The 72,089-nt window shown below is 41.2% G+C and overlaps 1 protein-coding gene across 7 annotated transcripts; it reads left to right on the top strand.

Annotated features, from left to right (window-relative positions):
* Window positions 1-34,740: 34,740 nt before the first annotated feature.
* On the top strand, window positions 34,741-64,160 carry MAP9 (microtubule associated protein 9). 7 transcript variants are annotated; one of them, XM_075930106.1, is made up of 15 exons: window positions 34,741-34,893; window positions 35,193-35,352; window positions 38,312-38,396; window positions 40,259-40,498; window positions 43,323-43,552; window positions 44,829-44,940; window positions 48,745-49,004; window positions 50,729-50,781; window positions 51,592-51,757; window positions 53,180-53,269; window positions 55,121-55,288; window positions 55,957-56,102; window positions 57,286-57,418; window positions 57,726-57,800; window positions 63,939-64,160. In XM_075930106.1, exons 1-15 carry the CDS (start codon window positions 34,796-34,798, stop codon window positions 64,059-64,061), a joined length of 2,139 nt encoding a protein of 712 aa, XP_075786221.1. In that variant the 5' UTR covers window positions 34,741-34,795; the 3' UTR covers window positions 64,062-64,160. The 7 variants fall into 7 exon arrangements, with proteins under 7 accessions (XP_075786221.1, XP_075786220.1, XP_075786225.1 ...); XM_075930105.1 differs by having other exon boundaries at window positions 34,743-34,902; XM_075930103.1 differs by having other exon boundaries at window positions 34,758-34,889.
* Window positions 64,161-72,089: the final 7,929 nt, after the last annotated feature.

Raw genomic sequence — 72,089 nt, 5'->3', positions numbered from 1 at the left:
GGCGGGTGCCCACCTCTTGCGGTCCTGGCCAGGCTCCCGAGAGCCGCCAGCCTGGTCCCGGGAAGAGGCGGAGGGCTGGGGGGCATCGGGTGGCTGGCTCATGGCATGCCAGGTGCAGGGTCTGCTGGCTGGGTGCTGGCAGGCTTGCACCTGGCACGGGCACCGTAGCCAGCCCGTGCCCCTTTAAGGGCTCCAGGGCCGGGAGGGGGGCATATGAGTTTCCCTGGTGTTGGCCAGATTGGCCACCAGGGAAAGCTGGGGAGGGCTAGCCTCCCACTAGTTCGAATTAAGGGGCTACACAGCCCTTAATTCGAACTAGTAAATTCGAACTAGGCTTAGTCCTCATAAAATGAGGTTTACCTAGTTCGAACTAAGCGCTCCGCTAGTTCGAATTAAGTTCGAACTAGCGGAGCGCTAGTGTAGCGCCTATCAAAGTTAATTCGAACTAACGTTCGTTAGTTCGAATTAACTTTGTAGTGTAGACATACCCCCAAGCAATTTATTCCCGTGTTTAACCACCCTGACAGTTAGGAAGTTTTTCTTAACATCCAACCTAAACCTCCCTTACTGCAGTTTAAGCCCATTGTTAGGATTGAAAGTTTTATTCTTTTTATATTTCTTATCTTAGGTATAGTAATATAGTAATAATGTAGCAATAATATAGCAATATAAGGCCTATATATATTAACATACATTTAGTATTTTACAAATTAAGTCCTTTCAGTTGAAGGTCTATTTTCTTTGTTCTGAAGTTTAGTAAAAGTTCTAAAGTAGAAAAACAGTTCTGGGTATTGTGGCTGTGTTAATAAGATTAGAGGAATTCTGCTAATGTTGAAGGCCAAGCCTTAATTGATTGATTTACAATGCTTTTGCTTTGCCATGCAGATCTGTAACCTTGGAAAGTTCTTGTGTATGTAAGGAGTGTGAATGTGTCCAGATAAGATGCAAAGTTATATGGCTTTAGAACCAGATGGCCGAAGAAGGGGGGTGAGTGAGCATGGGCAGGCCAGAGGACAAGACAACCTGGCTGCAGAAGAGCCATCTATAACCATCAATGTACCCCCCTATTCACAAGAAGATTGGATAATTAGCAGATTGACAACCTTAAAGTGGAGCAAGCACCCCGAAATTATGATTGATTATAGGATGAGCCTTAGAGAGATGTTTTGGGAACACTCACATCAAAAAGATAACGTTCCGGTCACAAACTGACAGTGGAATCCAGGGATTTCAACAAGAGAAGTGGATTATAAAAAGCAGGGTGCTTTGCTGTGGAACTTGGATTCATCTGCCACTGTCTGGAGAGAAGTATCAGATCGACTGACAAGGCCCTGCTCCCCCCTGTGCTTGATCTAGCTGACCACTAGATTAACACAGACTCTGGGCTGGTAACTATATCATCTGGCAGAACTGTGTATACATGATGTTTTGTGTGTGTGTGATTGAAAAGCTTATGCAACTGTTGTATTCTCAATAAATGCAGTGTACTGCCTTTTCCCCCATAAAAGATCTCGTGTGCTTCGTTTCATAACACCATTGCTTCTTGTCCTATTGTCAGAGGCCAAGGAGAACACATTTTCTCCCTGCTCCTTGTAATACCTTTTTAGATACTTGAAAACCGCTATGTTACTTAACTGTTTGTTTGGGGAGGGCGGGGGGAATCAGACAAAAATAAAACATGTATCTCATTTGTTTCATTTTTAAGTGAAATTTTTAGATATTTTTTATCCAAATATTTTGTTTTTAATTTCCTTCCATTTTATTTTGGAAAGTTCAAAACTTTAAAAAATGCTCAAAACCAAAATGAAACTTAGGTTTTTTTTAACTTTTCCATTCACTGAATTTTTTAAAATCAGTTTGACGCTTTTTTAAAAAAAATCTCATTTGCCAGTGAGCCAACAAATCCATTAATCACCAAGATGTACTTAGATCATGGTTCTGAAAAGCAGCGGACTAGTAAAGCTATACTATTACACTATCCACAGTTAATAACCCAACACTGAAATTCAGTCCAGTTATGTTTAGGTTTACACAATGCAAAAGGAATCTGTTAAAAGGAGAACTATATATGGACTACACTTTGTCTTCTGTTGCAAGAACTACTCAGAAGTGTTTTGATGTTTTGTTGTAGTCCAGAGGTATACATTCTTAATCCATAAATCAACAGAAAACACCAAATATAGTGTTTGGTACGGTAATTTAAAGAAAAAACTCTTTCTTTAAATTTGAATTCTTCCTTCAAGTTAGTAATGTAAGCCTCACATTAGCGGTTGGGGAGAATAAGCAAACCCACACAAAGCAGTATGGTGGGAGTGGTTACACATTCCCTTCATAGGGTTATCCTCTTTTCCCATCAGAGTGTTCTAGCACATCTTTTAGCACCATGCTGAGAGTTTTAACAAGAAAAGAAATCTATTATTTATCTTCAGAATCAGTATACTCTTTTCAGTGAGAAAGTGGAGATCCGTCATTTTACATGACACTTCTCAAAATAGCCTCGCTGGAAACATTTTTTCCTAATAATTTTTCACATAGCCAAGGGAATTGTAGTTCTCAGTGCCAGGGGAGATGGGTTGCTGATTAAAATTGTTTGATCAACACTAAAAACCAGAAGACCTCCCACTGCTTTCTTTTACTGTTCCCTCTCTCATTCTCAAATGTCTTTTATTTTTGACTTTATCTATGCCTTCATTTAATAAACATGAAGTAATTTGTCTGGTATGTATCCTTATCATCATGATTATACCAGTCCAGTTTTTATAAGCTGATTTTTAATGTGAGACTTTTATTGAACATTGCCAGACCTCACATTCAAAAGGCTATCCTCTGATAATTATGATTGAGGAGCTCTTACTATTATAGTTAGGGTTGAAATTAAGTTCCTGTTAAAAGGTCAGTTTTCAATATGTATTTAACTGCAGCTAATATTGCAATATCAGTCTTTGAAAACAACAACACAGCATGCATATTTGGTTGGCACTTTGGTAAAACTGCACAGAATATCTGCCTGAAAGAAAAAGGGCAGAGAGAATTTGTCAGAATAATTAACAATATGTGTCACCATTCATTAGGATCCACACAATCCACTGTGGCTGCTGGCAACAGCTGTGGCACACAAGAGTCAGCTAGTGGCAAAGACATGTCACTCCCTGGAATCACAGAAGAGGAAAAAGGATCTTTTTGCTGATCATAAAGCACTTTCCCAGTTTACATTGAATACTCATGTTGATTAGAAGAGTTTCAACTTTAATCTTTCCTAATCTAAATGATTTCATTTGCAACATGTACATCAGGCAATATCTGCATTTCATGACAAACTGCTATTAAACTGAATTGGCAGTTCGACACAAATTATATTCCTTCCTTTCTTCAGTGTGAGAAGAAAATGTGTGTAGCTATAGTGAAGCTTAAGAAAAAGCAGATGACAAAAAATGTGAGCATGTGATACCTTTAATTGAATGGACATACATGTTATCATAACTGGATTTGAAGCACCAAAAGTCCATTTCTACAGGAGTCAAATATAAATAGGAACAGAAAGGCCATAGGTGAATTTCATGCAGAAAAATATAGCCTACGTTTTCAGAATTCCATGTGCTAAAAAGCATAAATGGAATCATATGTACAATTCAGGGAAACACATAACCAGCTAAAAATCAAAATGATAATTTATTCTCACAGTAACCATGATTGCATAGTTGCAATTATTCCAGAACAGAAGTGTGAATTCAGATTATACACACATTTTGTACATACTATTATGAAAATATGGGCTCTAGTGTCCAGCTACAGAGGACTGAGAAAGTAAATTACTTGAAAACTATCTGCAATCTTGGATTAAATACACTATCATAAATGGATGTACTTACTATTCTGTAGGCAAAATCAACTCTAATAATGGGGCAGCTGTTCATTGCACCTTTTCTCCCAGAAGAGAAAGGGAGGTGTATGAAGTGGTTGTTTCTTTAACTCCACCCCACAAATTACCACTGGGCACAACTGAGCCTATATTGGAGGTGTGGTCAGTGTCTACTACAATAGATCAAGGGTGGAGCCAGACAAGCAGCTCCAGGCCAGACAAGGTTCACCAGTGTTAGCCCCTGCCAGGCCGCCAAATGCTTTATTTACCTGCACATCCGCAAGTAGGGCCATTCACAATTCCCATTGCCCGTGGTTCATTCTTCTCAACCAATGGGGGCTGCAGGAAGCAGTAGCTCAGCCTGTGCTGCTTCCCACAGCTCCCATTGGTCAGGAATGACCAATTGCAGCCAACAGGAGCTGCAAGCAGCCAGATCTGCAGACATGCAGGTAAATAAAGCATCTGACAGCCTGCCATGGGCTAACTCTGGCAAACTATGCTGCTTATTACCCATCCCGGTATAAACTTATATTAAATCACTACCTCCGTGCAGCAAAGGGAAGTACGGTCTCAAAGAAGAACCCAGGCTGCTTGAATTACTATTGTCAAAGTTTTCATTCTCAGTACACTTTTATTTCCATCTTCACAAAACTTTTATACTCACTTGCCACCATCACAGACAGCCCTGAACTTCTTCTTTTCAGAGGGAGATATGAGTGTTCAGAAAAAAAAGAAGTAGAAACTTTCAGAAGACTCTTTTCCCTTTTTTCTCCCAAGACCTGGAATGGAAAAATGGGAATTTTTTGGAAAAACAGATCAGCTTTGATGTGAAATATTTCCTCAGAACAAAGAGTGAAAGAATTTGTAATGTGTAAAATGATATTATTGCTGCATTTTAGCCTTCAATACGTTTTCTAATAGCTACAAGTATTTCAGATGAAATTGTTATTTCAAAACTTTTAGTATTGGACAATTACAATTCCTATGCACTATATATAACTAAGTAACCGCCTATGACATGTTACAGCTCCTAGTCGGTAGAGGAACCTGCTGTCTTTACAAGGGTATGTCTACACTACAGCACTATTTCGAATTAACTTAATTTGAAATAGTTAATTAGAATTAAGCTAATTCAAAATAACGCATCTACACATAAAAACTATTTCGAAATAGTGTTTTGCTATTTCAAAATAGCGTGTCCACACTGAGTGCCCTGAACCGAAGTTAAGGCTGGCCGGAACCAGTGCCGGTAGGGCATCAGGTTAGGACTTAGTGTGTGGGGCTCCTGCCTGAGGCTAACTGAGCTCTGTGCTTAAAAGGACCCTACCCCCACCCCGGACAGACAGTTCTCAGGGTTCTGTGCTTGCTTGTCTACCTCGATGAAGGACAGCAAGGCAGTCCTGTCTTGGAGTGCCCTGAGTGCCCACACTCGGGACACCACAGCACTCAGCAACATGGAGCCAGAGCTGCCCCTGGGCATGCTGGTGCGTCTTGTGTGGTCGTTGCCATCAGCCCAGCTGCACTTGCTGAAGGCTGCCATCCGGGGGGTCCATCAGGGGGCTGTCAGGATCCAGGAGGCCCTGAGGGAGAGTGTCCCTCCTGGGAGCCCTCGGAGCCTCCTCAGTCCTCCCCACTGGGGTCTCATGCCCCAGTCTTCCCTCATGCCCTTCCACTTACCCCTCCCTAGTACCCCTTCCTGATGTCAAATAAAAGACACGTATGTTCAAAAATAGAAATTGGGTTTCTTAAACAAAACTGGGGGGGGATGGACCTCTGGGGAGACCGGGAAAAGAAGATGACAGAGGGGAAGAGAAAGAGTGGAAGAGGGGTGGGAGGAGGGAGCTGGAAGGGGGAAGCAAGGGGAAGAAGGGGGTGGGGAAGGTCAGGGCTCAGTGTTGGGGGGTCTCACTGGACCAACCTGATGTCGAAGCACTGACTTTCATGCAAACTTGCTCCTGGGTTCGCATGTGGCCTTTGGTGGCCAGGCTGGCAGCTATCCTACCATAGACGGCCACATTCCTTTGTCTAGGGCTGAGATAATGGAAGTTGGGGGCATCCCCCCAAAACTGAATAAGGTCCATGATCTCCACCCTGGGGTGAGGGTGCAATCCAGTCTGTGGGTTACGTTTAGAGGTAGAAACAAAAGGGGTGATGTTGTGATTGGTGTCTACTATAGACCGCCAGATCAGGTGGATGAGTTTGATGAGGCTTTCTTCGGACAACTGAGAGAAGCTTCCAGGTCGCAGGCCCTGGTTCTCATGGGAGACTTTAATCCTGAAAGAAGTTCCAAAGAGGATGGAGAAAGGCTGGTCACGGTAGTGACGGATGGCAGAATAAGGAGCAATGGTCTCAAGTTACAGTGGGAGAGGTCTAGATTGGATATTAGGAAAAACCATTTCAGTAGGAGGGAGGTAAAGCACTGGAATGTGTTACCTAGGGAGGTGGTGGAATCTCCATCCCTAGAGGTGTTTAAGTCTTGGCTTGACAAAGTCCTGGCTGGGTTGATTTAGTTGGGATTGGTCCTGCCTTGGGCAGGGGGCTGGACTTGATGACCTCCTGAGGTCTCTTCCAGCTCTATGATTCTGTGACAGGTCATGGATTTTTCTTCCTGAGTAATATTAAGCTCATTTACGGCCAAGATAAAGGCAACTGTTTTTGAGAATCCACATACATCTCAATTTACAAGTCAGGAAGAAGTAAAAGTGGAGGACTTTACTCATATACTGCAGACTAATGCATATTACTTCAGACTTCTCAGATACAAATTTCAAAGGTAGTAATGTTAGGGATGATAGCAATATACAGCATTTGACTAGATTACTGGACAAAATCAACACGTTTAGGACTAGACATTAAAAAAGTACTTTCAAATGATGCAGAACTTCTGCAGGTATTTGGGCCAGGTGCTGTAATCTGGGAACAACATGGTGTCTGGGCTGTCCCGCTGCCCGCGTGCTCCAGGGCGAGAAAAGCCCCGTTCGTAACTGCAGATCCGACATAAGTCGGATCCGCGTAACTCGGGGACTGCCTGTATACACACAGGCTACATCTACACTGGCATGATTTTCCGGAAATGCTTTTAACGGAAAAGTTTTCCGTTAAAAGCATTTTCGGATAAGAGCATCTAGGTTGGCCACGGACGCTTTTCCGCAAAAAAGCCCCAATCACCATTTTCGTGATCGGGGCTTTTTTGCGGAAAAGAAAACTCTGCTGTCTACACTGGCCCTTTGCGCAAAAGTCTTTCGGAAAAAGACTTTTGCCCAAATGGGAGCAGCATAGTATTTCTGCAAAAGCACTGACAATCTTACATGAGATTGTCAGTGCTTTTGCGGAAATTCAAGCGGCCAGTGTAGACAGCTGGCAGATGATTTTGCGGAAAAACTTGCCAGTCTAGACACAGCCACAAAACCAAGAAAGAGGCTCGTACATGAAAGAGTTCAGGAGCTTGCTTCAATTAGTGCTGATTTTCAGTTTAATGGAGTACCTGAAGATCACCATGAAATTAATAATGAAAAAAAATCCACCCTAGACATGTGCATGAATAGAACTTTTGTAAGTCTGAAATTAATTCTTCTTATTGTAATATAAATAAAAATCCTTATATAATGAACTATCTAGCTAGGAAAAATGGCTGAAATAAATGTACCACTTATGACAAGTATATTTTTTCTTCTGGACACTGTCAGAAGACAGGAGACTGGGCTAGGTAGACCTTTGCTCTGAATCAGTGTGGGCGTACTTATGTTCTGTTATCCTTAGCCCCACTGCACTGCTGACTGGGAGTCACCAGAAGTAAGTGTACACCCCAACTCTGAGTCCCAACTCCCTATGCCCCAAACCCCTCATCCCTGGCCCCATCCCAGAGCCTACATCCCCATCCCACATCCCATACCCCTACCTCAACCCAGAGTCCCCTCCCATACTCTGAATCTCTTAGCCCCACATCCAGCCTGGAGCCCTCTCCTGCTCTCCAGACCTCTCATCCCTAGTCTCACTCCAGAGCTTGCAGCCCCAGATGGAACCCTCAGTCCCTCCTATACCCCAACACGCTGCCTCAGCCCAGTGAAAGTGAGAGGGTGGGGGAGAGTGAGCCATTGAGGCAAGGGGAATGTAGTAAACAGGGGGAGGACTTGGGTGAAGGGGCAGGTCTCTGGTGGTTCAGTTTTGTGCAAGTAGAAAATTGTCAACCTTAAGCTTTGTGGTAATAGTCTGTGCTCCCTTGTAATGCAATGATTTACCACCTGATCTAACTTCTGATTTTACACTGATTTTGGATATACACTGAATAGCTGAGTCAAGACGATGTGGATGTAGAAGATTGGATTAATCTCCAGAAAAGACTGGATTAATCTGGATTCCATCCACCATTAGGAAATGCTGCATAACTTTCTGTTCTGATCAAGCTCCCTCTCCATAACAAAAATTGTACTCACAATACTGACAACCTCTTTTACACGCAGCTTTCTCTCTCTTTAAAAAAAACCCTACCAACAAAAAAACCCCACCATAATACAGTCCCAAGTAGAAGTTTACATTGCCCATAAACAGACTCCATGAAGACCCTGATGGACTTTGCTATTGTTAATTGATTTCACATTGAAGGCAGTCAGGCACAAAGGAGATGGGTGCAGACAGATCCCCTGAAACTGGATAAAACTGGGGATTACCCAATACTGGAAATCATACTTGATTTGAATTAGATCTAGGTATTTATCTGAAGCAGCTGTGAAATAGTTCACAGATAGAAAAAGATGTTCTATCATAGTTTTTCGTGATATTTTGAGGAGATCCTCAGCTGTTATAAAATTAGCCTATTGAATTCAGGCCTGCATAATCATGCAAACAGATTCGAAAATGTACAAGCTTATTGTGAACCAAAACAGCTCAAGGCTTGTCTTTGAAGGTTATGACAATCAAAAGTACATGTTCCACATTTTCCTTACTGCCTCATACATATGCTTCATTTTGCCTTTCTTGCTAAGCATTACACTATGACAAGAAGGTTCCACTTCTGACAGGGCTGGATGTTTTTTGTTTCCTTTCAAAATTCTTCCAGACAAACAGTTTTTAGTTGTTAGCTTTGTTATTTTTTGCATTGACAGCTGTTGTTACTTCATGATCCATAATATCCATATAATGATTCTGAAATCTTTGTTATGCATATTACAGTATTTGTAAACAATAATGTATAGTAAAATCCCTTAAACTGAGTTCTTTTCTGCTCTTTACACATAAAATGTTACCTGCATCTATCCCCTCCCCCTTCCACAGAGCAATTAAGCCCCTTTATCTTCTCTTTCTTGTGCTCTTCATGATCTCCTTAGCTATGTTTCCAATAATGAAAATGACATCACAGGAAGGCTGTCTGCCTGCTTTCCACATTACTTTCAAATTAATTAATGTCCTTAGTAGTTTAGATTCTTTGGAAGGATTTCAGCTGGTAACTGTAATTTACGTACATCATTTGTATCTTTTTCTCAGGGCCTATGTTTTTAGATCAGTGACCTTTTGATTGCGTGATTCATGCTGATTTAATTTTCCAGCTGGTACATTTTCACTTAAGCAGGCAGAAATGCAATGAAGCTAACATTTTTTAAATGAAATCAGTCCATTACACACCTGTTTGTTTAAAAAAATACACTTGTTCTCTCTCTTTTTCCCCCCCACCATGCCTATAATATTTTTCCCGTTACAAAAATATTATCAATAAAAAGCCTAAACACCTGCCCACTCCTGCCTGCTGTCATTCATCTATGGCTTTTGCAAATCAAACAATTTAATTCAGCCACTTGCTGTTGATAAAAACTATTTTATTTATTGTAGAAACATTAAAAAGCACATCTATTCGTTTATCAACTACACAGATGAAATATTTTGTAAGGCCCTGATCATGCATTGAGCTCTGCAGAAACGTGGCTCAAAATGGAGCTGCTGCTACTGAAATCCATACAAGTTTAAGGTTTAAACCACATCCTCTTAGATATGGGCAACTGGTGAATTAAACTACACTGAATTAAAGCCATTTTAATTCTGAAATGAGAGAGTTCACACAGGAGGTTAAAGTGGTTTAACTAATCCACTCTAAATTCAAACCTTTAGTTAATTCTAATTAACCTTCTGCAGAGTCGCATGTAGACAAGCTCCAACACATGAAGAAGAGTTGATATTTTCTACAGATTTGTGAAACAACCCCTAAGGCTGTATCCACATTGACATGATCTTGCTCAAATACTCTTTAACGCAAGAATTCTTTAGTGTAGAATTCTGTCTTGTAGACGCTGTGTAGATGCTGTCTTGTGCAAGAAAGCTTCGATGGCCATTTTAGCCATCGGACTTTCTTGCGCAAGAAATTCATATTGCCTGTCTATGCTGGCCTCTTGCACAAGAACAGTTGCGCAAGAGGGCTTATTCCTGAGTGGGAGCATCATAGTTCTTGCGCAAGAAGCACTGATTTCACACATTAGAACGTCGGTGTTCTTGCGCAAGAACTCCCCGCCAGTGTAGACAGGAAGCATGTTTTTGCGCAAAAGTGGCCACTTTGGCGCAAGATCATGCCAATGTAGACACAGCCTAACAGTTTCACAAATGTTTGAACAAGAGCTGGTTGAATAACACAAAAGCAATTCAGGAAAATTCTGCATATAAAAGTAATTTGTTCAGATTGTCATTACTTGTTAAGGTTTTATTATTCTGTTACCTAGCAGCCCTGTGCTCTTGGGAAACTAGGGACTGACATTCATGGAAAACCATCCGTCCCCCACCCTTCTCCTAGGCCTCTGCTAGAATAAGAGAAAGCAATGAAAAGGCCAGGGAAGACACATCTAAACTAATTAAGGAAATACCCCAGTCTCATCTGCATTGAAGACAGAACAGAGGGACATCTCATTAGCATACAGAATGGAGACCAGCTCTTCCAAGGCAGGAACCGCAGTGAACTATGGGATACCGAAAGCAGAGAAGCACTGCCTGATGGGAAATCTCTGCTCCAGATGCTAAATGAACACAGGCCTGCTCACACCCAAATTAGTCATTATCCAACCAATTCTAGTAACAATCCTATTGACATCCAAAAGACTGAAACTGCCCAGTTGCATTGTGAGCTCCTTCAAGGAACATCACCCATAACTAGGTGTGATCAGTCTCTATTGTTTCGCCTCTGTTCTCTTTGAACTATTGTCCTATCCCTATAAAACTCCTATCCTTTAAACTGCATCAGTTCCATGGAGACTTCTTCATCACCTGTCTGATCATGCTGGGGGCTCTGCTTGTCTCCTGCCCTCTGGATCCCCAGCTCCCATCACCATTTGAGAACCCCGATCAGTGCAAGCTCCACAGAGTGGTGAGGTCTCTCTCTCTCTTCCGCCCTCCCACCCTCACCTCTCTCTAAGCATAGCCTCCTGACTCTTCCCTATGTAAACTGTTATATGGTTAGCTAACCCTAACATTTGTAATCAGTTTCAATTTAGATTTAATATTGTAACTGTTTTGTGTGTCTGGATCCCTATATATATATTCACTACCCAGAAATAAATAACTTTCATTGTTAAGCTGGTTGCTTCTTTCTCTTTCGCTCAGTGGTGTTGTTTTGGCTTCCCCATTTGCTCTGCAACAACACTTCTTGTACCCAAGCTAAAGATCCCTGTAGTGCCCAAAATCGTGTGGGGTTTGCTCATCATGTGGTTTATCTGTGAATGATTGTGGTGTGAAAGTGGGGTTAAGGGGTGCTGAACGTGGGGGTTTATGAGGATGGCAGCTTAAAGTGCTGTTTAATCCAGCCCACTGAGTCCAAAGGCTCATGACGGTGCATGTGGCATTGCTGTTAATCCAGCTTGCTGAATCCAGGGACATATGAGGGGTCAGCTTGTGAGAGCTGATTACCCAGTCCTTTCAGGTGTGCTCTGTTAGTGGGTGTGAGTGCCTGTGTGTGTTGCTAAGGTGGTAAGAACCCCATCCTGAGGAACCTAGTTACTGCAGGAGAGCTCCAGTGGGAGGGGGAATTGGCAACAGGGAGAGAATTCAGCTCCATATTCAGCACAAGTAAGCACAAACAGCACACTAATAGAATTGTTAACCTCCCCCCAACCTCATAAGAGTAACCCTAATAAATGAGCATCCCCCAGAGTATTGGGCAAATCTAGTAACAATTCATTGTCCATTAGTATTTAGACAGACTATTTGTCAAGGTATTTGTGAAAATGAATCACAAAGCATTCATGGATTTTAGCACAGTAATTTACCATTTGAAAATGTGTACTGGAAGCCTGTCTATTGTTTACTAATCAACATTTGGTTTTAGCTACAGTCCTATCTAAGAATTTTTATTCATCCAGTCAGGGAATAGAAACACCATGTCACATGCCATAAACAGTGGACCTCAGCTAGCACCATGGAGTCCTTTATGTACAGTACAACTGAGAAGCAGTGTTAAAATGTCCAGTTTTCGTAATAAAATAATGGGCACCTAAACAACGATAGGGAGCACATTTTTAATCATGTTTTTTACAGTAACACTTAAGGACCAACTAGTCCCTGTTTTGGTATGCATGGTACACACACAGAGCAGTAGACAGTCCCTATCCCAAAGAGTATACAGACAAAATGGACATATGGTTTGACAAGATAAATGCTTTTGGTTTATCTTTCAATGCTTAATTAGAAGCTGACACATTTATTTCACTCTGGACACAGCATGTATTTCTTGAAAGGGCATTCCAAAGGGAAACACAGGTTACAAATATATTTATCAGTGACAAGGCAGAAAGACAAGTGCACATTATCAAATTGATGACTACAATTGCACTTCATTGTCTAGAAACAGAAAGTGAATTTTCAAAAGTGTTTACTATCTATGGATAGTTTTTGTTTAATGAATCTGTAAATGGCATTTAAAGTATTTGTATTCAAAAATAAGTATAAACAACAAAGAGTCTGGTAGCACTTTAAAGACTAGCACAGTTATTAGGGTATAAGCTTTTGTGAGATACAACTGACTTCCTCAGATGCTGAAAAGAAAAAAAAACAGAAAAGGAAGGGACACTCCCATTTCCATATCCCTTCCTTTATCTGTTTTCTCTTCAGCATCAGAGGAAGTGAAATGTATCTCATGAAAGCTTATGCTCTAATACCTTAATAAATGTGTTAGTCTTTAGAAAATTGGCAACTTTCATATTCACTATTTGTTATCTGTTTAAAAAAAATCCTTGCGGGACTCATATCTAGTCAAGTGAGGGAAAGAATTTGATGCATTCTTACCCTAGATTTTAAAACACAGCATAACGTACTCTAAATCTGTAAAAACCCAGAGACCTTATAGCTGTGCAGTAGAACCCTGGAGGTTTGGAGGAGCCAAACTAGTGAAATTTACTGAGTGTAGTAGAGAACTACATTAGAACATAATAAACCCTCAACTGATATAAATAAGCAAAGTTCCACAGACTCAGTGCCCTGCCCCCTTCTCCTCCTCACCTTATCCTCTCCTCCCCTCCCGCCAGTGCATCCTGTAGGAGAGTATACCCTTGTCTACACGAGGGAGTTATTTCAAAATAATTCCCCTTATTTCAAAATAGCAAGCTGTGCATCCACACTACCAAGCCTGTCAAATAACAGTCTGGTTGTTTTGAAATAATAATTCCTGCTTTGAATGAGGAAAAATGCTTATTTTGAAAAATTTATTTCAGGAGTTGTTATTTCAAAATAAGTTATTTCAAAATAATTTCCTAGTTTAGACATGCCCATATGAGATGGCTCAGCTTCTTTCTACTGGCTGTGCTTAACAGGCATAATTTTGCACCAGATGACAAGAAAGACAGACAAGCAAACAAAAAGCAGCACAGTGACATAAGATAATGCAGTATTGAGATATATCCAATGAAGAACTGAGAAACAAAAGAACTGAGGAGAAAGAGACAGTAATTTCATCTAAAACTTGCTGCCTGTCTACACTGGCCACGAGTTCTTGCGCAAGAACACTGACGTTCTAATGTAAGAAATCAGTGCTTCTTGTGCAAGAACTATGACGCTCCCGCTCAGGAATAAGCCTTCTTGCACAACTGTTCTTGCGCAAGAGGCCAGTGTAGACAGGCAACATGAATTTCTTGTACAAGAAAGCCCAATAGTTAAAATGGCCATCAGAGCTTTCTTGCCCAAGAGATCGTCTACACTGGCACGGATGCTTTTGCGCAAAAGCACATCTCTTGCACAAAAGCACATGCCAGTGTAGATGCTCTCTTGCACAAATAATCTAATGCAAAAACTCTTGCGTTAAAGTGTATTTGGGCAAAATCTTACCAATGTAGACGTAGCCGCAGAGCATAATCGATTTAGCAATTTCACTGGGGTGAAGACAAAGTCCCTCACACCATTAGCAAAAAGATTTCTTAGGAATTATTGAAATGTAGCATAAAGGGGATTAGCATGTTATTACTACCTCATCTCTATTTGCTTGCCATTATTTTTTGTTTTTCAAAGCAAAGAATGCTTTGATACAAGCCAAAATATATTTCCCAGCTACATATCACTGTGAAATGGCTGAGAGCTCTCAGCTCTACTAGCAGAAATAGAATCTCAGCATCTGGATAAATGCATACTATTTTGCTTATCATGTGCAGTAATTTTAGCATCTAAACTATAGTTTAGTAAAGTTCTCAAAAATATGATCTGTGTTGTCAGAAGCTGCAATACTATGGATAATTTAAAGGCAGACAATGCAATGGGAAAGACCATGCTCATTCTTACTCTTCAAGGATTCATAGGAGCTGGTCTCAGCAAAAAGAGACCTGTGATTTTAGAAAACAAATATTATATCTATTTACAACCAAGTAGCTGCTATCTTTGGCTATGTCTAGACTACAATGATTTATTGGAAAAAGGTACGCAAATTGCGCTCCAGAATTTGCATACCTTTTTCCGATAGTTTTTTCATAATAGACTTTTCCGAAATTTGGCCCATCTACACTGGGCCAAATTTCAGAAGAACCTCCTCTTTTGGAAGAGCCCTTCTTCCTCATGGAATGAGGAAGACAGGGCTTCCGAAAGAGTGCGTTTGCTCTTCCACAAAAAAAAAAGCGGAAGAGTAAACATGTTCCCTGGACGTGGTGGACTTTTCCCAGGATACTTCCAAAAAACCCATAGTGTAGACATAGCCTTTAACCATCAGCTGCAAAATAAACTCTATATGTCCCATTTTAAACAAAAAACTTCCACCACAGGTACTCCAAAGGCAGATTCACTTGGACATGGAAAGAATCTGAAAATAATGTTTTCAGGTCACACTAGCAATCAATTTTGGCCTTTAAGTTGATAAGCACCAGTTTTTAAGTGTAAATCTATGCTTTGATATCTCAACACATGCAATCTGGATATTGGATAGTTAGGGGTTCAGCCACCAAATTGGTACACAGCTTTGTAGATTTTTAAGGCCAAAAGGGACCATTATGATCATCCATTCTGACCTCCATAATATAGGCCAAGGACTATCAACCAGCTTTTCCTGTTTGTTCAAAATATAGCATCTTGAATCCACACTGTCCCAAGTGTCAATTATTCTCACTATTAATAATTTAGACCTTATTTCTAGACAGAATTTGTCTAGCCTTTGTTGCTTACCATTGGATCACATTAGGCCTTTTACTCTCTTGTTTAAAGAGCCACCTACTGTCACACATTCCCTCTTCATGCAGGTACTCTTAGGCTTTGTCTATACTCGCGGCTTCTTGCGCAAGAACATCTTGCACAAGGGCTCTTGTGCAAAAAGTCTTGCGCTAGAAAACATCCACACTTCCATGTGTGCGCTGTGCTTTTGCGCGTGAGTTCCCATGGCAGTGTGGACGCTCTCTTGCACAAGAAAGCTCTGATGGCCATTTTAGCCATAAGGCTTTCTTGAGCAAGAAATCCCTTCCGGGTGTCCACACTGCCCTCTTGCACAAGAGCTCCTGCAGAAGAGGGCTTGCACCTGTTAAAAAAGAGCGTAGCTCTTGCGCAAGAAGCCCTCTCTTAACACACCGTACTGTAAATTTCCTTGTACAAGAGCAGGCGGGCAGTATAGACGCTCTGCGGATTCTTGCGCAATTCGGCCATACTTGCACAAGTGTAGACATAGCCTGAGGGTGTGTCTAGACTGTGGGTTTTTTTCAAAAAAACTTTACCTGCATTTAGACAGCCTCCGCGTTCAGTCGACAGTAAGTTGAAAGAACGTGGCAGTTTTGTCAACAGCCGTAAACCTCGTTTTACGAGGAATAACAACTTTTTTGACAGAGATCTGTCGAAAATCAGTGTGTGTGGACACGGGGGCATGTTCTTTCGAAAAAAAGGGGCCTCCAGGAAGAAGCGCTGGTGCCTGTCCATCCTTACATGCTGAGCACCTCTATTGTTTCTGTCCGCAGTCTCTTAAAGGCACAGGTACCGAGACAGGCATTGCTGTCAGGAAGCCAGCCAGAGCACCTGTGCCAGCTGAGATAGCCATGTCCCAGCCTCAAGGCCCCCCTGGCCCTTGTTGAAGCAATGAAGAGGATTCACCCAGGGGCTCCAAAAGGTAGGTACCAGCCTAGTCAGGGCCTGAAATAAAAATCCCTGCAGGCCCTGCAGTCACGCTGCAGGAACGCAGACATATATGGGTGCATGGCCCAGGGACTGGCCAAGAAAGGGCATCACCCCCACACCTCCGACCAAGTGAGGGCCAAGGTAAAAGAACTGCAGCGGGGTATGTAAAGGCCCATGACCAGAACTCCCACTCTGGGGCAACCCCACAGAGCTGCTCATATTATGCAAACATGGAGCAGATTCTGTGTGGTGGGGAAGCTCAGACTCCACTATGGACCAACCTCTGAGGGAGGACGAGCAGGAAGAAGGGATAGGAGTGCTACATGGGAGGAGGATGAATAAAGAGCAACGACCCTATCCCAGGAGCCGGTCCTCCAGACCCCAGAGGCCTCCCAGCTGTTCTCAGCCATGGGGGAGGGAACATCAGGTGAGTGCTTTGAGGGGTCACCACACATAGGTGGGTTGTCAGTGCAGGGGGGCCATCTGGTCCCATTGCCATTGTGGGGCCCCTGTGATGCTCAGGCTGCTGCCCAACTCACACATGGTGTCATGTGTAAAGCCGCCGAGTCTCTTGTCCAAAGGAGGGCTCCTTACAGTAATGGCATGCCCTCAGGGACAGCGGGTGCACACATACATGATTGTCTTCTTCTCTTTTCCTCCCCACACAAGAGGGTAGCACCACACCTGCCCCGCCACCATATTGGACACGCGGCACCCACAGACACTGGCATGTCTACACAGACCTGCTGAAAAAGCATGTAGTGGCCCTGCAGGACCTCAACAGGACTCTTCAGAGAGAACAGAGGCAGAGGCTGAGTGGCGCAACAGGCTGCTGGATGAGCTGGTACGGCACCGCAGTTCAATCTGTTCCACTATACGGAAGGTCCTAGCCTTGCCTACTCCTGTCACAGGCACCACTCCTCCTGCATGCCAGGAACCTGCCCCCCCACCCTCTCTTCTCTCCCAGCGCCTCCTGCTCCCAAGCCGTCACAGACCCAACAGCTCCCACCCCCTCCTGCCCAGCCCAGGACTGGCTCTCACTCCTCCCGACCCAAAGGCCATGGCGATGCCAGGACGCAAGGCAGCAGATCAGGGAAGCAGCAGCCTACTTGAGCCCCCCTCTCCCCTCCAGGTTTTCAGCCCCCTACCACTCCAGTGAAAGAACATTTCAGTGATGTAACAAAATCTTTATTTTTGAGTGAAAGATGTAGCTTGTATATGAACAGTAGAACAGTAAAAAAGAGAAAGCTTTGTTTTAAACAGTTAGTACATTTTCCTTACTGATATTGTTTCTAATAAACACCCAGTTTTCTTTGTAAACAGACATTGGTTTTTTTATATATTCTTTATGTGAAGAGGGTGAGGCTTGTGGAGGGACAGGTAGGAGTGGACCAGGCCAAACCCCCCAAGGGGGAGGCCCTAGGGAGCAGGGGCGGATGAGAGTGCCGCGGGGTCCAGGGCAGCACCGCAAGGCTCCAGGCAGCGAAATTTCGTGGGGCCCCTCCTTTGACATGGCACATGAGCGGAGCCTCGGGAAGCGCAGGGTCTGGCGCAGCCACCCTGCTCGCCCTGCCCTAAATCCGCCGCTGCTAGGGAGAGTCAGTGGGCTCCTTCTGACTCTCCCTCAGGGCCTCTCAGATGTGAACACCAGACTGGTGAGCCTGGCAGATGGCAGCTGTCCGGGGCTGCTTGAATTGCCTCCTCTCGTCATCAGCACCTGTCCCCCACCCCAGCAGGAAGGCCTCCCCTTTCCTCTCCACAAGTTTAGGGAGCACGCAACATGCAGCCACCACCTCGGGGATGTTGCATTCGCCCATGTCCAACCGTGTGAGGAGGCAACGAAACCTCCCTTTCAATTCCACCTGCATGCGAGCGCAGCTAAGATGCGTGTTAAATAGCTCCTTGCAGGTGGCTGGTGTAGGGCTTCATGAGCCACGGCATCCGGGGGTAGGCCGCATCAGCCACAATGCAGACCGGCATCTGCACGTCCCCAAGCGTGAGGTCCTGCTGTGGGAAAAATGTTCCTGCCTGCAACCTGCAGTACAGGTATGAGTTGCGGAAGGTGCGGGCATCATGTGCCCACCCTGGCCACCTAACACAAATGTCCATAAACTGTCCCGAGTGGTAGACCAGGGCCTGCAGCACCACAGAAAAGTAGCCCTTGTGATTAATAAATTAGGCTGCTCGATGGGGCGGTACGTGGATTGGGATGTGTGTCCCATTGAGGGCTCCTCTGCAGTTTGGGAAGCCAAGCCCAGCAAAGCTGGCAGCGATGATGTCCAGGTCTCCCAGACGGATGAGCCTCTTCAGCAGCTCTGCACTGATGGCCCTCACCACCTGCAGAAAAGGACAAATAGACAGACAGAGAAATCAGGGAGTTAGACAGGATATCTAAGACCTTGGGAGGAGAACGCACTCCCCTCTTACCCCCCACCCCTCCCCTTGTCAGGATGCCCCCTCCCCTGCATCAGTGCACGGTTGGCCGAAGAGCCACCTCCCACTGCCATTCCATCCCCCACTACTCCTTGCCTTTGCTTGGCAGTCCCCTTTTTTTATCCTCCCCCCCCCCCAGCAAGGTCTGTCCCACAAAAGTGCCTTACCTCCATCAAAACAGCCCCAACAATAGACCTCCCCCTGCCAAACTGATGTCCCACTGAGCGGTAGCTCTTGGGGGTTGCCAGCTTCCAAAGGGCAATAGACCCACTTCTGCAGGGGGATGGCAGCCCGCAGGTGGGTGTCCTGGTGTTGCAGAACAGGGGTGAGCCAGGAATACAGCTCCTGGAACATGGCCTTCTGCATCTGGAAGTTGCAGAGACATTGCTCGTCATCCCAGAGCTCAATGATGAGCCTATCCCACCAGTCCGAACTCATCTCATGCCTCCAAATCCACCTGTCCCCAAAAAAAGTTTGGAGGCAAAGACATAGCTCCTGCATCCCAGACAAAGGTTTCGTAGCTCTGGTCCGTGTCCATATGGGGCAGGAGCTTCTTGACGGAGTCATGAAGATGCAGAAGAAGCTACAGCTTGGGGCCATTGCCTGCCCTGGGGCAGCTCCGGTTCCATGTCCAAAAAAAAAAACAATGCAAAGAAACTGTTGTGGTGTCCAAGAAAGCAGGGTAACCAGGTCAAGCACTGCAGCAGCTTTGCTGTCCCTATAGGAGGTAGGCAAGCCAGAAGCAGGAGCAGAGCAACGGCTGTCCTGGGGTACCCCTTTAAGCACGTGTCTCTGCAAAGGGCATGCAATAGCACCAGAAAGTAAATGCTGCCCCCATGCCCTGCCAGAAGCGGTTCCAGGTGCCTTTTTTTCCGAAAGACCGCTGCTTTTTCAATCCGCGTAATGCAATCTAGATGCTTTTTTTCGAAAGAAGCTTTTTCAAAAGATACTTTCAAAGAAGCCTCTTTCAGAAAAGGCGTGTAGTCTAGACGTAACCTTAGACTGTGATCAAGTCAAGAAAGAAAGAAAGAAAGAAAGAAAGAAAGAAAGAAAGAAAGAAAGAAAGAAAGAAAGAAAGAAAGAAAGAAAGAAAGAAAGAAAGAAAGTTAATATTGGCCAAAGGAATCAAATACACACCACAATAATTGCATAAACTAAAAAAACAAAAACTGGTCTGATAGCACTTTATAGACTAACAAAACATGTAGATGGTATCATGAGCACAGCTCACTTCTTTCGTGGACACAGCTCACTTCTTCAGATGACCGGAGTTTTGAGTTTAAGATGTGCAGACCCAAAATAAATAGGGGAGAAGGGGAAAGAAAAAAAAGAGGGGGGCAGGAAACAAGGAGCAGAGGTTATGAAAAAATCAAAGGGAAAAATAGGAAGGCAGAAGGGTCATCAGTAAGCACCTGAAGATTGGCCAGTTAAAACGAAGCAGATAAGTCTCAAAGGGTATGTCTACACTACCCTCCTAGTTCGAATTCCACGAGGAGTAACGGTAGTTCGAACTAGGAAGCCTAGTTTGAACTACCTAGTTCGTGCCCCGTGTAGCCGCTCTGCACGGGGTTCGAACCAGCGGGGTTTTAAAAATGGCGGCTCCCCGCTTATGCAAATGAAGCCCGGGAAATTCAAATCCCGGGCTTCATTTGCAAGTGCGGTATGCCTACATTACCCTGCTAGTTCGAACTAGCGGGGTAGTGTAGACATACCCAAAGTCAATAGATGAGACAGGAAGTGGTGTTTACTAACACAGGAATCTGCACAAAGAACTGTTTGCACCTTCATTGAATGTTAGATTGGTAATGGCCCAGCCACCCCTCATACCAATTGAGTCCATTAGCATGAGAACTGAACTTGCAGATGAACTGTAATTCCAACACTTCTCTGTGTATTTGGCTGGTGGAGTTTGTTTTTGACAACACAGCCACCTGGAGATCTTTTAAAGAGTGATTAGGTAGACTGAAGTGCTGTCCAACAGGTTTGTGTATGTTCCCTTAAGCATATCTGATAGTTCTTGGTAAAATGCTCCTATTAGTATAAGTTCATATCTCATTGGTTTTAGTAGGAAAGAGGCAAAATGGAAATGTTTCCAGTGCCTCTCTATAGCTTCTGTCATGTGGAGAGAAATCCATGGTTTTAAAAAAAAACCCTCAGCACAGCTAGTGGAAAATCATGGGGAAAAGATGGAGTTTGGAATCACATAGACAAGTCACATGTCCATGAATGATTTTGATTCTTTACAGTAGAAAAATCCATTACTTATACCCCAGACAAAATGTTTAAAGGAAAGTCCATTCAGTGTAGATGGGCATTAAGTGTTCTTTTGATGGGCCACTTTTGATGGGAGCGAATACTTGTCACTTCAAATTCAAAATGATACATGTATACAAATAGCACTACAATCAGCATACCGGTAATCTTTCCATGAGAGTTAAATAAGAAAGCATTACAAATCATTAAGCATTGCTCTTTGGGCATTTTAACTAATGAAGAAGAAGAAGACATTTTTGCCTTTAAAATCTGGTCATGCAGTCTTATAGATTATTATAGGAAGAAAAAAAGTTAGAAAATATACATCTTTATTCTACTGGTATATGGGCTGTAGAGAACTTATGAAAAGACAACTTCTGATAATCTCAAAACAAATAATCTTCTAGAAAGAGCAAGTGGTTGAAATGAAAAATTCAATTAAATAAGGGCAGGATAACATTTGCAGCTTAATCTAAACTGAAGTTGATCCAACTAGACAGCTGCAAAACTTCAGATTGGTTAGTGAGGCCATAGGCTTAGTTACAAGATGCAAGGAAGGAATAAACATTAAAACATGAAAGACCAGGAATGATGAAGTCCTAAGCTTCTTTTGCAAATACCAAATTGGACTTAATGTTTAAGATTCTTTACTTAGATTATTTACTCTCAAAGTGCTTGGGGATAATTGATTTTTGTGTGTGTAATTAATCTGATTGGGAGCTTGTTTTCTCGACCTTTTAAGAAGTAAGGACAACACAGTGATAATAATAACAGAGGAAGTCAAAATACTTCTCAAACTGAAAAAATATCACATGGAATGGTCCTGATAAAAATTACACAAAACCCAGGCCATACAAGCCTCTCAAGTGATATCATTTTAGGAAATCATCCTGAAGTCCTTTAGGGTATGTCTACACTACAAAGTTAGTTCGAACTAACTTAGTTCGAATTAGTTAATTCGAACTAAGCTAGTTCGAACTAACGCATCTAGAACTAAAAACTAGTTCGAACTAGCGTTTTGCTAGTTCGAACTAGTAAGTCCACATTGAGTGGACTCTGAACAGGGCTTAAGGATGGCCGGAAGCAGTGCTGGCAGGGCATAAAAGGAGGACTTAGAGCATGGAGATGCTGTCTCAGGCTAGCCGAGGGCTGCGCTTAAAGGGTCCCGACCCCCACCCCGGACACACAGTTCTCAGGGGTGCCCCGCTTGCAAAGAAGTTCTGGCTTGGAGTGCCCTGAGTGCCCACACTGGGCACATCACACCACTCGGCCATCAGCCCGGCTGCACTTGCCGCAGGCTGCCATCTGGGGAGAGGGAGTAATTGGGGGGCTGCAGGAGAGCTTCCACCCTCAGAAGCCCACAGAGCCAGCCCAGTCCTCCCCATTGGGGGCTCGTACCCCATTCCTCCCTCACCTCCTTCCACTTACCCTTCCCTAGCCCCCCTTCTTATTGATGTACAAAATAAAGATAACGTTTCTTCCAACATTGACTCTGTCTTTATTGAAAAAAACTGGGGGAGACTGGGAAAAGGAGGTGGGAGAGGGGAAGAGAAAGGCTGGGAGAGGGGAGGGCAACTAACATGATCAGGGGTTGGGAACAGGTCCCAGATGAAGAAAGGCTACAGAGACTGGGACTGTTCAGCTTAGAAAAGAGGAGACGGAGGGGGGACAGGATAGAGGTCTCTAAAAGCAGGGGTTGGGTGGAGAGTGTGCATACAGAAAAGTTCTTCCTGAGTTCCCATAAAGAAGGACTAGAGGACACCAAAGGAAAGGAATGGGTAGCAGGCTTGAAACTAGTAAGAGAAAGTTGTTGTTCTTGACAAAGCAAATAGTTAACATGTGGAACTCCTTGCTGCAGGAGGCTGTGAAGGCTACAACTAGAACAGAGTTTAAAGGGAAGTGAGATAAAGTGATGGAGGTTGGGTCAATGGAGTCCTATTAGCCAGAGGGTAGGAGTGGTGTCCCTGCCCAAAGTTTGTGGAAGGCTGGAGAGGGATGGCACGAGACAAATGGCTTGGTCATTGTCTTCGGTCCATCCCCTCCAGGGTCCCTAGGGTTGGCCGCTGTCGGCAGACAGGCTACTGGGCTAGATGGACCTTTGGTCTGACCCAGTACGGCCATTGTAAGCTCAGGGCTCAGTGTCGGGGGTCTCAGTGGACCCCCTTGATTTTCATGCACACCTGGTCCTGGGTGGCCAGGCTGGCAGCTCTCCTGCCCTAGACGGCCACTTTCCTGTGCCTAGTGCGGAGATCGTGGACGAGGTCCACGATGTCCGCACTAGCCCAGGAAGGTGCCCGCCTCTTGCGGTCCAGGGCAAGCTCCCGGGAGCCGCCAGCCTGGTCCCGGCAAGAGGGGGTGGGCTGGGGGGCATCGGGTGGGTGGCTCTGTGCCGTGCCAGGTGCAGGGTCTGCTAGCTGGGTGCTGGCAGGCTTGCACCTGGCACGGGCACCGTAGCCAGCCCGTGCCCCTTTAAGGGGTCCGGGGCTGGGAGGGGGGCATAGAGTTTCCCTGGTGTTGGCCAGAGTGGCCACCAGGGAAACCTGGGGAGGGCTAGCCTCCCACTAGTTCGAACTAAAGGGCTACACAGCCCTTAGTTCGAACTAGCTAGTTCGAACTAGGCGTTAGTCCTCGTAAAATGAGGTTTACCTAGTTCGAACTAAGCGCTCCGCTAGTTCGATTCAAATTCGAACTAGCGGAGCGCTAGTGTAGCACCTATTAAAGTTAGTTCGAACTAACGTCCGTTAGTTCGAACTAACTTTGTAGTGTAGACATACCCTTAGAGTGAGTTATATTTCCCTTTACTAGCTAATCCTCAAAAAAGAGAGGGAAAACAAGAATCTGCAAATGCCATAAATTAAATTGGATCTTTAGAACTAGGCTTCTAAAACCTTCCCCCACCTGAATGACTTATGTTATTATTTATGTGTGGTGTGTATATAGCTTATGCAGCAAAAGTCCTAATGGTTACAATAGATGAATCGTTGAATAAGCACTACAAGTTTGGGACTTTATTAAGTCCTTGCCACCCCAACACGCTAGTGAGATGTTTTGAGATCCTCTTTTTCTAATGCTTCTGTTAGTGGTAGCCTTATTAGCCATTGATCTAAGGGTTACAATTCCTGTAAATTCCAGGTCTTCTATAGTTTCACTAATATGGCGAGAGAGGCGTATCAAAGTATTATTTAGTCACTGAAAAATGCTGCTGTGTAAAATAGCAAAAAAAAAAAAAAAAAAAAGAATGGTAATAACACTAATGTCTACAATTATATTCTTGGAACTTCGCCATCCAACAAAAATTAATATTACTAGAATAAAATATATGTAAAATTTAATCATAGCAGTGGATCAAAAGCTCTGTCAAATAAAACCCAGATTCTGGCAGGAGCTCTATATGTGCACGTCAGAAAACAAATCACACTGAGAACATGGACAGAAGTTGTCCATTCACTATCTGCCTTCCATATGTTGCAGAGTTGCCATGCCACAAGTCTCTGACAGACACTGAGAAAGGGTCATTTGATATGCGAAGAACTGATTGTACAGAGCATGTGTGGCTACTCATAGCGTCATGATCCAATTCCTAATGACATAAATGTGACTACATTGGAACTGAGATCAGGCCCAGACAGAATGCTGATGAGTACCAATGAGCAAAAGGGTGAAGGGAGGCTGAGTGGATGACATGCTGCATTAAGGCTGGGAAAAATCTGGGTTCTGTTCCCAGGTTTGCTACTAGCCCTAGTATTCTCTTGCTCTGACGGACTGTATCTATGCACACACATGAATGCATAAACAAAAATATGTGGTCAAATTCTAACATTTTTGTTTGTTTGTGTGTGTGCGCATCTAGGTCTAGCCCTTCATAGAAAGAGAATACTGAGAGGTACAATTCCTAAATAGAAATATTGATGAATGGGAATATATGAGAATATAATTTAAACCCCTGAAGATCCAGGTAAGCATTATTATGCACCATACATTGTTCTACCTGAGTACTTTAAAATTTATTTTAATCAGGAGCAGCAGCTCCACAGACTCCTGGTGGTGAGTATGAAGTATACTTAATGTAGCATTGTAAAAGTGCAGACATACTGATAAGAAATACATTTCTCCTGTTCTTTTTCTCCTTGGCATTAAATTTTGTGTCATGCAAGTTTGTGTCGAGCACAGATAACCGTGATATGATGCATGGTCGAGGGAGCTAAGGTAATTAAGAATAGAAACTCAAGTAACTAAGTATTTCCATCAAACAAGATTCATATGGGGAATGTTTTTGCTCTTGCCCTTGAAAGCATCAAACTTTTACTGGCTCTACACACAGTTTTCAGCAAGCTTTCTTTTAATTTGGTTGTACTCTTTCTTTTTTTTTCTTAGATAAAAATAAAGCAGAAGAAAATAAGTCCATTGATTTGGTCAGGATTGCCTATTTTGCCATTTCTATAGCAAAGAAAATCCTGTTGATTCATGCAGCTGAGATTCAAGCTCCAAAAGCCTGCATGCAGCATTTCTGGCTTTTTTATTTGTTGCATGGAACATGCATAATCTCACTCATAATAGCAGTGTGATAATGGAAAACACATACAAAATGATATTTGTTAACAAACAGCTGGTATGTTAACAATCTGAGGAACATTGGTAGATACAGTATTTAAAATAATGTTATTCTTAAATACAAATGGTATTTTAAAGTAAAAATAATTCAAGGTAATACAAATAGTATTTTACAGAAGATTCATAATTTTGAAATTATTTTAGCTAAATTGCCCTGGTGATGCCATGGCAAAGTACTAATCAGATCATCCAAAGAGAGAGAGAGAAAATATGGTGCAGGTATTACTCCTGAAGTCAGGTCTCCATTCTACCTCACATTTGTGTGTGTGTGTGTGTGTGTGTTTGTAGCCAGACACAAAACCCCATCTTGTTTTTCCACGAGCCCCATCTTGTTCCCCCCCCCCCCCCCCCCCAGAGAGCAAGAGAAAGGCAGTCAGCCTTTGATGCCCTGGGAACACAGGTTTGCTGCCTGTCCCTGACTCTACCATAAACAGAAACCAGACAGTAAATGGGCTAGCTGACGACCCGGGGCCTCCCGTCGCCCTGATGGCTAGTACCAGTAATTGACACGCCTGCACTGTCCCAGGAGAGGAATCTTCGCCCATCACATACCAGAGGTGCCCATTGTCTGCATTTTCCCAGGTGTAAATTATGCTTTGCATCCTTCATGGGAAACTTGGCATTCAAAGCCATTTTTCCTAATTGGCCATTTGAGATCAGGAAGAAGCCTTCATGACCCAAGGGGTATAAAAGAGGTTCAGCAGCCCACCCTATTTGAGCTCCAATCATCTATACCTGCTGGCAGGCATTGATTGTCTCCCGAGGTCTGTGGGATGCCCAACCTCGCCCTACTTCTTCCCGAGGGATTGAGAGAAAGATGCTGGCCACTCCAAGTCTGGAACGCAGGGGTGAGAATATATACCTGCTATGTGTCTATTTTGCATGCATTTAATAAGAGCTCAGAGAACCAAAAGGGTTTCATGGTACCTGTAAGTGACTTCTTAGTGTAATTTCTGTCCTGTCCTTTGTAGTGGCTGTGTTATCTGTAACACAGCAATAGCATTTAACAACTAAGTTTACCTTGTAACAATAAAATAGTAACTGTTTAAGCTTTAACCTGACTCCTTCAGTTGCTGTAACAGAACCAAGCACAATTTAAAAGAACTTCAGCCGGTCATAAGGGACTCACTGCCCTTACCGTCGGCTGACAGTGTTGAGGATAGTTCTATAAAAAAGTGCTCAATAAAATGGCAATACTAGGTGGGGCATATAAATATTTCAATTGGTTACTTCAATAAACAAGTGATATTTATGATCAATAATTGATTTATCCATGATGGGCCCAGTTGTACCACCTTTACTCAAGTTGAGTAGTTAATGCCTTACTCAGTGAGACTACCTGCAATATGAGTAAAGGGGGCAAAAATCACTGCATTCAAATCTGTTTTTTAATATCTTCTATTCTTTGTGTAATCATAATTGCAAGGAACATTTAAAGGAGAAATAAGGACTGGTTGTATAATAAGCAGTGGTAGGCATCCCTATCATCAGGGAGCATTGGTCAGTCAACCTTTTTGACAATAAATTGATTTAATTTGGCTTTTGCATCATATATTGTATGCATTTTCTAGGATTAATGTTAATGGTATCAGCATGTTTCTCACTGTGGGTATGTCTACACTACCCTCCTAGTTCGAACTAGGAGGGTAATGTAGGCATACCGCACTTGCAAATGAAGCCCGGGATTTGAATTTCCCGGGCTTCATTTGCATAAGCCGGGTGCCGCCATTTTTAAATCCCGTCTCGTTCGAACCCCGTGCCGTGCGGCTACACGCGACACGGACTAGGTAGTTCGGACTAGGCTTCCTAGTCCGAACTACCGTTACTCCTCATTCCACGAGGCGTAACGGTAGTTCAGACTAGGAAGCCTAGTCCGAACTACCTAGTCCGTGCCACGTGTAGCCGCACGGCACGGGGTTCGAACGAGATGGGATTTAAAAATGGCGGCACCCGGCTTATGCAAATGAAGCCCGGGAAATTCAAATCCCGGGCTTCATTTGCAAGTGCGGTATGCCTACATTACCCTCCTACTTCGAACTAGGAGGGTAGTGTAGACATACCCTGTAAGAGCTAGAAGGCTATAGAATACTATCCATGTCTTTAATCTGATGTCCTGTCTATGCCTCTTTGGTGATTCTGCAGGTGAAAGTTCTTCGTACCACAGCAGTTTTGAAAAGTGTAGGTGACAATCTGACTGGCATCTCAGTGAAACACACTGCAATATTAAAAACCAGATTTATTACTCAGCATTTGTCAAGGCTCCTTCCCCACTCTGGCACGATAAATACAGACGTGGAGGCCCGCAAAAGTACCCCAAAACCATATCTTTCCAGGCTTTGGTAAAAGCCTTTCCTCCAAAATCTTAACAACCTAGATTTTGGGGATAAAACTCCGTTGCCACCACCCAAGTACTGATAAAGAAACCAGGGAGAGACTACTTGGGAAATCTCACCCCTAAAGTACAAACCAGGACACAAAAATTAACCAATACCAGGTTAATAAAAAGAAAAGAGAAAGAACTTTTATTATCACTATAGTGTCCTGTTGCAAGCATAATGACAAGATGGAAAAGTCACAATTAATACTCATGGGGAAACTCCACCATGGGCCTAGAACTTAATTACAAAAGAAAACAAAAAGCATTTTTAAATGCACAGACATCAGATACCATTTCCCAAACAATAAAACAATAAAACCTAAGGGATTTATCTAAACTTTACCCTACTTACAGAAGAGTGAAGAGTCTATTCTTGGAGGGAGACATTCTGTCTGTCCTGCTCAGTAGATGGAGAGAAACTGCCCCAGAGACAAAGGAGGGAAACCCAAAAATTCCTTTGTCCTAGTTTGAAATTCCTACCTACCTTCCTATTGGCTGAATCTACCTGACTTAGGTAAGGTTAACCCCTTAGTTCCCAGGCTGCTGGCTAACCTCATGATCATGACAGCATTTAACTTCTGATGTTTTCCAAGCAGCATTTAGTTCATTGGTTTATATTGCACTTAGAGATGCTTTGAGTATGAAAGAAAAATGAGGAGATTTTCTGGACCAGGGGAGGTCCCTCCCCTCCTGGCCTCAGCTGAACTACTGCCCCCCAGCTAAGGCTCCGGTCCAGCCATGTTGTTGCCTGTCTGGCAGTGGCTCCCTGGACTTTAGCTCTCTGACTGCTGCTGGCCCACTGCTGTTGGGGCCAGAGCTCTGCAGCCTAGGCCAGAACTCCCTGGCCACCACGGCTGCTGGAGCTCCCTGGCCGTTGCCGCAGCTCTGTGGCCACTCCCAGCCCATCCCCAATACCCAGTCGCTGGGGCCAGAACTCCTGCTGTGTCACCGATCTCTAACGTGGGGCTTCTGGCTGAGTTTCTGGCCCCCTGCCAAGCTCCTGTCCCGTGGCCAGCTGTCCCTATACCTGGGCTCTGTGGTCCAGGAATATCTGAGGTCCTGACAGACCATGGATGTTGCTGGACCAGAGAGTACAATTAAGGAAGGTACAACTTGTAGTCACACAAAACTCCATAAACAACCAAAGCTTTGCAGGACTGGACCCTTTGATACACTTACTGAAAGTCTTTTCTGATGTCACTAACTAACACATTTTGTCTAGTTTAAAAGTTCACTGTCTATTATTATGACTGATGGAAGTGTTTAGAAGTTGCATTACATTTTTAATGTACATGTACGGTTAAAAAAATCCATCTGAAAGAAATAGGCTTTTAAGTATGGAGGGGCGGTGGTAAATAAAACATGAAAAATCTTCCAGTTCTTATAATAATAGGACTTGAACCAAAGATCTTGCCACTCATGGAGAATCTTGAGATTGAGGGAATCTTGGATTTGTATTTGGAGCCTGCAATCTTTAGGCAAAAAATCCATTCGTCTCAATATAATTTACATTGTTCAATGAGCATTTTGGCTAAGTAAGGTATGAAAGTTCTAGAACGAAAAACAACCACTATATGCTTTGACAGACCCATTTACACATTTTTCAGTCCCTCGGTAGTGGGAAATCTGTATTTTTTTATTCAGATATCTCCTACATATATTATTATATTGATTATTTAAAAAAATACTTCTGATTTAAGGCCTCTTTGTATGACTAGTATGAATAACAATCTAATGAAAAGAATATTCTGTTTTTTTACAGCATGAAAATACTGAGACTTAATCTTAACATATATTTCAGGTAAAGCTTAGACATTGGTGATAATATGAAAGAAAAATGAACAATATGGACTACTGGTAAGCAAGGCAATGATTTTGATAGACCCACTTTCAAATCGTTTGCTGCCACCTTCTGGAGTTTAAGAGCAGTATCACAGTTCAGTTTTCGGGGCTATGATGGTTATTTATTAGCATTATGATTTATTTTTGTCTTCAGTAACAAATGCTGACATTATTATAGACAAACAACACACACATTCTCTGCTTCAACATTTTTTTCTGTTTTAAACATGCATGCACAGATTTTATGTTCCAATGAGAGATGGGGTTGTACAAATCCAGAATATTATATTTTTATATATTAATAAAATAATGAAATAAGATGTAGAGATTAATCTTTACCCATTCAAAACATGCTGAGTACATAAGAGACATCAGAACTCTCTTGTCATCATAACTTCTGTACAGTGTTGACTTCTGTGAATTTAGAACCTTGTGCTAATACCATCCATTGTGAAGGAAAACTATTTTGGTGTATTTGAGTAGGGAGCATTAATTAACCTTTACCAACGTAATTTATTACTTCTTTAAAAAGGTATCAGTAGAAACTGAAGATCATCAGCTCACATAATTGAAAGATAAAAGCAATATTTATCTCTGAGCAGGTTTGGAACTAGGGGCTCTGAGCAGGTTTGGAAATATGTAATCACAAATGAAATATTACTCATCACCACACTGAAGACTCACATGGAGATGAATCATACCAATATTTTACTACAGTATAAACCCAGTTCCCTATTCAGGTAAGCCTCCCATTTACTTCCAAAAGTTTAATTCTGGAACTAAAGAGATTAGTGCAAGATAACTTTCTATTAGACATTAACATGACATCACTGATTTTGCATCTTAAAATTAGAGTGCACTCTGCCCTGGTCTCGTTCCTTATGGCCTCTTCAGTTTGTTCTCTTCTTCCAGGTCAGTAACTTTCAAAAGGTTCTAGGTGACTAGCAAATACTGCATTGGCCCAAAATGTTTCTTATTAAAGTTATTTTTCTAATCAAGTTTGTGCTATGTTCAAAAAAAAATTCTCATGTACTTTTGTTCCAGTATCTTACACCAGACAAAAATGACCTACCCTTAATTCAATAACTGGACATGAATGTCTGTTATTGTGCTAAATAAATTTGAAAAATTAAACTCCTAAATGCAGCACCATGAAAAACCATTGTCCCAGAAGTTAAAATTAGAGCTTTAACAACTCAACTGAAGTATATTTATAGGCAAGATCCTGGCCCATAGCCTGGACCTTTTATGCCACTTCCGAGTATGCCAAAGGGCTCAGAAACTGTCTTAATAGGGCAGCTGAGGATTCCCAAACCAGAAGTTGGTTTAGAGTTCTTATAGTAAACAGGCAACTGAGACTGACAAAGAAAAGAGTGCTGCAATTAAAACAAAACAAAACAAAAACAAGCCATTAGATATTTTCTCTGAGACCAAAAAACATTGAACAAAGAACACTGTAAGATGGGGTATGTCTACACTACCCCGCTAGTTCGAACTAGCGGGGGTAATGTAGTCATCCGCAGTTGCAAATGAAGCCCGGGATTTGAATTTCCCGGGCTTCATTTGCATTAAGCCGGCCGGCGCTATTTTTAAATGCTGGCTAGTTCGAGCCCTGTGCCGCGCGGCTCCACACGGCACGGGGTTCGAACTAGCCGGCATTTAAAAATGGCGCTGGCCGGCTTCATGGAAATGAAGCCCGGGAAATTCAAATCCCGGGCTTCATTTGCAACTGCGGATGACTACATTATCCCTGCTAGTTCGAACTAGCAGGGTAGTGTAGATATACCCATGGAGTCCAGGTTGATGGAAGGAATGCTCATTTTTTAGAAAAGCCAGTCTTCTAGAGCCTCCAAGTTGCAGACTGAATGGGGGCTTCCGATTGCAACTGTTTAGCAACATGAGTGAGTTGCCGCACACACTCTTTCATTAATATTGTACTTCAGACCCAGGCAGATGCCCTACAGTGACACAGAGAAAGAGGAGATAAAGTGATATATTTGTCTTATTCTTAAAGACAATGCTTGTTTACTACTACAGGAAAGCAATCCTTACTGAACTGTATTACTATTCACACAAGATTTGTAGCCTATAAATCAACACCAAGGTCTGGAATTATTCCATTTTTCCCAGGGGGTCTGCACAGGGAGGTCATTCCAGACAGCTCTCAGGCCTAGGGAAGTGAGTAAACTGTCAAAAAAAATCTGGTTTTTTTTTTGGCATACAGGCACTACCAAGCTCATTTACATAACTGCTTGCCACACAGCTGGAGGGTTTGGTTTGTGTTTCCTTCCACTGCCAGTCAATTGCAAAAGTAAGCCTACTGTGAAACTAGCATTTGTGATTCCATTGTGGCTATGTAGTAGCATAGGTGGAGTATAGTTTCTACAGGATTGCCTTTTGAAATGATTCTGAATTTGTAAGACTCCCTCCTAGTTAAAAAGTAAACAAGGAAGCTTCTCTAAACGCTAGGGTTTTTTATTACAAAAGAGCTAAGCCAGATAAACATCTAAAAAAAACCCAAACATTACCAGTCTAAATTTTGGAAGAGCAATCACAGATTCAAGGAGAAAAAATGCTAATCTGCCTATATTGGAATGTCCATCAAGGATAAATATTCATGATGACATTTGGATAAGAAGAAAAACAGCATATAGCAAGTAGGGTGCCAGATGTCTAGTTCAAAAGGGGACCTGACTGTCCAGTCAGATCTACTGACACTCAAAGTCCGGACATGATTTGTTTTTAGCAGTGGTTGCACTGCTAGGCTACGTCTACACTGCAAGCTTCTTGCGCAAGGAAGGCCATTCTTGCGCAAAAACTTGCAGAGCGTCTACACTGCACACATGTTCTTGTGCAAGTAAATTTACAGTAAAGCATCAGAACAGAGAGCTTCTTGCACAAGAGTTATTCCTCTCCCCACGAGGAATAAGCCTTCTTGTGCAAGAAGGCAGGGTGGACAGACAACAGGGGTTCCTTGTGCAAGAAATCCCTATGGCTAAAATGGCTATCAGGGCTTCCTTGCGCAAGAGAGCGTCCACACTGCCATGGACGTTCTTGCCCAAAAGCACGTGGCAGTGTGGATGCGCTCTTGAGCAAGACCTTTTGCGCAAGAACTCTTGCACAAAACAGTTCTTGTGCAAGAAGCCTACAATGTAGATGTAGCCCTATTGTTTTAGAGAATATGGAAGCTGAATACTTAAAAGGTTTGAGTCCCAAATAATTCAATTACATGTACCCTTGCTTTCCCTCAGCCCTGAGTGTAGTTCTGCCTAATGAACTGGTTGCATAACACTAGTCAAAAAGAATAGTTGAAATGCATCTCTGCTTTTAAGACAGGAGTGGAGCACCAGTCCAGAATGCAAGTTGGCAAACTGTAGAAATGTTGCACCTCTTGGAATGGAAAGCTTGTGAGACAATCACTCCCTGACAATAGAACCTTATGGGTGCTGGGGTTGCTGCTGCACCTGTGATTTGAAATGGTTTCAATCGTATATAGTTTGGTTCAAAGACTCTCAGCATGAGCACTATACAAAGTTTATCAACAGCCCTGCTCTCGCCAACACACTCAACACCTATAGTATTGACATTATTATGATTTGTACAGCATAGTAGACACAAGAAGGTCTGTGCAATAATAGAAATATCCGTTGATTAAGAAGGAAAGGAGGAGTCAGGTTCTGCCTCAATGTCAATCCTGACAAATGTCATTTACTTCCAAGGTTTCGTATAACACACCAAAAAGGACAGAGTTTGGTCCAAGCTTAAGAACAGGGGCTATGTCTACACTGCAGACTTCTTGAGCAAGAGTGTGTCTACACTGCCATGTGCTTCTGTGCAAGAGATGTGCTTTTGCACTAGAGTGTCCATGGCAGCGTGAACTCTCTTGCACTAAAAAGCTCTGATGGCCATTTTAGTAATAGGGGTTTCTTGCGCAAGAAACCTGTTTCCAGTCCACACTGCCTTCGTGTGGGAAGAGGAATAACTCTTGCGCAAGAAGCCCTCTGTTCTGATACTTTACTGTAAATTTACTTGTGCAAGCACACACATGCAGTGTAGACGCTCTGCAGGTTTTTGCGCAAGAACAGCTGTTCTTGCTCAAAAAGCCTGCAGTGCAGATGTAGCCCAAAAGTTTAAAAGCAGAGGTACAAATGTCATGTGTAAATATCTATTTGCAGCTGCATAATGTTGTGTGAAGTCACGTATGTAAATAGTTAACACGTCAAGTGGCAGCTGCATGCACGAACACCCACTTTGCCCCTATACTCGCGATCATTTCCAATACGGATACAGAGACGTAAGTGCTTGTGTATTTTTTCCATACAGGCGTTGGGTCTGCTGCCGGAAATGTGGGTTTTGCGATAGAAGCAGGGTTGTACCTAACAAGGTTGCAGCACAGTTGCAGGACAGGTGTTTAATGAAGTAGCACGGGGCAGTCGGGAGCCTGGCAGAGCGGGGGAGGAGTCAGGACTCCCTTGGAAAAGAAGACACCCTGTGGCTAATGGTTAAGATGTGGGACGTACAATGGAAAGCGCGAAAAGCGCGGCCCATTAATCCGCTGAGCAGCCCTCCAAGCCAGCATCTGTAACAAGCCAGCCTAGGGCTCCGGGCCGCCGCGCGGAAGCCTCTTTTACCCCGGCCGTGCCCGCGGATCTGCAGAGACCGACCCCAGGGCCACCAGCTCCCCGCCCGGCTGCGGCAAAGGGCAGACGCTCTAGCACGCAGAGCCTGGCACGTGACCGTAACCCCGCCCCGAGTGGCAGGGGAGAGGACCCGCCCAGGAGCAGCGGCTCTGTTTATGCCGTCACTTCCTGTGTTGCTGGGTTGCTAGGTAACGTATATGGCCGAGCGGCCCCGCTGGGGCTCAGTCTCCGCCCCGCTGGTCAATGCAGCTGCGACGGCGACTGCTGGAGCGGAGCGGCCGCTGCGCAGCGCCGAGAGCGAGCCCCTGTTGGACGGGCCCGCGCGGGCACGGGACAGGCAGGCACGGGAGGTGGGGGCCGCTGTGTGGAGGGGCGGGGCAGAGCGGCGGGGGCGGGGCTTTCTCGGAGCGCTCCGGCCCCGGGCCGGGTTCCCGCGGGTCAGCGCTGATGCGCGCGCTGCAGTGCGGACCTGCCCGGGGCCGCGTGTCCCTCCGGCAGCCCGGCCACGCCGGGGCTTTGCACAGAACTGCTCCCCGGCGCCTCCTGCAGCGCCCCGGGCCGCCCGAGCGGAGCTGGGCAGATGAATTGCCCTGAGCGGTGGATCCCGGCTTTAATCACGCCCCCTCGTTTACATTTTCAGGAGAGATTTGAATTCACTGCATCGCAGAGCTGAGTGCGTGAAAACAAATAGAAACTGCATCAGAGTCATTTCTCCGGACTGTTTCCCCACCATGTCTGATATTGGCACCACGTTAGCCTATGCCAAGAGCCCCAAAGTCTCCAAGAGAACGGCTTTTCAGGTAAACTATTTTGCCCCAAATTATCCGATTAAAAATGTAGTCAAATCTACACTAGTTTACTTGACAAACTCGCCTCTTAATGCAGGTACAGCTTATCCTAGTAAAAAAAACCTTGCTTTTATCGGGATACCAGTCTGGCAAGTGAACTAAAAGCACTTTTATGCAGATACGTCGACAATGATGTTTTTGCCATTGTGGAAATGTCACCGCTAAATAACATTGCTGTACTGGCTAAAGTTTCTATGAAAAACCTGGCCTTTGTGCTACAGAAACTAAAACAACTCTACTGTCAATATGCCAGAAAAGAAAACACTTAAACAGAAATACTTTCCCATCTTAAAAGTAGAATTGATATTCTCATTTTAGTTTCTTTGTGTTTCTTTAGAATAATTATGCTGAGGTTCTCTTGATCTCCTAAATGTAGGTAATAATTTTCCTAGTTTAAGGTAAAACATCTATGTTAATCCAATAAGAACAAGGAATGTCAGAATACAAATTCTGGGTAGATAATTTTTGTATGCATCCGATGGGCCATGGTTGATGCTGTTGCTTGGGGAGGTAAGCTTCTCAGCCTGTGGCACTGCCCATATACTCCATCCTTCACTCTGCCCAGGCTCTGCTCCCTCCATACTGTCTCCCCCTTCTCTTCTCTCCCCCTTTCTGCTCACCCCTTCCAGACAAATCGCTGAACTCAAACGTGGCAAATGGCATTTGAAAAAAAAAACCACTCCTCTAAAATGTATTTATAAAGAAAATTGAGCGTGTTTTCCATTGCATGCCAGATTGTGAAAACTGGACAAGCAGAAGGTACCTAATTAAAAGTACTAAATGTGGGAATAAAAAATGTCAGCCACAGGTTTTTTAATATACTCTGATGCTTGTTAGGTTTATTTGCAAAAACTTTGTAAATAAAAGCAAATCAGCTGTCTTGCTGAATACAGAATGAAATACAGCATACATGATGCAGCTCTTCTGTTTTACATTTTCTTAATCAGTATTTCTAAGCTGATTCTATATTTTAAATGTACTCTTATGCCTTCATACAGTAATCAGTCCTGGTTACCATTTGGTATGGACATCCGCTGACTGGCACACTACCTTCCACATCCTAATAACTTAACCAATCAACCAAACAATGGAGGTGCTTATTGTTCTTATCAGCCTCTTGTAACTATTTGAACCATCTACTCACTGTCTCTCTCTCTTTTTTCCTCCCCTCCTTTCTTGTCTTTTTTTCCTCCTCTCCCCACCCCTCTTTCCTTATTTATTCTTGGATTGGGACTTCTAATACTCATCTGAAGAAGTGGGTTGTGCCCAGGAAAGCCCATAAAGCCATCTACATGTTTTGTTAATCTTGAAGGTGCCACTAGACTATTTATTGTTTTTTACGTTTCTCCTGTTAGGGCTCATCTAGAGTATGCTAAAGGGTCGAAAGAGGATATGCAAATTCCACAGGAATTTACATATCTTCTTCTGATCTCACTTTCTAAAGCAGAGCTTTTGAAAGTGAAAGTAGTTTGGACACGGCTTTTTCAGCGAACCTCACTTTTCGAAAAGCCACGTAAATCTCATTATTTGAGGAAAAGCAGCTTTTTGAAAAAGGCCAGGGGGTCGCCAAAAAAGCCACGTCCAAACTATTTTCACTTTTGAAAGCTCTGCTTTCAAAAGTGAGATTGGAAGAAGGGATTCCGCAGGAATTTGCATATCCTCTTTCAACATTTTAGCGTAGTCTAGATGAGCCCTAACAGGAAAAACTTAAAAAACAATAAATAGTTTTATTTATTGTTTATGTATTATGCCGTGGAATTTGCATATCCTCTTTTGACACTTTAGCTCAGTCTAGATGAGCCCTTACAGACTAACTCGGCTACCCCTCTGAAGCTGTCAGAATAGGGATAGGAAGAGCAGAGATATTGAGCACTAAGACCCATGTAGTGTCTTTGTGACAAGATGAAGTTTATATGCACTTTAATGGAGGGTCTGACTGCTTCCAGGTTGTTAATGGCTGGTAATTTTTTAGCAAGAAAACGCTCTCTCTGCTATTGGTTATGTTAGGAGGGAAATTGCCTAATATGCTGGCTTTTGTAGATCCAATTCTTAAATGCTTATCTTTCCACTGTATAGGGAGCTTTGGTAACTAACTCAGATTTTGTGGATTCTGGTGATTTCTGAGGCACCTAAATGTACGGACTTGTGAAAGTACCTTTGGATCTGGACTGAAGAGACTTACCCAGTGTCACATATAGGGCAATATCAGAAACAAGCCATGTCTTCTGACTGCCAATCAAGTGATTTGTTAACTAGACAAATATTTTTCAAAGAGTGGGCAAGAACAAGCATGGAGTTCTAAGATGTTGGGCTTGATACTCAAAAGATAAATAAACAAAGACATTTTATCAGCATGTGGCAAAGATGGAGAGAAGGATCCAGCTGGTGGTATTTTCCTAAAAGATGAATTAGCTTTCAAAATTTTGGGAAACCCTACACTATACTAGTTTGCTCACCCCCTCCCACTCACCACCAAAAATACATATCTATTAGTGTATGTCTACACTGCAATGCTATTTTGAAATAACTAGAGCTATTCCAAAATAACTTAATCCCCGTCTACACAGCAGGCAGTTATTTCAAAATAGTGTCGAAATATTGTCAAACTAGAGGACTTCTTAATCTGACTCTTTTGTAAGAAGTTGTATGAGGAATAAGGGAAGTCGAAGGAAGAGTGCTCTATTTTTAAATAAGTGCTGTGTAGACTCTTCCTATTTCAAAATAAGCTATTTCAAAATAAGATGCACAATTGGCGTACCTCAATTTGCATTGCTTATTTCGAGTTAAGCCCTGCAGTGTAGATGCACCCTTACTGTCCCAAAACATATTTTGGTAATAAGAAGAATGAGTGTTGAACTTCAAGTAATAGATCTTTCCTTCTGAATAAAAGTTATCTGCTAAAATATTTCAGGATGAGTTACAAGAAGCGATTTCTGCTCGTTCAGCAAGAAGGCAAACTTCTGAATACTCAGATGACTTTGACAGTGATGAAGATGGTATGTTAAATAGCAGCAGTTTTGTGTGTGTGTTCCCCCCCCTTACTGATGAACCACTAAAGATCCTTAAGAGCCAGTATAGTTTAATGTAGCAAGATTCCAAATTATGACAACTCATGAATTATGTACTCTGTCCTGCTAAACAAAGTTAGGATCAGAATTCCCATTGCTATCAGTAGGTGCACAATTGGGCCTTTGTTTTTCCTCATTTCAGGTTCTATATAATGTTTAAGAATTTGTTGTTGTTATTGTTATTATTATGCAGACTAAGCCCTAATAGATCCACTCTGCTTGGAGTTCTATCTGTTAAGGGAATTTGTGGCTTTAAATGTCATAATGTAATTTAAGAGAGGGATGAGATGGCTCAAGTTGGACCTGACCAGGGAATTTGCCAGACCAGGGGAGGTCAATGCACCTGGGTCTCCACATTTCCTTCTGGCCACCCTGCTGCCACCTGGGGCTCTGTTCTCCCCATTGGAGAGGGGAGCTCCAGTACCTGCCCCCACCACCCTTGCGACTCTGCTCTCACCCAGGGCTCCGCTTTTTCCCCATGGCTGTGCCCCCACCTGGGAGGGCTCCACATTGCCTGGTGGCCCTGCTGCCATCAGGGGCTTTCCCCAGCAGCTGTGTACTCCACCCAACAGTCCTGCTGCTGCCATGCGTGCTCCCCAGTGGCCCTGCACCTGGAGTTCTGCACTCTGCCCAGCAGTCCCATGCCAAGGCTCTCCCCAACATCTCAGCACCAGGGGCTTTCCCCAGCTACCCCACTGTAGCCCGAGACTCCTGCGCTCCACCTGCCCTAGTCTGGCAATGCTCCTGGTCCCACATGGGGTCATGCTAACAATGCCGGATCAGGAGTGTTGCCAATCTAGAGAAATCCGGAATAAAGACTGTCAACCTGTACTTAGGTACTGCCGTGAGGGCAGGGGACCGGACTCTATGACCTCTCAAGGTCCTTTCCAGTTCTAGTGTTCTATGACTCTGTGATTCTAAGATCTTCATCATTGTGATACCTTGATTTTACTCATATCTGCTAGGTCTTTTGATTTACGCTTATGTACAAACACCAGACTTTCCTTTATAGACAGACTTCTTAGCAAGTCCTTTCATGCATTTGACACGTGTTAGTTTGATACTTCTGAGGTTTTTAGTCACCCTTTTTTTACCTGAAATTACTCAGATCAAATGGAAATAACAGGGGCAAGGTTTTATAAAACATATCCAAACTATACTCGGGGCATTACACAAAACAGGATGGGGCCATACATTATTTGTGAAGTTTACAATGTAAATTTCTATTGGACACAACTAATGAGTGTAACAATAGAAAGGCATAAGGAATCACAATGTATAGTATGTGCCCATCTTCATTCTTCTGCTTAAAATGTTTTTTTTAAAGTTAACTCCTTGTAGCGATGGACAAGTGAGTTTTTAGAAGGAACTTGAATCTGATGAGTGGCTGGAATTAACTAATGAAGACTGGGAGGACATTCTATGTTCAGGGTTCAAAATTGGAAAAAGGCAGGAAACAGGAGTGGGATTAAAAAGCAAAGGAAATCAAGTACAGTGGAGTTGAGGGGCAACAGAATAGGAGTTAAAGACATAGATATTGGCTAGGGCAGAGCTGCATAATACATTTTCTTCTGGTATAAAATATGAGATTGCTGTATCCCTTTTATACATCAAATACAAATCTAATATAGAAATTGATGAAAATACATTGGTTTTGGGCATTCTAGAAGAACTTTCAGACACTAATTCAGCTGTTGAAAACATAATTAAGAAATTAATTGCCTTTGAGATTGCTCAGAAAAAGGCTCTTTTGAAAAGTGAAATTGCTGATGAGTTGACTTCACCATTAGATGAAGTGAAACAGCAACAGAGGACGATTTTGAAAAGTCAGAACTTGAGTGATGGCAGAGATGATGAAACAGAATGTTCATTCACTGAAGAGTCAACTTGTGATGATAGTGAAGGTGACCACTGTAATCAATCATATATGGCTGTACTGCAGAATGAAAGGGAAGAAATTATTCAACATGAATTTGAAAACAAACCAGTACCAAAGCTAAGGGAGTACAGAATCAAAAATATATCATCAGGTAAAAAGAAAGCATTTTGAATATTGTTGCTGCTATTTGTGTATTTATATTATGATATGTTAAAATAACTAATTTTGGCAATGAAAAGTATAGGTGTAATTTTTAATATCTTTAATATTAAAGAGGATCAGAGTTTTTAACTATTTTTTAAAGTGCTCCTTTTAATATTCAGCAACTGTTTGCCATAAGTAACTAGATAAATTGACAAATAGTAGGCAAATAAAGAGGATTACTGAAAAACATTAAGTCCAAAAAAGAGAACAGAGTGTAGTATATAGTAAGCTGCACTCTGGGACTTTCACAACATTGTAGTAGTGTCCACAAGCAACATTTCTACATGGCAAGCTTGTGCACTGTTTGCCATGCAGTAACTTGCTATATGTCAATGATATTTTATCATGCAATAAATGCATGGCCCATTTCCTGTTAATGATGAGAAATCACAAAGTTCAGTGATTGGTGCATGACTTAACAGTAGCAAACACTATGTAATTGCCCACTCCCCCCCACACATGCTGGCAGCAAAACTTCAGGTACTTTAATCTGAAAATCTTATTTTGGACAAACAAGTTCAGATAGTCTTTATCTGAAAAGCAACTACATAAATACCTGCTTTCCATCTCCAAGAGGCAACCAGTTTTAAATTATCTCGTGTTTAGACCATTTGATCTAATCTCTGGCCAGTGATTTCCTGTAATAAGGATAAGTTTCATGGCCTCTTTCTTTGATATGCTAATGGCTTATTGAGGGTAAATTCAGTTTGTTTATTTGCAAGTCCTTCCTCCCACTAAGAATTTAATTAGTCTTTAAACAGCCTTGATGAGCCCTGTTCACTGGGATGTATTTCACTCTTGTCTGCACTATAGGGCTTATGATATTTTAGAAAATTGCACTAAGCTTATATATTGTACCATTGCTTCCAGATGTTCAGACATGAATATTTCCATGGCTAACTCTAGATTTGGAAGTCCATTTTGATTATGGATTAGCATGCAGAGGAACACAGCAAGCAATACATTTCAGTATTCCGTCTCTTCTGAAGGAATCTAGTCTTCATGAAAGATGTCAGGCAGGATATTTTACTGCCACTGGCTGCCTGGGAATAGATGTGGATTGGGGAAAATGAGGTTACTGGAAAAGGAGGATTAATTTAGTACTGCTTTGAAGGCTTTGCAACTTGTCTGGGGAAAATGCAAAATGTAGTAGCTTTTCTCAGGGTGCTCCACCCCGTTCCTTTGCAGCACACTTTATTTCTGTGTGACCACTGAGCCCTAATTTTTACAAAAGGGACAGAGATTGATGCATAAAAGGGTGCAAATATCCCAGAGATCACCTGCCCCCTCCCAGCACCATTCTCACTGTATTTTTCCCACAAATTTACTCTATTCTGCTTTGCACAGAGGGAAGCAGATGGGTTTATGAAATGAGTCCCACGGAGCTATGATAAGAATAGAGTAGGATCAAAATGGAAGGTTTTCCCATAGCAGTATTGCACTAGATATGTGATTTTTCCTGCCTTTAAAGTCTATTGGACTTGTCCTCCTAGCTCCGGATAAACAGATATTCAAAGTGTATATCTAAATATGTACAGAGAACATAGTAAATTGAAAGATCAACTTCTGGCCTGTTTCTTTAGATTACATTCAAAGTTTCAAAACTCTGGTTAAAATTTCTGAAGACATAATTTTGAACCACACATTCTCTCTTGTACTTGGTTGCATTTGTTCCAGTTTGTTGTCATCTCATTGTAGTACAAGCCTCAGGACACTTCGTTTTTTTTAAATACAGGCAGTCCCCGGGTTACATACAAGATAGGGACTGTAGCTTTGTTCTTAAGTTGAATCTGTATGTAAGTCGGAACTGGCATCCAGATTTAGCTGCTGCTGAAACTGACCAGCGGCTGACTACAGGAAGCCTGAGGCAGAGTTGCTCTGCCCCGGGCTTCCTGGAATCAGCCGCTGATCAGTTTCAACAGGCTGAATCTGGACGCCAGTTCTTACATACAGATTCAACTTAAGAACCCCAGGCGTCCCCAAGTCAGCTGCTGCTGAAACTGATCAGCGGCTGATTCCAGGAAGCCCGTGGCAAAGCAACTCTGCCTCGGGCTTCTTGTAGTCAGCGCTGGTCAGTTTCAGCAGCGGCTGACCTGGGGACGCCTGGGGCAGAGCAGCTTGGGTGCTGCTGGGTTGCTCCAGTAGCGCCGCTCCTCGGCGCTACTGGACCAACCCAGCAGCGCCCAAGCTGCTCTGCCCCGGGTGTCCTGATTCAGCCGCTGCTGAAACTGACCAGCAGTGGCTGAATCAGGACGCCTGGGGCAGAGCAGCTGGGGTGCTGCCGGGTTGGTCCCGTAGCGCCCAGAGCGGCGCTACGGGACCAACCCGGCAGCGCCCCAGCTGCTGTACCACAGGCGTCCGGAGTAAAGCCGCGGAGCACGGGGGCAGCGGGACAGCCCAGACGCGCCGCGGAGCAAAGCTGAGGAGCACGCCGGCAGCGGGACAGCCGTGGCGCGTCTGGGCTGTCCGCTGCCCGCGTGCTCCGCGGCTTTGCTCCGCTTTGCTCCCCGTCTCCCTGGTCTGTTGGTCTCCAGCAGACCAGGGAGATGGGCAGCAAACCCCGTTCGTAACTGCGGATCCGACATAAGTCGGATCCGCGTAACTCGGGGACTGCCTGTAATATATAATTATCATTGACCTGTTGTGACTACTGCTGCTTTACAGAAGATAGGGATTCATCCGTAAATGTTAGTCAAACTGACAAAACTTTATTCAGTTTAGAATTTTATATCTTTAGTGGATGATGCTGAAATAACAATATTTATTGTCAGCTGAGAATGTCAGCATTTCTACTCTGGATGATCGTTGTAAACCAGCACCTCAACCAAGAAGCGTGTTAAGAAAAAGCAGTCATATAGAAGACAAAGATGTTACCAGGGCAGAAGACAAAGCTTCTTCTAGTTGCAGATTATCTTCATTTTCTGCACCATCATCCCTAACTAGGTTGAGTGACAAAATAACTTCTGAGAAAAGGGCCCTTGCTGAAAGCCCTAGTCCTGAGGTAAGAGTATTATTATAGTATCAGCTTTGCACATAAATATTAATCTATTTTTCTACATATATTTTGTCTTTTCTAGACTGGAATAACATAGATTACATTGTAAGGTTTTTTTCCCCAAACACTCTTTTTATTTATCTGTCATATCATTTTCCATAACAAAAAAGGTCAAGCTTTATAACCATTACAATATAAATTGTCAGCATCATATGTGTATTGTACAAAGCAAATAACAAGCAGCATTTTTCTTACTTTACCTAGCTGTAAATTTTAACTATTATTGACAGAGATGTTTTTAGTGGATTTGAGTGTGCTCAGTGAAATAGATCTTTACCAGTAAAAATCTTATCCTTTCAAGCCTAGAGGTATGTTGTTATAAAAAATTACATCCCTTTTCATGCACTTTTTTTTTTTACCAATCTAACTTGACTAATACATTTCGTGTAAAGATTTATTTTTGCTGTGAACAGAGTACTAAATATGACTCTCCCAAAATTCTGTACACAGCTAATTTAGTAATCTAAATATTGCTTTCAGCATCACAGTTGGATGATGGTGTAGAAAGAAGGTCATAGGGAATAGTATCCTCCTTGAATACAATGGAAAAATACTCTAGGCAGTACAGTACACCTAATTAGCATGTCCGTACGTAGAGCCTTTCTTCAAAAGAAGGGTAGAAGCCTATGTTACGTCTCAAAGTGACTAGCATATATGCTGCTTATCAGCAGTATGTAATAGTTCAGAGAAACAGCAGCAGGATCAATCTTACTCCTTGTAGCTGTGTTCTGCTATGAGGAAAGGGCCTATCTGTACCTGCAGGATTCTTATGGCAGAAGACCCATCCGACAGCATCTTTGCTCTTCTGTGGCCATGTCTCCTGTCCCACAAATGAAGGGGTATGGGTGAATATCAGGGTGTACCATAGTCCTTTCCTGTGTCTCCCCTGTGTGGATATTCCAGGAATGAACAAAAAGATTCCTAGTTTGCATTTACATTACTTTTTCATCCCACTCTGTTGAAATCCAAACTGTGGGGCAGTGTAGACAAACCATCTGCTTCATTTAAAAGGGCAGGATTTGACCCTAATGTGTGGTGAGTTTACACCCTTTCTAAAAAGTTTTGTTTACTTTCACATTTCCTTGAAAACAGGAGCCATAATTTTCTTAACGAATTCTAAATAAGTATTGCGTAGAAAACTGTTTTAGAAGCAAGTTAATTGATTTTTGATTTGGTGTGAATAGTTCATGTGGTTGCTTATGCTGTTATTTTCTGCTTTAAGGGTCCATGGCTAACAAGCTCTTCACCACCATTCCCTATTCATTTTCATTCAACTGATGAAACATTTGGAGATTCCAATTTGTTAATGTGTGGAGAAGGTTCTCCTTCAAAAGGTAGAAGTCAAAATACTTCATATTGAAGCATTATGCTTGAATATATACAACCAGTAAAATAATAAAAGAGCTTAGCATAAGCAACTTTTGAGGGCCTGATACTACTGTCCATGATATCAATGTAGTCTTTTGGTTCCACTGATAGAGGTGAATCCATCCCCTAAATTTATTTTAGAAATCTGAGACTAATTACAGTATGCATCAGCATATGACAATAATGATTTATTGGTGTCATTTTGTTGCAGAGGAGTAATCAATAAGGTTACATCTATTCTACAGATCACTTTTGGTGGCCTATATTCTGCATATTATACCTTCACATAGACCCCATAATATAAATAGTAGTTTAGTTCCTGGGACATGACATAAGCAAGTAAAGATTTACTTGAAGCTTGTGAGTAGTCATGTGAATGTATACCCTATACATTTTCTTCTTGCCCAAGTTCAGCCCCTGTCTACACTGCTACATTTAGCAGCATGGTCTCCTGCTGCCTTCCTGCTTTGGATCCTTTCCCCTCCACAGGAAGACTCCTCCAATGGCTAGAAGATTGTGGCAGTGAGGTGCTTCAGGGTTAACCAGCTGCCTATCCTTTGCCAGAACCTTTCATTGGTACATGTAACTAGAAACCTCAATGTGGACACAACCTACTTTTTTGCTTAAGAACGGCCATACCGGGACAGACCAAAGTTCCATCTAGCCCAGTATCCTGTCTGCCGACAGTGGCCAATACCAGATGCCCCAGAGGGATTTAATCCTCATATGATCCCTCCCCTGTCACCCACCTCCAGAGAAACAGAGGATAAGGACACCACCCACCTGACTAATAGCTATCGATGGACCTAACCTCCATGAATCTATCTAGGTCTTTTTGAACCCTGTTAAAGTTCTAGCCTTCACCACATCCTCTGGCAAGAAGTTCCACAGGATGACTGTGCGCTGAGTGAAGAAAAACTTCATTTTGTTTGTTTTAAACTTGCTGCCTATTAATTTCACTTGATGACCCCCTAGTTCTTATATTCTAGGAATAAGTAAATAACTTTTCAATATTAACTTTTTCCACACCAGTCATGAATTTATAGACCTTCTCCTGTCAATCTCCTGCTGTGGGGCTGCCCCTGAAAATTAATGCAAGGTATGTTTACTCCGGCTACAGAATTCACATGGCTGGAGTTGCCTATCTTGCATCAATTTTTTCCACCAGTATAGACCTGGCCGTTGTATGTTTGTGTTGTACAATGCAGAAACAGAGAATCTATACCTCATAATAGAGTTGACAATCTGGAAGACTACCACAGATCAATAAAATGAAGAGGCAGATTCATAGAGGAAATTAAGGGTAGTAATGTTTAAACAGGGCACTGATCTGAGGTGTGCAATAGAATATGTATAAAAGGAAGTCCTTGCGCTAAAAAGTTTATAATGTAGACAATATGGACAAAGAGTGAAAAAAGGCTGCAGCATATAAGCAGTGATGTTTAGAATGTGTCATGTAATATTTATATTTAATTTGTGCTCCTGAGTTGATCCATATCTTTGCTGTGGGTTAATGTTTGTGGGCATTCTGGATGAAGCAAGTCTTTTGGAAAGCTTTGAACATAGAGAAGATGGTGAGGCCTTTTTTACTGGTTTGGAGACAATTTTCCTTCATGAAAGGAAGAAGTAAAGTAGTGAAGATGAGGACATCTGTATAGCAAGAAAGGAGGACAAATACAGTAGACAAACAATACTGAGAGTCTGGGGCAGATTTGAGTAAGGTATTGAAAGGGATTATGAGAATTGTAAACTTGATACTGTAGATAGTAGTTAAGGGAAAAAGCAGAATGGTTCTAAGAGTGCTATAATCTGATCTGGCAAAGAAGATATCACAATAATGATTGTCTTATAACATTTTTCAACTAGAGATCTCCAAGCATTGTTGAAAATGGTACTATAATCTCCGTTTTCCAACCTGTGGCACAAAAATAAAAGGATTTGTCCAAGGCACACAGTAAATCAGTGTCAGAGCTAGCAATAGAATCCAGATGTCCTATCTTGATTTTCAGACCTTCAAATTAGAACTTGTCCAAATGTCACCCTTGTAGCATACAGAGATCTACAATTCTTTGTTTTTAGATTAAACTCAAATTATAGGCCCAGTGCATCTTCCATGGCTGCATTGATCTACTAGCTAATCCCCTGTCACTTCTCTTAGAATTCAACCAAAAATGTGCACAGGAATATTAATTTGAGAGATACTGTGGCTCCTATAGATTTTTCTTTAAACTGCCTTAAGGATATAGAAATCCCATGTTTATCATAGTGGAAATCACTTAGGAATATCCATTTAACAACTTTTTAAAAATTAATGATGATTATTATTAATCAAAGCATACATTTAGTCTTTGATTTATATTTTTAAGTTCTGCATAGAAAACTGTCACCAGCAAAAATTTCCTATTCCAAAGGAGAAAAAGTGCATATAAATCAGAAATAAAATACAAAGTGTTATTGTCAAGGTTTTGCAAAAACGTCTGTAATACTTCAGTGAACACCTGAGTAGCTCTTGATACAATACAAATGTTTCTTTGTTACATTTTATGTTAGAAAATTGTCTGAATATGATCAGATAACTAATAATTTACAGTTTTGCTGAGGTGTTTTATCACAGAATTGTTACTTACCTTAAATTTAAAATGTATTTGTTGCAGCAGCAATGTTAACTTGTAATATGATACACGCACACACACTCTTTTTTAAGTCATTAAAGTGTACAGAAGATGCTAGGACATCATCACATTACAGAAAATAATGTGTCTTGTATCATACTTAATAAGCTTTTTCATACATGACTATTGTAAGTACAGGTTGAACCTCTAAAATCCAGGACTCTCTGGTCTGACAACATTCATGGTCCAGAACAGTATTTCTCAACCAGTGGTACAAGTACCCTTAGGGGTACTTGAGAGAAGTCTCTGAGGTGGGGGGTGGGGTACATCAACACAACTGAAATTTGGAGAAAACTGAATTTTTGTTTTAAGTTTTACAGCGCTTTATTATTTTTGTACTTTTTACACCCAAACATTTCATTGCCTGGCTACAATTAAGTAGTTTAAACAAATATGTTGCTATGGTAGAAAAAAAAATTGTGTGTCTGAAAACTGTAGGTACTGGGGGTACTTACATTTTTAAAAAATGGTTTTTTTTTAAGGGGTACTTATTTAAAAAAAAAAAAAAAAAAAAAAGGTTGAGAAACACTGATCTAGAAGGACTGCAGATATTGCCGTACCAGAGAACCTGTCTGGCCAGGTTCGGGGGCTGGGCTACTGGTGGGGAGTGCAAGGCTGGTGTTGTGGGAAGTACAGCCCTAACTGGGGCTGGGTGTGGAGCACTGGAAGCAGCAGGGCCAGCAGCTGGGAGCACAGCCCTGGCCAGCAGGGACTGGCAGCACAGCTCCGGCCAGTGCGGCATAGCAGGGAGCATAGCCCTGCCCAGGACTGAGGCAGCAGGGCTGGCGCCTGGGAGTGCGGTCTGAGCTGGCACCTGGGATTGCAGCCCGGACTAGGGTCAGTGCACTGGGGAACATAGCCCCAGCCCTGGGCTGGGGGCAGCTGGCCTGCATCAAGGAGTAAGGCCAACAATCAGGAGGGGAGCATTGACCTCTCCTAGTCCCACAAACTCTGCCGTTAGGGACCACTCAGATCCCTAGAGTGCTGGACCAGGGAGGTCCCATGAACAGAATACCTGAATTGACAAACCACAGACTTTTTCTGAAAAATGGCATCTCTTGGTGTCTCGTATCTCATTGGTTTTTCACCTTACTTTAGGCCAGGATCAAACAGAAGGTGATGACTGCAGTGTTTTGAAATTAGAGAATAATGGCAGACAATCCCCATCTGTGATAGAACTAATGATGACTACAGTATATGAGAAAACTAAGAAACTAGAGAAATCAACTGATGACCAGCTTGAAGAACATTTGCAAACATTGGAAGAGCAATTCACTGCTGATGGCATAAAGGAAATGTCACTGAATGATCAATCTGGAGACCTGACGGAAGTGAACACTTCCGAGTACTCAGACAAGGTATCCTATATACATGTACATTTTTAACTTAATTTATAACAACATCCTGTAAGCTTAACTTGTTGATTCTATCCTGTATATGTACAGACACTATTTTGTAATAGAATCAATGCTAAAAGCCACTCCCTGGACTCTGGTATCAATTCGGTTACAAAATAGTATCAGTTTTTAGAATATGAGGGGAACATACATTCAATGAATACTTAACAACAAATAAAAGGGACCAAAATTTGGGTTTACTGGCCTTATTTAAATCCACTTTTAGAATTTAAAAGTAAACTGGGTGAGATCTTTAGGAGATATAATCTGGGTTAGATCAGTCGGGATGTATATACTAGAGGAAGATCTAACTTACTGTATTTTAAGTGCTGTTTATAGAAATGATTTGTGTATTGCGTATAATAAATGTCAGCTGTAGTACAAGGCAAAAAGAGAATATACATAGATTGTAAGCTTTTTAGGGCCTACCCCACTGGGTTCCTAGTCCATAACTAGGGATCGTTCAACACTGTGGTGTGGGTTAAAGTAAAAGGTTCAGAAATGTGGCCAGTCCCAGGGAGGCGCAGAAACAGGCAAAGTATTACTAAATATCTTTTAAACTTTTATTAAAGGACTTCTACGTATAAATTATTATTTTATCAATTATTAGAATGACTAATAAGCAAAATTCAATACAGTAAAGAAAATTCCTTGAGGTTTCTCTAAATCCTAATAGTTGTTAACAAGGGACCAGGGATTATTAACAGTTACATTTTCATCAGTCTTACTTATAAGACTAATCGTTTATCTAAAACTCTTAATGCTACTACTTAACAATACTGCTAAACAATTTCAGATAACAATACTTACATTTAACAGAGACACAAACTACAACAATAACAACAATGTATTTGGTACGTTATATTTGGTATACGTTACGCTCTACAGGAACTCATTTCGTTCGGTGAGTGGGAGGTGGCCCTCGGGTGATTAGTCCTCAGACCTGGCTCGTATTCTGCCTTCCAATGTTTATTCGGGATTCCTCAATTTGATACAGGAGGGGAAGCTGTTTTATAAAGAAAGCTTTAGTGAGCTTTTTGTGATAGGCTAGCAGACCCTGTCTGTTAAGGGACAGGAGTAAAGGGGAGAGATGGTTTCCTGTTTTTCCTTTTCTGCCTTATCGGGCATGGCACAGTCAGCACAACCAGCACGAACATTACATGAACTTTTTAGATCTGGTTTTGGTTCCTGTTCTTTGCTGGTCTTTAAGTTACATAGTGTAAAGGTTTTTCATCAAGGAGAAGTTGACCTTTTCCTTGGATGGCAATACGTGCGAGAGGCCTGGCCAGCAAAGAGCCTGCTTTCACATGTGGTACTACAATTAATCAATAATAATAATAATTAATAACATACTCCCTATTTTCTGTATATATAGCAAGACACTTTTAAAATGTAATCCTAACTAAATAATGATATTTCCGGGTAAATTACTATAATGGAGATTGTGGTATACTTTATTTTGGTCTTTTATTTGTAAGATTATGGTGGACTTTATATTGGCCATATTTTTTGTTGAGTATAACAAGCTCTGAGAATGGCAGAAAATACTTGTCTGCCTTCCTTGCACTCATATTTTGCATTCTAGTATTTTATAAAGCCTTTGATACAGCATTTCCAGGCTATATGCTGATTTCATTGTTTGACAGTGGGTATAATATTTTTCTTTTTCTTTTTTGGCTTGTTAGAAAGAAATTGAAAATAAAGAAACACTTTCTCAAAAAGTGAAACCATCAGGCAGGTAAGTAAACAATACTAATGTCAAAGTTTAGAATCTGATCCCATCTGATGGGATCTCTTCAGAAAGATAAGATGCACATTATCAACACACGATAGCCACTCACTCTCACCCACCGTCACTCTGTCACCAATATTTCCTCTAATCTTTTCAGTCCATGTGTGGAACGTTTGTTTGTTTATTTGTTCACCGGGTCATGTGTGAATTTTGCAGCACCAGTAGAAATAAAAAAACTAACTGTGGGTGCTCTGCTAATCAGTTGGGTGACATTTGACTCTCTCCTGAGTAGCCGCACAAGTGTGAAGCTTACAGGGAATGCTGCCTGATGCCAACATTTGTCCTTCTGTGGAAGGGTGCTGGAGGAGGGGAGGTGGCAACATTCCATAGCTCCATTGACAGGTCGGACCCACAGGCCCTTTATTAAAACATTCATCTGTATGTGCCATGGGACCCACAGTTGGTACCTGTCTCAACATGCTCTTGTTAGGTTAAACTATGTATGGGCTTTTAATACTTTTGAACTGATATTATTGGGATTGTGGAGTTCACATTCTCTGTTGGGCTCACTAGCAGAATTTTTGTAACTCCTGCAGTTTGTTTTATTATTGATTAAACTCCCATGTAAAAAGCAAAAATGGACACTATGCTGCGTCCTCTTTCTTAGTCCTTTCCCCTCTGGAAAGGTATAAGCATGTGAAAACAGGATTATAAGCAAAGTCTAGATGTAACTTGAATGAGAAGAGGCTCTACCTGGCATCTGATGTAAGAAATTGAAAGCTTATTTTGATATATTTACAAATTGATGCTTCACAGGTCTCTGTCCTCTACATATTTGAAGAAAGCTGGAAAAAACATCCCTCCATCTACAACTACATCTTCTCAATACTTGGGAACATTAAAGGTCTTGGACAATAAACACTTACAAAAATATAGTGCTGAGCTTGACAAAGCAGATAGTTTACGAGCAGCTGTTTATCAGGTACATTTTAGTATATCCAAAGGCTATATGAAAAGATTCTTCCAAATAAGAATAGAAGCCTGTTAACTATAATCAAGATCTGTATGCCCCTTTCTTAATTCAAGACTTAAAAAAAAAAACGTTGTGTTTCACAAACATATGAGCCAAGATGGTAATTTGAGATAAGAAAGAAACATACATATCTATGTTTTACTATTCTGGCAAAATGATTTCAAATATAACATTATCTCTATTACTACATTAGGTTTTTTTAATTTTAATATGTATCTTATAGAATCTTTTTCCTGTATTTTCTGTTTCAAAGTCACATTTCATGGGAAAAGCAAAAAGAACTTGATGTTAGAACTTAGATGCTGCTCCTCCAGGGGACATTTTTATTTGAATTCCGCTGTTCTCTATAGTGAAAATTAGTATAAATCTCAACTATAGTCATATCTGTTTATTAATCATAAGTTGTTTCTGCATTAGAAAAATCATATTCACTTAACTAATAGTGTATTGATTCTAAATGTCATGCTGTCTCAAGAGCTTTTATGTGCATTGACTCAGAGTCAGTTTCTAAAGTCAAATAGTCTCATTAAGATATTTTAGCTTCTCAGTACAACATACTAAACACATGAACAAATGTGTAAAATTTGGCCCATATCCTGAAAACTGTCACCTAAAACTGTGTGGAGGTACAAGTAGGTGGGTTGATGACTTTCCACTGCAAATATTTCTGAATTAAACATATAATAGGTTAGGCTTTTTTAAAACTAAATTTTGTGAATCTATAGATCCTAAATGGCTAAAGTATATTTTTAAAACAAAAATCACCATGGGAAACCTTATAGTAGTGGTTGTAGATATTTTATATTACAATGTTTAGTAATTGCAACTTATTCTTGTACCTGTATGGAGATTCTTCCTTTGCTTCTCAACAATTACTCTTCTAAGATCTCAGAAGATTTTAAGGAGTAATGTTATATCATTTGTGCTGCTCTGTTCACCCTCTTTCCCTCTCCCAAATCTGTAACATTGGAGGTAAATCAAACAGTTCCTTTTTTCCTGTCCTTCAACTCTCACATTCAATTTTCTTTTCTTTCCATACTGAAATCTTTTGGTTAAAGTAAAGTTACTAATTTTTTTTCCTGTTTAAAAGTTTAAACCTTTGATCAGAATATATTTTGTTCTGCAGAACCTCAGAATATGATTTAAATGATATCTCACTCATCCAGATGGGCTTAATTGCTAATGTCAGTAGTTTGCATATATAAAATACAGTGATGATGATTATTGTTACATAGTAAGAAAGAGAGACTGTCAGCATTGCTTATGATCATTACATTAGCTGTTGCTTTATCAATAATATTCAGTTACTTTGATTCAGGATCTAGTTAGTGCTTAACTTTTCAGCTACAGCTTTTTTCCTTAATCTTATAGGATTGGTTGGAAAAGAAAAGAGTCTTTCTGCTGGAACTGCAGAGAATTAAAAGGAACAAAGCAGAAAATTTAAGGAACGCAAATGAAAAGGTTTGTTTAAATTTAAATATTTGATTAAATGGAAGCTAGTCAACTGCTACTGTAAAATAATATGATTGCAATATTTGTGGTGGTATATTTTAAAAAAAGGAAAACATACATAAATTAAATATAGTGAAAACTGGTATTATTCTCTTCATTGGGGCTACTTTACAACCACTCTGCCATTAACAAGCATCTCTAAAGCCATTATAGCAAGCCATAAGAAAATTGCCCCAGTTTATGTGGAATGGAGCTGATGTAATAGCTCTTATGTCCTAATCCCTGTGGCTGCCACAGGGAATGTGATTGGGGAGGGGGGCGGGGGGAGGAGGGAAGAAGGGTGTGAGTCATGCTTCCCTGTACCTTTATAATTCCTGAATGCTATATAAATTAAATCTATCTTTGAAGGTTCCTTCAGTTTCTCTTTATGCTTTTTTTGACTGCAACCAACAGCCTTGATCCATCTTTGTATTTTTTGCCAGGTCTACACTAGGGGATAAGTTTGAATCAAGATATGCAATTCCAGCTTATGTTAACTGAGTAGCTGGAGTTGATGTACCTTCATTTAAACCTTGGCAGTGTTCCCACAGTGTGGGATTGATGAGAGAAACACTCCCATCAACTTTCCTTACACTCACAATGAGTTATGGCATGGACAGGAGCACCCTCAGCATTTGATTTAGCAGTTCCTGACTAGACCCACTAAATCAAAGGCCAGAAAATTGATATCTAGAGAATCAATCCATGGGTAAATATAGATGTTGCCTTTATTATGATAATAATGGGATGGTCTGTATTTCAGCCATGACATTTAAAGCAGTATATGAAGATTTCCATGCTCTATCTTGACATTTCTGTATTCAGCTATACATAAGGATCTATATTCAGAACAGCATGTATGCAATTATATCATTTTCATCTTATAAATAAATTCCCTTAATATTTCCTATTTAATAACTAATGTTTTTATACACAGTCTTCAGAAGGGAGTCATAGTAGTTTTTATATCTTACACTCTTGTAGAAGTCACTACATCCACTAGGGTCAATTTCATGGTCATAAGATTCTAAAAGCATTTTTGGCTCTTTAAATCTAAAATATCATGGTGTTGTAATTGTACAGATCCTGATCTAAAAAGGAATTAATGGGGGGGGGGGGGGGGTCATGGTACTACTACCCTTCCTTCTGTACTGCTGCTTGCGGCGGCAGTTCCTTAAGAGCTGAGCAGCTGCAGAGTGGTGGCTGATGGCTAGGAGCTGATATAGTATTGCCACCCTTACTTCTGCATTGCTACCTTCAAATCTGGGCCCTCAGTCAGGGGCTGCAAACGTCAGGGCACCCAGCTCTGAAGGCAGCCATGCAGAAGCAAAGGTGGTATGGTATTACCCCTCTTACTTCTCCACTGTTACTGGCAGTGTAGCTGGATTCAGAGCTGGGCACCTGGCCAATAGCTTCCATTCTCTGGCTTCCCAGCTCTGAAGTCAATGCAGAAATAAGAGATAGAACCGTCCCCTCCCCTAAAATAAACTCATGACCTGCCTGCAGCTAGTTTTGTCAAAGCCCTCAATTTAGGAAATGCTGGTCTCACCCATGAAATCTGTATAGCATAGTGTAAAAGCTCACAAATAACCAGATTTCACAGTCCATGACTCATGGCTGTATATCTGGTTAGACCCTATTCATATTGTACGTCACAAAAACTGGTCATGTTTGAACAATAGTTCAAATCACAACTAAACCATTGATTAAGAATGTTTTCTGCATTTTAGTTTTCTTCTATTTATTCTTTGGCAAACACTATATTTGAGAAGGAATTTAGAAAATGCCAAGTTTTTTGAAGTATAAACTTTTCTTACGTAGAAAGAAGCTGCTAAGAAAGAAGAAGCATTTGCATCTTTTGAAGCCTGGAAGGCAATGAAAGAAAAAGAAGCAAAAAAGAAACTAGCTGAAAAAAAGAAGCTTGAGGAGTTAAAGAAACAGAGAGCAGCAGAACTGAATGAAGAGAAAAAAGAAGAAGCGCAAAAGGCAGTGAGACATCTATACCTAACAGACACTTAACTCAAGAGCGGCGAGGAGTCCTGTGGCACCTTATAGACTAACTGAAGTGTTGGAGCATAAGCTTTCGTGGACAAAGACCCACTTCGTCAGATGCATCTGACGAAGTGGGACTTTGCCCACGAAAGCTTATGCTCCAACACTTCAGTTAGTCTATAAGGTGCCACAGGACTCCTCGTCGCTTTTGCAGATTCAGACTAACACGACTACCCCTCTGATACTTAACTCAAGAGAGTCTTTACTAAAAATGTAGTTGTTAACAACAATCATACCCATAGATCTCAACACCCCAATCTTTTGGATAATTCATATCTAGATATTCTTTGTAGCAGGAGCTAATCTCTCATCCTGTGCATGTACACACTATTTTCTATTGACACTTCATTTTTATGGGAAATACTTTGTTCCATGTACATCAAGTAATTAATCAGACCAGTAAACATGTTGGCAGTGGAGAGGTTTTTCTCATGAACTGGGAGTAGTAAATTCTTCCTGCTCCTTGTAGCAGTATCCTTTGCTGAGCTTCTAATCCTGTGAATGAGTGTTACAAAGGGGGTTGGGCAGAAAAAGAAAATATGTAAGGGAGATTTTGAAACAAATGTGTTGGGCAACTTTGCTAATGAGCTTGGGGTCTTCTTTAGGCATTTGAAAAATGGAAAGAAAAGAAAGCAGAATATCTAAGAGAACAAAGTAGAAAGGAAAAACGAGCTGAAAGAATGAAGAAGAAGAAAGAAGAGGAAGCTATTGCAGAGAAGAAACGAGACAGCATGTCTGCCGTTGATAAATGGTACTATACAGGATTTAGATATGTGACTGTGAATAGGCTAGCATCTTTGTCTAATAATTTTGCAGGGAATAGATGATACACTGAATTAAATCATTTTTTGGGGGGGCCTGAACCTGCAAGGGGCCGAAGAATCCTCCATTCCAATGAAAACCAGTGAGAGGAAAGGATGATTAGCAGGCTCACAGGCTCAGGCCTATTGTTCCCAAATGTGAGTGTGGTAGCGGCATTTTTGTTCTCATTTGTCTACAACCTGAATTGAAAGTCTCTGCACAAGAAAGGCCAATGATTTGAAAAGAATGAATAATGCAAATAAAAAGTGAGATACATTGGGTAGCATGGAATCTTGTACTACCAATCACATGCTCAGTTAATGAACCAGGATTAAAAAAGCAAGTCCTACATTTTTGTGTTTTAATATAGTCTATTGTGTTTCTTTGAAATCCATAAAATGTCTGGACAAAGAAGGTATATTCACCAGTGTCTGTTGGATAGATTTTTTTTTTTCTAATGTCACCAAGAAGTGTGCTTTACAGAACAAGTGAAATTGATTTGTACCCTGAGTGTTTATAGTCTAATTTTAGAGATGACACAAAGTATGAGGGAAGGGAGAAGGAAGGAAAAGGATTACAACAATACCAAAGGGTAACACAGTTTATAAATGCACATATTTTGATGATTCAGAGGAGTTATGCATGTGCGGTAGGCATGGGGGCCAACAAACTTGCAGGACCCCTGGGCAAGGTATGGGGTGAGGGAGATCTTGGCTCCACGCTCCCAGAAGGGGTGGGGCCTTGGGTTAAAGGGGCAGGATGGGGGAGAAGAGGGCAAGCAGCCCTCAGTGCCTCTCAGAGCATGCCATCGTGCTCCAGTAGCAATTTAAGGGCTCCAGGGCTCAGGCCACCACTGCAGTAGCAGCAGATGGGAGCCCCAAGACACTTTGGAATCGCCAGGTTCCAAGGCAACTGCCCTCTTTGTCCCCGGCTGCTGTTGGCAGGCCTGGTTGGTGGCCTTTGAAGATTTTTGTAAGCTTTCTTTGTAGTTTATGCTCAAACTATGCTATCAAATTTGTCAGTAGACATAAATGTTAATTCATGGCACTGTACAGGATGTTTAGTTAACCAATCAAATTTGCAGCATTTCTTCAATTTAATGAGTAGTATCTTATATTTCTTTTCATATTTAGGAATGAGAAAAAGGAAGAATTTTTAAAACAAAAGAAAACAGAAAAAATCCAAGAGAAAAGAAAGCAAGAAATACATCAGGTTGAGAGGGAAGAAAAAGATAAAAGGGCTATAGAGGAATATGAAAGATGGCTGGTTAGTATTTTTTTCACCCTTTGTTAAAAAGCACAAGGATAAATTTAGTAAATAATGTGTGTGAATAACTTTTGAATTATAATCTTTTTAATGTTTTTCATTGTGTTATGAAAGTGGCCAGGTGATGGCAGTAGTATACCTTTTTCTACAGTTCCTCTGAGAGTTATTTTTGCAAATTGCTTACAAAGTGCAGTATATATGGCATCTGGCATACTTGGGATATATTCTCCCTCCATGTTTGCAGTAGAGTTCTTTGCATTTTACAGTCAGTGAAAGTACAGTCTTCTCTTCTCCCATTCAATGTCAGGAAGAGCCACCTCTGAAGGGCCAACTCAGCACAGCACAGAACCAGCAAAGACTAGAGGCAGCACCAGCTGCAAAAGTGAGTGCATTTAGATTCAAGGAAACCATTTTAATTACAGGAAGTTGTATAAATCAAAATAAATAAGAATGGTTACATTGAAGGTTGAGATTATTTCAATTTGATAGGAAGATCTGACCTCTGATGTGCTATTTTGAGAAGTCATTGACAGCTTTTTCAGTCCCACAAGATGCCTTCATTAACACTCAGGAGAACACTAAGAGAGAGATAGCTAACACATAGGATCATATATTGTACTCTCAAAGGGTATGATTTTCTGATAAGGAGGATGTCTACCTTTTTCCCCATCTCCACGAGCACCTGTGGTAATACACACTGACACACCAATCCTGCAAATACATAGGCACTTCACTTTATTGAAATTATTTTCATGCTTAAAACTAAGTATGTACAAAAGTGTTTACAAGGTCAGGGCCTAACTGGCATGCTTATTGCTGGTCTTCAAGAGCAGATTGTATCCCACATTACATCTCCTCTGTCCATTTTCTGAAATCTTTCCCTGGATTGTGGCTCAGGTCACTGTATTGTGGAGATCACATCAACCAGTTTTTCAGTTCATTCTTGCTCTGCTGGCTACAGCAGTATTTAAGCTCATATAAGAATAAATAGGATATAAAACTTTTATAAATTTAGAAAAAAGAACAGTTGTATGACCTCAGGTTGTCAATTTCTTAGCCAGATAACTAGCCGAACTTTTGTATGTACCCAGATTATTGGGGTGAGTAATTCTAAGAAGATAAATAAGTAAAGAAAGTATCTTATTAAAATAAGAATTTTAGGGAAAACAAGTAACTCAATTAAAATCTATTAATTTTTCCACTAGGAATCATTAGGAGACATAGTTTTAAGAATTTAATTAAATTTTTCAGCTCATGGAGCACTTGGCAATCATTATGGATACCATAAAATGGGAATTTAAAAATCCTCTCTTCATACAGAATTCTGAAACATAAAAATACAGTAGAGCTAAGTGTGATTACTAAAATCACTGTATCATAGAACCAGAAGGGACCTCAAGAGATCATAGAGTCCTGTCCCCTGCCCTCATGTCAGGACCACGCACTATCTAGATCATTCCTGACAGGTGTCTGTCTAACCTGCTCTTAAATATCTCCAGTGATGGAGATTCTACAACCCCCCTACGCAATTTATTCCAGTGTTTAACCACCTTGACAGGCAGGAAGTTTTTCCTAATGTCCAGCCTAAACCTTCCTTGCTGCAATTTAAGCCCATTGCTTCTTGTCCTATCCTCAAAGGCCAAGGAGAAAATTTTTTCTCCCTCCTCTTTGTAACACCCCTTTAGCTACTTGAAAACTGCTATCATGTCCCCTCTCAAATGTCATTGTGGTGTAGAGTTTACTGATTTTGTGGATGCATATTTCATGGTAAATGCATTGACAGGATTTTTTCCATCCTGGAGTTTAAAACCCTAGGAATGGCAACACTGAGTTTTTGTTATTAACACTCTAAAATTCTAGCTTGAAAAAGATAAATTAAATTGAAGTGTTTCCCATATAGTAACTCTAGTAATTAAAATTTTCTGGTTTTGTGATATTATTTACTACTTAGCTTCTCAATTTAATAGCAATATTGATTTGATTTCAATTTTGTGATACCATGGAGTTGTATAAACACCTGAAATAGATTAACAGAGGCATGTAGGCATATTGCAATGTTTGCCAGCATATATACTGACGTCACTTCCAATTCTATGGTTCTAACTGGTCTAACTGGTGAGTCGTGAGATTTCAAATAAGTACTCTTTGAAATCTACAGATCTTTGAGATTTGTATACTATAGCAAGTTTATGTGCCTTCTAAGAAGCTTGAACCTTATTCTGAGGAAAACTCTAATCATCTGAAGGAGTGGGCTGTGCCCACGAAAGCTCATGATACCATCTACATGTTTTGTTAGTCTATAAAGTGCTACCAGACCATTTGTTGTTTTTTAAACTTATTCTGAGGGTTAGCATCACTAACATCCAGTATTTAACATCTCATGATGTACCTAAATACATTTATATATTCTATAAGTGTGGTAAGTTGAATTAAATGATGGGTTTTACAGATTTTTTTTTTCTGTGTGTGTTAAAAATAACTGAGTTTGGAGTATTTACTAGATATATGTTAATAAGGCTTATTTTGAAAAATTGTATATATTGGAAATCTAGCCCAGTAATGGGGTTGTAGTGCTCAGCAGTGTTAAAATTTGAGATATGCTACTTCTTCTTCGAGGGTCCTCGTGGGTGCTCCCCTCAGGTGTTTCCCTTCAAATGGGAGGTCTTCGATATTCAACTGGACTTCCCTGGGGAATCTTGATAGCTGTAGCCAGGATATGTGTCTCAGTACTAGCTCTGAGGCCACGGACCATGCGGCTGTGTCCGTGGCATCCAGTGCTGCCTATAATGCTGTTCAGAAAATCAGGGAACCTTCCCTGATATTGGCTGGCTTGGTTGGAGAGCTTTATGTCTAGCGCATCCGTCATTCTCCGAAACAACTCTTGGAAACGCCTGAGGGGAGCACCCACGGGAACACATCTCGAAGAACTCCAGTTACTGCACAAAGTGAGTAACCTTCCATTATTCTTGTATCTTTCTCCCTAATGCTTCATTCACTATGTAAAACAAAATCATTATGTTTTAGCCGCACTGCCATAGGGTATGGTCTTGTCAGATACAGGCAGTCCCCGGGTTACGTACAAGATAGGGACTGTAGGTTTGTTCTTAAGTTGAATCTGTATGTAAGTCGGAACTGGCATCCAGATTCAGCCGCTGCTGAAACTGATCAGTAGCTGATTCCAGGAAGCCTGGGGCAGAGCAACTCTGCCTCGGGCTTCCTGTAGTCAGCCGCTGGTCAGTTTCAGCAGCGGCTGACTTGGGGACGCCTGAGGCAGAGCAGCTCGGGTGCTGCTGGGTTGGTCCAGTAGCGCGGCCGCTCCTCAGCGCTACTGGACCAACCCAGCAGCACCCCAGCTGTTCTGCCCCAGGTGTCCTGATTCAGCCACTGCTGAAACTGATCAGCAGCGGCTGAATCAGGACTCCTGGGACAGAGCAGCTGGGGTGCTGCCGGGTTGGTCCAGTAGCGCCAAGGAGCGGTGCTGCGGGACCAACCGGCAGTGCCCCACCTGCTCTACCACCGGCCCCGGGCTTTGCTCCACGTCTCCCTGGTCTGCTGGGGGGGGGGGGCACTAGCTGCGTCCCCCCCCCCATCAGACCAGGGAGACGCGGAGCAAAACGGCGGAGGACCCGGGCCGGACCGCGGCGCTTCCAGATCAGCGCCGCGGTCTGGCCCGGGTCCTCCGCGGCTTTGCTCAGCGTCTCCCTGGTCTGCTGGGTTCCCCAGCAGACCAGGGAGACTGGGAGCAGCTTTTCTCGCCCCGGAGGAGGCGGGCGGCGGGACCAGGCATCCCGCCGCTCCAGTCCTCCGGGGTGAGAAAATTCCCGGTCGTAACTGCAGATCCGACATAAGTCGGATCCGTGTAACTCGGGGACTGCCTGTATTGTAAATGAAGAAAAGTTGCATTGACTCATTTGTTTTGTTGAAGCTAGTGTACAAAAACAGCAGTGTGAACATTGAGGCTCAGACAGCAGCTCAAACTATCAAGCCTAGTTAGCCCCTGGGCCTGAACTTTGCTGGCTATCCCAAGTCTCCTCTAGACATGCAGTATCCATGTTGCTATTTTTAGCATGCTAGCTCAAGCTCTGTTGGCACAAATCCAGTTGGGAGGTTCTCTCACAGTTACAGTGTAAAAATACTCAAAAACAGAGACCCTGAAACAAATTTTAAATAATGTATGACAGGCTGCAGCTGCTATTTTATTTTTTACGGTATCTCTTCCATAATTCTGATTAAGCTTACCTCAAAATCTATGTGCTCACACCTCTCTTATTTGTTGTTTGATGAGCAGAGAGGTTTTTATAAATTATTTCTCATGGGGGCTTGGGTAGTGGTGAGAACTACTCATACAAATGGCTGTGTTGCAGAGGTGGGGGAGATAGTAGCAAAAAGACTGTTTTGCTTCAAATTCTCTAAAAACCAGCCAGACAAAAAGAACAGTCAATGTACAAAAATGTTTATTAATGCAATTAAGAGTAGGAACTAAAAGCTTGAGAAATTACGACAGTCTTAATTAAGATGTGGAAACCAGCTTTAATGATCACCCTGGAGTATATGCTGTACAATTGAGTTTTTCCTTAAACAAACATACTAATACAGTATGTACTCATTAATACAGTGTTACATGTAGCAAAAGGTGCAGTTCCTTTATTAGACATTATTTAACTACTGGCCACCAGTGGTGATGTGATAAATTCCATTTTTAATTATTAGTTATCAAATACTAGTCCTCAAATTTATTTTTGTACTCAGGACAGATTGCAGATTGACTGCTCTTAAATTAATTTTGAAATACATCTACATATGCGTGAAGATATTCCAAAAAGTGTGCCCTAATCATACGTTCATTCCATTCTAAAATGTGTACTTATCCATCACTCATTTGCAACTCCGTATTTCAATAAGAATATAAAAATGTGCCTTGACTTACAAACCCTTTCCTCAAACCACTACAGCATTCCTGTTGAAAAATCCTAAAGAAGTAACTTGCAGCTTAATTGAAGGTCAAAAAGTTCAGGTTTTGTCAGCCAAATGAAGTTTTGAATGGGAATGGAGAGAAGAGACCAGTGTCAGTTTGTAGGGGCAAAAGTTAAGTCAACCAATCTGGAACCTCAAAGCCTTTATTATCACTTGGGCCCAAGATATTCCTTGCATCTCCATTGATTTCAGAGAGGAACAATTACATGTGAATTTGGCCAAATCAGACTACCCATTCAAAAAAGCATTTTAAAAAGAGAGTAAGAATTTGGGAATTCATTGACAGCTTGTTTTGAAATTTTTGTTGAAAACCAAAGTTTTCTGCAGAATGAATTATAAATATTTCACAAAGGAACAAACTAAACATTACACATAATGTAAAATTATCTTTGTACACATTCCGCTGCACATCATTGTTCTAATTTTCCAATGCTCTGTTTGAAACTGTAAAAAAGTCATTAGAACCTTAAGATGCTGTTAGCATGAAATTTAAAATGACAGAAATTTGTTATAACTAAACTGTTAAAATCCAGTTTTATTACAACATAATGCAGTTATTTAGAAAGCATTGAAAGGTATAGATATCAAATACATCTTTTTTATTGAAAATGGTATTTAATATTAGAATTAAAGAGTCCTAAATTTTGAGACCTTTAGCAATGACTACTCAATTGAAGATAAATACAGAAATTAGCTAGTTATGCCTTATATGTAATGCTCTGTGTTTGGATAGTGTTGTTCTGCATAACTCTGATACAAACATCCACCCAAACCTTGGAGAAATATAAGTCTATAGAAAGTAGGTTGCACTGCTCATGCAGTGTAGCTGTATTTCTATAAGGTATGCTGGTATGAGCTTCCAAGCACAATTCACTGGTGCACATGAACATTACCTATATATCTTCTGTATAATAACTTTTCAGGATTGTCACTCTGGGTATGTCTACACTACCCCACTAGTTCGAACTAGCGGGGTAATGTAGGCATACCGCACTTGCAAATGAAGCCCAGGATTTGAATTTCCCGGGCTTCATTTGCATAAGCCGGGCGCCGCCATTTTAAAATCCCGGCTGGTTCGAACCCGCGGCTACACGCGGCACGGGGTTCGAACCAGCCGGGATTTAAAAATGGCGGCGCCCAGCTTATGCAAATGAAGCCCGGAAAATTCAAATCCCGGGCTTCATTTGCAAGTGCGGTATGCCTACATTACCCCGCTAGTTCGAACTAGCGGGGTAGTGTAGACATACCCTCAGTCTTTGTGTCACTATGACATGTAGAAGGTCTGAATTAGGGTGAAGCGATAGAAGCAGCTACAACCATGGTTGACGGCACTTTTTGTTTAGAATATCTCCAAGTTCAGTCATCACTGGGATTTGAATTCTGTTCCGATCCAGTGTTATCAGCCATTTTCATCTTTTTTTTCTTTTTTGCGTTTTATTTCACCAATGAACATCATGGCCTTTCAACTAATGTCTTTTATAAAACAGTAATTATGTAGTTTTTCTTTGAAAAAGTATTTCTCTGACACAACCTCCTCTATTTTCAGGAAAAGAAAGAGAGGAGGGACCAGATGGAGAAAAAACAAAAGAAGCTCCAGGTTATCATTGAGGATGAAACCCCTCCTCCATGGAGTCCACCTGGAAAAGCTGTGTCTTCAAGGAGCTACTAAGGTGTCAATTGCCCTTTGTGAGGAAAGCTCATGTCTAAAGTTCTGGCACTGTCTAATCATCAATATTTCACAACAACTGAGTCTAAAGTGAATTGATAATGACTCTTGCATCTGTTCTTTTTTAGGGATATTATTTATAGATTCCCCAGTTGGTACAATTGGATGTATGCATTAAATAGCTCCATTGTTCTTTTGCATTATATTTCACCAAAAGATTAACTTTTTTTTTTTTTGCATATAACTTTTTGGTTAAACTTGATTTTATTTGTTCCCTTTTGGTGAAAATGCATGTTCATGACATGTAAGGCTGGAATCTAATGCTCTTCTTCTTCATACAAATAGCATTTTACCTCACAGCTGGTGCCATTGAAATCTGTGGGATACTTTGAATAAGGATGCCAGAACTTGGTCCAAAATGAGTGGTCAAGCAACGTACATTCCCATTCAAAGTGCAAGGTGAAGAAATAGAAAGCATTTTAAACCACCATTCATGCATAGCTTCAGAGCCAAATTATTTATAAACCATTAAAACAATTCCTGAAGTTTGCAAGGGGAATAGATACACTAAGCCAAAAGAAGTAAAAAAAACAAAAACAAAAAACTAAACCTGAGGTTTCTACTGTATGGTAAGACTTTCAGCGTGCAGTTGTACAGAACATAAGGATAGCTTGGGCTTTTGCAACAGCACAAGCATCTTAGAGTATGTCTACACAGCAAAGTTATTTCGAAATAACAGCCGTTATTTCAAAATAACTTTCCTAGCATCTACACAAGCCAACTGCTATTTCGAATAGCAAAATAGTGGAGGGCTTATTTCGAAATTGGTAAACTTCATTCCATGAGGAATAGCACCAATTTCAAAACTGCTATTTCGAAATAAGCGCTATGTAGATGCTTATTTCGAAATAGGGGGCCTCCAGCCCTTTCCAGAGTGCCCTGCTGGCCACCCTGGCCACAAAGTAACTTCTGACCTGATGTCCTGCTGGAACCAGTTCCGGCTGGCCTTAAATGCAATTCAGCGTCCAATCAGTATGGACGCGCTATTTCGAAATAGCAAAAAGCTATTTCGAAATGCATTTTGTGTGTAGACACGTTATTTTGAAATGAGATATTTTGAAATAACGCTGTAGTGTAGACATACCCTTACACTTTTTCAGTGTAAGTTTAAAGGACTAATAATACTAGCCCCAGAAAAGGATCATTCAGAGTTGTTCTGACTGTATTTAACTAAATTAAATGTTATCCTTGTTGAATTAATGGTATCAGATTTATTCTGTGGAGAGACCAAAGTATATTTTTATGATCCATGGGTCTAGCCTATAATATAAGGGCCATATGCTACCTTGATCTACCTTAGAGCTCCCACTGGTATGCAAAGATTGATGCTAAGGTATGAGCCTTTTGTACTAACTAAACTTTTAAAGGCCAAATTCAATTCTCAGATACATTCAGGTATTTGCACAGTAATTTCACTCTAACGGTCAATAAAACTGGATGTATACCAGAGAATAAGAGACTAGAACTTGGCCATACATTATAAAATTTCTGTTTTGTTCAGACATCCAAGTTCATGCGCTTCCTCCAGGATCACTGCTATTTCTGCTTGTTGTTTTTGGTTACCACTATGTGAAATTACCTATTCTGCTCACAGTTGTGATAATCTTTTATATTACTCGTACAGTTATTCACCTAAATTATTTGAAAATCAGGAATGTAATGTCATCATTAGATTTATGAATTAACACTACATTAAGATGACTGGGGGGGAGGGAGCCGTTGCAACCTCTCATAGCTGTTGTAGACAGCAAACTCAAGGTAACAACTTGGTAATGGTTAATCTTCAAAAAGTTTAAGCAGTTTATTCTTCTCATCTAGAGAAAATTATTTCCTTAATTTTAAAATACAGATTACCTTCCACAGAATCTAAATCTGTCATGGGGGCTAGAAATCTCTGCGGTGGGCCATACGTTGGCACAAATGAGGTGTACAGCAGTTCACCTAAATGGAAAACAGTTGAACTGCCGTATAGCTTTTCATCCTATCTATAGGTCCTTACGTACATTCAAGGTATTTCCTATCTTGTAGAGGAAATAGGCAATCTTTTGGCATTTCCTACAAACTGTATAATGGTAGCTTTTTTATAAGTCAGTGTCAAAATAATGCAGTTTTGCTTTTAGAAATACTTCCAAAGGGTGAAACACTCGCTGGATCTGGCAAACTTTTTAAAGGATTTTGGGGAGAGGGGGTTTGTGTAGTCAAAACATCATCCTACTAAACATTGTTTCATCTTTACCTGACAGTCACACTGAATATGCTTATTAAAATTGTCACTGGCTTCTCTTTAAGGGGTACATCTAGACTGGCGGTATCGTGGAAAAACACTGCTGCATCCAGGGAACGTGATTGCTCTTCCGCTTTTTTTTTTTGCTGAAGAGTAAATGCGCTCTTTCCAGGAGCCCTGTATGCCTTGTTCTACAAGAGATAAGGGCTCCGTCGAAAGAGGAGGCTTTTCCTCCATTTGATCCCATCTAGATGGTACAAAATGGCAGAAAAGCCTCTTCCGGAAAAGCAATCGGAAAAAGCTATAGTGTAGACCTAGCTTTAGTTAATTGCCTCTTCACTTTAGAAACAGCTGCAAGGCTACTAAGACATCATTTTGAAGCACCATGCCTCCTTTTTATCAATCTCTAAACTCAGGTCGTGGTTTATGTAAGTCTTCCTTGATTTTGAGCTTTAATAATAGCACTAAATATTCTGATTTAGTTTTCTGAACAGATCACCTACTGTTTAGATGAAGTATTTTTCCCACATAGTTTTACTAAGCTTACTTAGCACATTAAAGTGAGTACCATTTCCATGCTCCCAGTTAGACTGATAGCCTCCTCCATGAAATGGAGGAATGTTTGATAAATTTATTAGCTACACAAAATGATATTTGACACAAACTAGTAAAAGTGTGATCATGTGTTTCATACTAAGATAAGAACTTAACAGCACATTTCTGTTGCTTTCAGCTTCAGATAAGTTGTATACTGTTTATAAATCACTTGGACATAGTAGTTACATATTTTATCTAACCTAGAGCACATCTCCACTCATGCATTCGTAGAGAAAGGGAGCCACAAACTAAAGGCTGCTTTTCAGACACATTTCATTATGTGCGTACACCCCTAATTTATAAAGAATATTTATATGGACCATAATTGTTTGCCTGGCACTTACACTTTGCAGCTTCCATATTCCAGCAGTAAATTTCTCCTATTTGTGCCAACATTGAATTTAGCTCATTATCAATTCTTAGTATGGATTCCAGTATTGTGAATCCATAATTCTGAGTTTTTGCAAGGTTTCATTACCTGTATTTTAAAAAAACTGTTTACTTGTGCAACTAGCATTAACTATTTGTCCTACAGTAAAATTAAAGCACCAAAAGTCAACTTTTTTTTCAATCTGAGCTTTATTTTTGTTGTTGCTGAGGTTTTTGTTTTGTTTTGTTTTGTTTTGTTTTGTTTTTTGGTTTGTTTTGTTTTTTAGTTACCAGCTCAACGAAGCATATTAAGCTCGTTAACTTTTTTCTTATAGTCCAGTGGCAGAGTATAGATTTAAAAATTAAAGCTTTTAAGGTGGTAGGAGGTATCTGTAATAACATTCACTATAAAAGAAAAAGCCTTTACATCATAATTTGAAAGCTGTTGGTTGTGTCTATACCATATATTAAAAGGGGGAGGCCAAATCCTCTGATTAGAGACATTCAAAAATTGACATCAGAGTTGTGCTTCATTGTGGCAAAAGTGAATTCTGTCTGATCATACTCTTTTATAGTTTCAGTATAATAAGTGCATTTGAACTAGCTGTCCATAGTTAATTTAAAGCTCTTCAATAGTCACTGAAGAATAGAAACCATGTAGCTCCCTGGGCCCTGGTCTACACTAGGCTGTTATTTCAAAATAACCCCCGTTTAGGTCGAATTTGTAAGTGGAACATCCACACTACCAAGTCCATTATTTCAAAATAATGGGACACTTATTTTGAAATCTGTACTCCTGATTTTCTCAGGTTATTTCGAAATAGTGTTAGTACGGACGCTCCACTGTTGCTATTTCAGAATAACAACTCCCCTGAGTAATTAAAACTAATTACTCCCCAGTGTTTCCTGGAGTTCTGAGTCAAGGTAGCATGTCTACATTAACGGAGCCTGCCTCAGACTAATTTTGAGGCTTCTCCGTAATGGGGACACACTATTTTGATTTTGTAAAATTGGGAGTTAAGTCACATTTAATTATTTCAATCTAGTTTCCTAGTGTAGACATGGCCACAGTGATGAACTTATCATAACAGCCTCAATTGTTGTACCAATAAAAGCAAGCAGGATCTTATGAGGGAGATAAGGCAAAAAGCCACATTTATTGTAAAGATAATAATAAAAAAATAAAGAAAAGATAGAAGCAAACAACGTTGTTTAACTACTTAACCCTTATACATATAAACATTCATTCATCCAGGTTCTGTGTATTTGTTATAGTTACCAGTCTGGAAGTTGCTTGTGACAGAATACTGGCCAGGTATTCTGTACACAAGTGATGGTAGTGGGGAGCGAAGTCCTGATCAGATGCGCATCTGAAGCTCCTGGTAGGCTGGCAGCAGAACCTTGGACTCTGATTCCATAGTTTTTTAGTCCAATTCTTATAGGAATTTCTTCCTATGCCAGTCTAGGGAAATTGCTGCATCATGCTGATGTCTTCAGGGTGGCTGCCAGGTGCTCGTCAGTGATCTCATCGGGTGGACCTCCAGTACTTGGTTTTCTCCACTTGACACCTTTTGGTTGCACTGGCACCTGACGCCTTCTTCAGCCCTTTGTTGCTGTATTCTCAGGCTGGCACCTCTCAGAACCATTCATTCAGCATCCAAGCACTCTCTCTCTTACATACATTCCCTAATTAATGTTTCCCATACAGTATTTCGTATAATAACAACTTTACATATTTTCAAGAGTTGTAGTTACAAAAAAGTCAAGTTTCTGGGTGGCATTTCTTGAAACATTCTCTGTCTGAGTGCTGAGTTAGTTACAGTTGCTTTGAAGAGAATAGGCGTCAATTATGTAACAATGCCCTTAGTCAATTACAGGGCTTGGCTCCCAGAGCAGAGTTAGTGGCTTGACAATGCATTGTTACAATGTATCTCTGCAACGTCAACTTCCAGCAGCTCCTTGCACAAGCTTGAGCATGCCCTGGTTCACAGGGGGGAGGGGGAAGCTATTTCTGGCTACATAGTCCTAATATTATATTCCTAACAAATTATATTCTAGAGGGGCAATAATTATAAATCTAAACATTTAACAATCTTAACAAATAATACTGATAATAATAATAAATCTAAACACTTTAAGTTGTGAGGAACAAATTATGGGGAGTCACTTCCACTTGGGGGAATCATTTTTAATACATTTATATGTTATCCCTACACAATTATATGGTCACATTAAGATTTGATCTGTATGGAACGCACAGAAATAAATGTGGCGAGGAGTCTTGTGGCACCTTATGTAGAGAGGTGAGGGAGCACTCAGTCAAGCACAGCTCAGTTGCTGTTGGAGGGGAAGGGTATAGGAGGGAATTACTGCCTCTCATCCCAGGGCAAGGAAGAAACTGAGGCAACTGTACTTCGAAGCAATGTCCCATAGGTGCCTCTTTGGTCTACTTCTTGATGGTGCATCTACCCACCATTTGCTCATAGCTGTGCCTAAAGGTATTATATAGTACATAATACATGAGCAGGATTTCAGTGAGGGGGAAAAAAGAGTTTTAACTCCTTTTGTTTGATTAGTCTTGACTAATTTGTAAACTCTTCAAAACTGAGGAGTTGATACCTGTTAAAATTGCTGTCTTCTGTGTAAATTTTTTTAAAGAGCAAAGACTTTAAAGAGCTTTAAATAGAATTGTTCTTTCATATTGTTATTGCACCATAATCTTTCCAAGATTAATAGGGTTGCACTGTAGAGTTCAATTTAAACAATCGGATATTAATCTTTTATTTTGTAAATATCTTATTGAAATAACAAAATCTAGAACATATAACATCAACTTTGAGTGTTGTTTTATTTTTTTCATGGTGGTGTGATGGAAATAACTTGATACGGAAAGACTTAAGAGTTTTAATCCCTCTTGGTGATTTTACCCTCCCTGATGAATTGTCTCTTTTTTCTTTGCATCCCTTTTGCAAGAAATCCAAAATACTCTGGGTCATGGCTTTTGGCTACATTGTTGCTCCTCATATACTGACTCTGGAATATGCACATAATACACAGACTGTATTTCAGAGATAGAGGAAAACACTGATAATGCACGTTAGTACTGCATAGATTTTTTTTCTTCCATCTCCCACAGATACCTAAAAGTAGTGCATAATCCAGCTTCATTAGACTTGCAGTCTAATACAAAGCCTTGTAAATTACCTCAACAGTGTTAGAGCAGAAAAACTTTATAAATGGCTGTCAAATATGCTGATCTGTTTATGTAAAAGCTTAGGAGGTTACTGTTAAGGTTTTATATTAGGAGGGGTTTATGTCTTGCTTTTCAGCATCTGTTGAAGATGGAAGTGAAAACTTCATGGAACATTGGAGTTCATTATCAGTAGCATTAGAGACAATATGAAGGTGGAAAGGACTATCTTTTTTTCCCATGGGTTTTTCCATGGGTTCCCCCCCCCCCCCCCCCATGTTTTGGATGGAGTGTATCCTGTTATATTTAGAGACAACTAAAGATGTAGTTTTGTTTGCTAATTTTTATACAGAGGACAGTTTTCAAATACAATCTACTAGGGAAAGGAAGGATAGATGTTCAATTAGACACATTAGATTGTAATGTTGCATCTATTTTTCCCTTCCTCTACTTATTTTGTGTACATTATAATTATTTAAATGTATTAGAATATTACGTTTCACAACCCATAGGTTCAAAACTCTTGTGTGGTTTTCTCTTCTCTGGAAATTTGGCAAATAAATCTCGGACTACAGATAGTTATGATTAAATATGGAAAAATGGATCAATAGTGCCCATTTTTATTGTATTTTTAACTGAGTAATTAGAGAAGTGAAATATGGAGAAGTCTTATAAATTGCAATTAGTGTAAGATGCAGTGTTGTCTGGGAGAATATATTCAAGTAAATTTTACGTATGACATTGATTCCCTTAAGAACAAGATTTGCTGATTTGGGGAATAAAATTCACAGTAAGCAACATTTACAAAAATAAAAAAAGAGAATAGGGTTTAACTGATAAGCTGATGCTTATCAGTTTCTATTAATGCTTAAACTCAACTGCTGGGATCCTGTTATTGTTTTTTACATTTTTTTACATCCTTAGGATTGATACATGATCCCATCAAGATCAGAAGAATTTGAAGTTAGTAATGTGCAAACTAGACTACCAGATGACATTTGGATGCTGGCATACATAAATAGTTTTGCAGTGTTCGGAAGCATGCTAGGCATTTCACAGAGTAAGAAAGGCATGACCCTGCCCCATAAACCTTAAATATATTTATTATAGACATGAGCTTACAATTGAGGATTATAGCAAAAGGAGCAGGAGCAGATTCAGTGTAGGCAGGTGCACATCTTTATTTCTTTTTTCTCTTTTAATTAGTCTTCTATGTGATCTCATGGTAATGAGTTTTTTACAAAGGATTTAAGTAGGAAGATGTAATATCTGATCTCTAAGGAATAATATAACATACTTACAACTGTTCTCAGCACTTCAAAAACCAGAAACAATATGACATGAAGAAACACAGCATCACGGTTATGTTACCCTGAAAAACAGGCTTTGGTTTGTCCCTAGAACAACTTGCCTGTCATCCCCATAAACTGATCTTCCCACGGTTTGAGTCACCAGGGCAGTTAAGAAAACTCTGAGGACATAGCTGTAACGTTCCAATAAAGTGATGGACATAGGCCATATTCTTTCCAAAACAAAGTATCTTTTATTTAATATTAGTAATTACCCCTACTACAATGTAAGTTAAAAACAT

Source organism: Pelodiscus sinensis, chromosome 5 (assembly GCF_049634645.1).
Source record: "Pelodiscus sinensis isolate JC-2024 chromosome 5, ASM4963464v1, whole genome shotgun sequence".
In the NCBI taxonomy this organism is placed as follows: domain Eukaryota; kingdom Metazoa; phylum Chordata; order Testudines; family Trionychidae; genus Pelodiscus; species Pelodiscus sinensis.
The sequence above is the reverse complement of the archived record's forward strand: the minus strand, read 5'-3'. Positions and strand labels throughout refer to the sequence as shown.

Bases quoted from the DNA above. Each gene is read 5' to 3' on its own strand.
- MAP9 (XM_075930105.1), top strand. From the start codon at position 34,796: ATGCAGCTGCGACGGCGACTGCTGGAGCGGAGCGGCCGCTGCGCAGCG. The intron at 51,758-53,179 runs GTACATTTTAGT...TTAATCTTATAG, and splicing joins TACGAGCAGCTGTTTATCAG to GATTGGTTGGAAAAGAAAAG. The intron at 57,801-63,938 runs GTGAGTGCATTT...CTCTATTTTCAG, and splicing joins AGGCAGCACCAGCTGCAAAA to GAAAAGAAAGAGAGGAGGGA.